The 70,924-nt window shown below is 51.6% G+C and overlaps 2 protein-coding genes across 3 annotated transcripts; one reads left to right on the top strand and one right to left on the bottom strand.

Moving 5' to 3' along the window:
- Window positions 1-11,201: 11,201 nt before the first annotated feature.
- Window positions 11,202-16,786, top strand: KCNK15 (potassium two pore domain channel subfamily K member 15). The gene is made up of 2 exons (XM_008158715.3): window positions 11,202-11,484; window positions 15,393-16,786. The coding sequence occupies exons 1-2, from the start codon at window positions 11,202-11,204 to the stop codon at window positions 16,100-16,102; spliced, it is 993 nt and encodes a 330-aa protein (XP_008156937.2). The 3' UTR covers window positions 16,103-16,786.
- Window positions 16,787-20,295: 3,509 nt separating this feature from the next.
- Window positions 20,296-70,184, bottom strand: RIMS4 (regulating synaptic membrane exocytosis 4). 2 transcript variants are annotated; one of them, XM_054724041.1, is made up of 7 exons: window positions 70,088-70,184; window positions 66,562-66,564; window positions 34,497-34,635; window positions 24,234-24,346; window positions 23,902-24,003; window positions 23,120-23,259; window positions 20,296-21,511 (listed from the first exon to the last, which is right to left on the bottom strand). In XM_054724041.1, exons 1-7 carry the CDS (start codon window positions 70,182-70,184, stop codon window positions 21,293-21,295), a joined length of 813 nt encoding a protein of 270 aa, XP_054580016.1. In that variant the 3' UTR covers window positions 20,296-21,292. The 2 variants fall into 2 exon arrangements, with proteins under 2 accessions (XP_054580016.1, XP_054580015.1); XM_054724040.1 differs by lacking the exon at window positions 66,562-66,564.
- Between the last annotated feature and the right edge of the window lie 740 nt (window positions 70,185-70,924).

The following is a 70,924-nucleotide window of genomic DNA, read 5'->3' as shown; positions in this document are numbered from 1 at the left end:
ATCATCAACGTTATAATGAACCGACATTGAACAAAACGATGTTATTCGAGGACTGCTGTATTGTTTTCTAGGAACATCCAGACTCTGGGGCCAGGCCTGACTTATTGTTCCAGGTGGGCGACCCTGAGTGGGTCCTCTAACCTCTCTAAACCTCAACATCCTCATAAAGAAAATGTAGACAATGATTCCGTCTCGCCGGGCAGCCCTGAGGGTTAAAGGGGATAACAGCTCTGAATGCTTGCAAACGCTGTGGTCATTTCCAGCTGTGCTCTTCAAACCCCAGCCAGGGAACCGGCGCTAAAAAATAAGGGCAACACGGTGAAACCTCATCACGGTAAATGGAGTCCATCTGCGGAACGGGCCTTCGCGGTGAACTTCTGACCTTCCCAATTTGAGGGGCGATGAAACGCATTCTTCTCTAAAACGGGGATGATGACAAATAGTGCTTGTGGGTTTCCCCCATTGTTCTTACTTTGCAAACATAATTAGCAATCTTATTTGAATTCACAAGTATTTTATGGGATGTGGTGGTTTTATGACGACCAACATGTATAAGAATCACTGTTTTATACCGCCACAAAAATAGTCGTTCTTATGATCACTCCAAACTAATAAAGCTTAGAGAGGATTTGATTCCTGACCTGGCAGGAGTTGGAAAAATAATAATAATAATACTTAACATGCATTGAGGGTTTCGCTGTGTCCCAAACGGATCTAAACACTTCATGTGTGTGTAACTGGTTTACTGAATAATCTGAATTTGGTGAAGGAGACTTCAAACATTTCCGTTGAGCCCAATCAAATCTCTCCTCTTGCCCCTTGCCTCTCAGCCCAGTTTGAGCATGCACTCATAATCTGTTGAACACTTCCTCTAAATCAAGCTCGACACTTCACCTCAAGAATGCATTATTTAATTTAACAAACTGTTAAATAGCCTAACTAGGTGAACCTTACACTACTATGCATCTTACAGTTACGAAGGCCCAGAGAGGTGAGGTAACCTGCCCAAGGTCACACAGCAGGTAAGGTTTCAAACCCAGGCTGTCTGGCTCCAGAAACTTGCCTGTAATCTCTGCATTGCAGTCTTCGGTAGGGCTGAGAGCAGTGTGAGGGTCCTTCTAAGTTCTAGTCTTTCCTGTTTACGAGGCCCAGAAGGAGCAGCAGGGGACAGGGGACAAAAATCTAGCCGGTGGTTTTTCAAGTCCTCTCAGGAAGACGGACTCCTTCTGTGTGGCCAGTGTCCAAAGGCTGGCACTGCCGGGCCACATGAGCGGCTTGTGCAGGGGTCCCTGTATTGGTCTCCTGGCTGTTGAGGGAGATTTGGGATCCCCTGACCGCTCTTGGACCCTGTCCCCAGAAGTAAGCTTCACGGCCTCTTTCTGCCAGGGTCCTCTTTCCTGGAAAGAAAAAGGATCATCCCTTTTGGGCAGGGGACTGGCCAGATGGCCTGGCACCCACTGGGCTCAGGGAAAGCTCACCCATTGTTATGCAGCCAAATGGGGGGGGGGGCGGTGCTGGTGGCCCTGCCTTGCCACGTCTCTCTAAGCATTTCTCTCCGCGCACACACACAGGCACTGAGGCGTCTGAGCTGAGAATCTGCTAGCACTCACCACTTGGGGGCAGGAACCCCAAGTCTCTACTAGTGGAACCTGTCAGAACAGGGGAGTTCCCTTTTCCTTCCCCCAAGAGAGCAGAAAAGGTATATCACTTCTCCCTGTTCTAGAAAATCATTCCAAATTCTAGTCTTCTGGTTGCGGAGGCTGAGGGGGTGGGGTAGGGTTCCCTAAGGAGGTGTGATGTCCCTAGGAAAGTCCTACAGGGGTGTCTGTGGCTTTCCTGACTATTGGGGTACTCAGCACCTTGTGTCCTTGCTTTGGGGCTTTAACTGAAAATATGAAACAAAGAATAAGTCCCATTTAAGAGTCTGCTAATGCATGCCATCTTAACTTAATCCTCACAACAGCCCTATTAGCTATGGTTATTAATTAGGACAATGGGAGCTGCTATAACAAGCCCCCAAATTCAGTGACTTGACACAGTAGAAATGTATTTCTTACTCACATACTATTCCAAGGCAGGTGTTGCTGGCTGGAGGGTGGCATTCCTTCATGCGGTGAGCCAAGTGACTGACGTGTTACAGCTCCACCATCCTCTGGGCCTCAGAGCAATTGTCTAGATTGCAGAGGGTAGAGAGAAACTCACCTGCTTCCTAAAGGCCCCACCTGGAAGAGACACTGACCACGCCCACTCACTTTTTATTGGTGGAGACCGTCCTACTAGGACGCAAAGGGGGCTGGGAAATGTAGTCTCTGACTGGACCGGTGTCTTCCAGAGACAACTCCACACTCCAGTCTTTGAGAGTGTGACAGAAAAGCTTTCTTTACCAATGAGCTTCGTTAATTCACCCGGGTAACCAGTGCTCCCCATTCTGTCTGAATTCACCACTTCTGCCCCAGCCATAAGGAATGCTCACCCCTAGTGCCACTCGGTTCCTGGCCTCCTTCGTCATCCTCCCACTGAACGGTGTTGTGGACTGAAAGCTGAAAGTCTGTACCCCTTCTATAGGTATATGTTAAAACCCGAACCCCAAGGTGATGGTATAGGAGGTGGGGCTTTGGGGAGGTGGTTCGGTCATGAGGGTGGAGCCCTTATGAGTGAGATTAGTGCCTTCATAGGATGAGATTTGAGAGAGCTTGCTTCCTCTTGTTCTCCACCATGTGAGGTGCAAATGAGAAGCCGGCTGTCTGTAACCCAGGACGAGGGCTCTCACCAAGAACCTGACCATGCTGGCACCTCGATCTCCGACGTCCAGCCTCCAGGACTGCGAGAAATGGACGTTGTCATTGAAGCCACCGTCTGTGGTGCTCTGTTACAGCCGCCCGAGCTAAGACAAACTTGCCAAGAATCTGTTGGGTTTCTTCTCCAACCAGATTGTACCAGCCACACTTGTTATTATACTGAGGTAATTTTATTAGATATCCTATAAGCTGATGGAATCTGAGTGCAAAAAGGAAAAGATTTGTTTTTGTGGAAACTCAATAAAGATGAACTGCTAAAAAAAAAAAAATACTGTCGAATTAGGCGTGGAAGAAACAACTCCAGAAGACCTGGAAAAAATTACCTTGAGAATCTAGGGGGACTCTGCCTTCAAGTTGCTACACAGTCCTTATTCCACTTAAAATAAACCCAAACTGGAAGTCAGGAGATGGATTCTGGGTGTAGTTTATGTTGGAAGGAAAAGCCAATCAACCCCACACTCAAAGAACGGAGGGCAAACGTTCGAGGTGTGTCATTCACAATGACCCCTGCTTCTTTCGTTAACTGACTAATCCCTGGTCCCGTTACAATGGACATGTGCACTTCTATGGGATTGTCACCTTATTTTATAGGTGAATTGTAGACAGCACCTGGGAAGGCACATGGGCATTTCTTTAATTATTGTCAGCTGAACCCAAGGCAACAGGCAAAGCCACACCCTGGGAACAAGCTTTGCCAAAAAGGCAAGGGTGTTATCAGCTTGACCTTCATTTCAGCCCAGGTGTCGGGTAGCGGGTTTTGATATGTAAATCCAGTCTAGCACCGGGAATGAGGGAATGAATAGGACCTGGGCCCACCCAAGCTCCTTTTATCTTAAGTTTTGGTGAAACCCCCTGGTATTTGGGATATAAATAAACATGCTGCTTGGGCTCTGGGTCACTGTCTCTCCAGCAGAAGAGGGCAGCGGTCCCACCCGGTTCCCAGCTTTTCCCTTCCATTTTGTGTCTTGTCTCTTTCTTTCTTTTATTTCTCAATCCCCAGCTCCTCTACTCAGGAACTGGAACCGCTCTCTAGCCGTGCTGGATGTGAAAAAGAGAGAAATATTTTTACATCAGTGAATAAACTGAGGTACTGGATAGCAGCAGGGAAGAGGTGGAACCACAATTCAAAACCAGCCAAAGTGCACTCTTTTTAAAATATATTATTTTTATTGATTTCAGGGAGGAAGGGAGAGGGAAAGAGAGAAACAACAATGATGAGAGAGAATCATCAATCGGCTGCCTCCAGCACGCCCCCTACACACTTCCTACTGGGGATAGAGCCCACAACCCTGGAATGTGCCCTGAATGGGAATCAAATCGTGACCTCCTTTTTCATAGATAGATGTTCAATGACTGAGCCACACTGGCCGGGCCACTTCTTTTTTTATTCCGTGTGTGTGTGTGTGTGTGTGTGTAATCATCACCCAAAGAAATGTTTGATTTTAAGAGAGAGAAAGAGAGAGAGAAAAAAACACATGGATGTGAGAAACATTGATCATTGCATCTTGTACACACCCTGACTGAGGATCAAAACCTAGGTATGCACCCTGACCGGGAATCGAACTCGCAACCTTTTTGGAGACGATGCTCCAACCAACTGAGCCATCTGACTGGGGTACAAAGTCTCCTCTTGATGCCAGAAATGTCCAGTCGAACTTTCCATGACGATGGAGCTGTCCTATAGCTGCCCCTAACACAGGAGCACTTGAAATGTGTCTCGTGTGACTGGATACCTGAATTTTAAAACTTAATTTAATTCAAATTAATTTAAATATAAATGGCCACATATGGCTAGCAGCTACCACATCAGCCAGCCCAGCTCTGTGCTACACTAACGTTAGCACAGACCTTTCTCAGGGTCCCAGGCGCTTTTTTTTTCTCTGTTTTGACCCTTTGCAGCCGTGACGTCTCCAGAAATGCAAACCCTACCCCCTGAATCAAGATATTCAGACTCCTCTGGAGTCCAATGCAGTATTTGCCTGGAGAACGGGATAGGCTCTGCCAGCAGTGGCTGAGCATGGATTGCCATGTGCCGGCCACCGCTGAGCTCCTCGGGCCAGGGAGTGTGGCTTTAGGAGCAAGAACTTGGCAGCAGGACAGGACAGCTCCCTCCCTCTGAGCGACTTCAAGCCAATCTCCACACCCCGCTGCGCCTTGGCTTCCTCCTCTGTGAAGTGGATTAAAAGTACCTGGTGCCGTGAGGGTTACATCAAGTGATGCCTGCTGAGCACCTAGCTCCCTGCCCGATCATAGGAGCTGCCCAGTAAATGTCCTTCAAATTCACTCCAACCCTCAGAGTCTCCCTCCCACTCAGACCAAAGGAGCAGCAGGAAAAAAAATGGGGGTGAAATGCTAAGTCATACATAAAAGTAAAGAGAATGGTTTACTAACCACCCCCATACTCGTATCTCTTAGGTTTTTAAATTATTAACCAGAGTAAAGGCTTCACTATTTCCATTAACCCAATGATACCCGTCCTTGGGAGGCAGAAGAACAAACCCCCAGGGTTCCAACTAAATGGCCACAAACACATGTCAGGAATTTTCTGAGCATCCCTGGCTCATCCCAACAGCCAGAGACAGGGTCATTCTCACACAGTTGTCATTTGTCCCCCAAATAATATCCTCATCATCCTGGAAACAATGGTGCCCCCTCATACTGAGCATGGCTATGGTGCTTCTCTGGAGATAATCAGGGTTCCATCTCTCTGGGTGCCCCAAACCATATGGTTTGCCTCCCAGTGCCTGGAAGATTCGGGGAGACCCCATATCCTACCAATAACATTATTTAAGCTAGCACAAGGTACCTTTTAATTTCTTGCAAGCCACAGCCCTAAATGATACTCAGGCTGCCGAAAGGCCACAGCTGCCATCTCGAAGGAGCTGGTACCTATTGTCCCCTGAGGTCAAAATAACCCATTCATGCCCGGCTGGCATGGTTCAATGGTTGAGCGTTGACCTATGAACCAGGCGGACACTGTTTGATTCCCAGTCAGGGCACATGCCTGGGCTGTGGGCTTGACCCCTAGTGTGGGGCATGCAGACGGCAGTTGATCAATGATTCTCTCTCATCATTGATGTTTCTATCTCTCCTTCTCCCTTCCTCTCTGAGATCAATAACAAAATTTGTTTAAAAAAACATTCTTTTAGGAGAGAGACAAGAGAGAGACCTTATCGGGGGAAGCTGTAATTTTCCCTCTGGCCTTTGGGAAAATGACTGAACTATATTCAAACTATAAAAATCAACGCCTTAAGATTCCATAAGCCCTGGCTGGTGTGGCTCAGTTGGTTGCAGCATCATCCTGTGCACCAAAAGGTGGCAGGTTCCATCCCCGGTCTGGGTGCATGTGGGAAGCAGCTGATGGATGTTTCTTTGTTCTCTCTCTCTCTCTTTCTCTCTCTCCTTCTCCTTCTTCTCCTCTTCCTCCTCCTCCTCCTTCTTCTTCCCTTGCTCCCTTCCTCTCTCTAAAATCAGTTTTAAAAAAGGAAAAGATTCCAGTAAGCCTGGGGAATTAGTGTGGAAAAGGAAAAGAAGGAATAAATTGGGCGGGGGTGGTGTACTAACATTTACTGACACCTACTCCGCGCTGAGCGCTCCTTCACGCATTCATTCAATCCCCGCAGGAACACGGCTGCGCAGGTATTTTCACCCCCGTGTCACAGATGAGGAACCCGAGACTCAGAAAGGTGAAGTCACTTCCCTGCGACAGAACTGGGGTCTGACTCACCGGACACTCCCGTCCTCTCCTCGCCACTGCCCTGCGGGTGCCGTCCTAGACGACAGTCCTCTCTCTGAGCCCACTTCCTCTCCCTGGCGTGGGGATGGCCACGCCTGCCTGGCTCACACAGCTCTCAGAAGGATCTAGACTCACAGGGGATGTAAGGGGCTTGCAGGTGCCCAGGGCCCCAATGGAGACTGGGGTCACCTGCCTCCTTGTCCTCCAAGCAGACAACCTTGAGCTGCGGAAGACGATCCCAGGCCTCGTGGAGAGGTGGCGGGGCTGCCTCCGGCATGAACAGCGGAGGAAAATCACTGGGCCTCTCAGGTTCCCAAAGGAGGGAGCGGGGAGGAGGCAGGGGAGGGGAGCTGCAGGGGCGCCTTCGGGTGTTGCTGTTTTTGGTGCCTGCGCAGCTGATGGTTTTCCAAGCTGAGTAACACACACACACACAAACTCCAGCCTCCTCTGGCTTAAAATAGAGCCGCCACGCGGAAAATGCCAAGCACAGGGCAGAGTCACCTGCCTGGCGGGCCCAGACAGCTCCCCCGTGGCCCCAATAACACCCATCCCCAGCGGCCCATCTGACAGAGCACCTCTCAGCTGCGTGTCACGAGGTCCTCACGCTCGTGGGGGACAACCGGCCAGCACTCCTCAGTCCCATCTCAGAGATGAGGAAAGTGAGGCCCGGACAGGCGGCGGGAAGGTGACAAAGCCAGCGGCATCTGGCCTGCTGGGGCCGGGTATTGGAAGGATCGTGACTGTGGTGGCCAGCCAGCCCTGAGTTCAAGTCCTGGCGCGGCCACCGCCTGGCTCTGAGGACTTGGCAGCAGGGCCTCTTCCCTGCGCCTCTGCTTCCTGCCCTGGGAAGTGAGGGCTCCATCATCCAGTCTGTGAGTGCGCCGTGCAAGGACAAGTGCTCACCAGTTTTAGCTAGGCCCCTGCTATGGAAATGAATTCTTTTTTTTTCTTTTCTTTTTTTTAAAGAGAGAGAGTGGAAGGGAGGGTGAGAGACACACGGAGAGAAACACTGACGTGAGAGAGACACATTGATCGGGTACCTCCTGCATGCAGCCCGGGCCAGGGATCATGCCTGCAACAGAGGTACATGCCCTTGACTGGAATCTAACCCGGGATCCTTCAGTCTACAGGCTGATGCTCTATCCACTGGGCCAAACCAGCCAGGGCTGGAAATGAATTCTTGACATCTGTAGTCAGACAGTCGTAAATGGGGGTGGGGTGGAAGGTGGGGAGAAATGGCTACTTGCTACCAGGCACATGGAATTTGTGCTATTTTATATTAGCTTCGACACGGTCCTATGAAGCAGGCATCATTATCACCCCATTTCTCAGATGGGGAAACCAAGGCACAGAAAATCAGAAGTGTTCTATCCACAGGCACCTACCTAGAAAGTGAAAGAGCTGGAATTCGAACCCAGGTCTCGTTGCCTCCAGCGGTGTTCAGGACCGGGACCTCAACAACTGTCCTCGGTGTAAGCCTGATCCTAAGAACAAGCCTTCCCCACCCCCACACTGTCCCAACAAGCTCTGCTCAGGCCCTTCTTGGGCTGTAGGTCCCTGGTGCCCCCCCCCCCCCCACCCCGGTCTGGGACTGTAGCCCGGGTTTCTGCTCCTCTGAAATCTGGAAGGGAATCAGGAAATCAAACTTGCTGATGCCATTGCTAAAAATAAGGCTGAGGTAGCAGTGCCAGCACCCCGCTTCTAGGCCACTGGGCTGCAGTCCCGCTTCCAGGGGGTAATGGGGTGCAAGGCTCCCCGCTGCAGGCACTGGGCCCTGATTCTGCTGGAGAACAGAGTAGGGCAGGCTCTGGGTGCCGTGTCCCTATGGGCCCAGGCCATCGCTCAGTTGTGATATCGGTAATCGTGGCTAACTCTTCTAGACAGGTCTTCAGGGCCGGACACAGCTCTCAGAGCATCTCATCTACTGGCTCATTTCATCCTCACAACCACTGTAGCTGTTCCCTGCTGCTGCCGTGACAAATTATCACAAACTTAGCAGCTTAAACAACACTAATGTATTATCTTCCAGTTCTGTGGGGTGGAGGTCTACACAGGTGGGATTGGGCTAAAATTGACTAGGACTGCAGTCCGTTCTGGAGGCTCTAGGGAGGGGTCCATTTTCTTGCCTTTTCCAGATTCTAGAAGTTGCCTATTCTCCTTGGCTTGTGGCCCCTCCCTCAATCTTCAAAGCCAGCATCGTCAGGCAGAGTCCTTCTCATCTTGCATCTCTCTGGTTCTCCCACTTCTGCTTCCATCTTCCAGTTATAAGGACCCTTGCAATTGATTACATTGGGTCCACACAGATAATCTACGGCAGTGGTCGGCAAACTGCGGCTCGAGAGCCACATGCGGCTCTTTGGCCCCTTGAGAGTGGCTCTTCCACAAAATACCACGTGTGGGCGCGCACGTACAGTGCGATTGAAACTTCGTGGCCCATGCGCAGAAGTCGGTTTTCAGCTCTCCAAAGAAATTTCAATCGTTGTACTGTTGATATTTGGCTCTGTTGACTAATGAGTTTGCCGACCACTGATCTAGGGTCATCTCCCAGCTCAAGATCAGCTGTTTAGCAACCTTAATTCCATCTGCAACCTTAATTCCCTTTGCGATGTAACCTAATATATTCACAGATACCAAGGGTAGGACATGAGCATCTCTGGGAGGCCAGTATTCTGTTGACTATAGCACCTAATGATATAGGAACTTTTTAAACCCCATTTTACTGGTGGGAAAACTGAGGCATTAATTTCAAACATCTGGTAAACGACAGAAGTGGGATATGAACCCAGGCCGTCGAGGTGTACATCCACGCTCTCAGCCTCTACGTGCTGTGACTGCTCCTTTCCCCACAGGTCACTGGTGTGTTTTCTGTGCCAGATCCGGGTGCAGGGGACACAGAGGTGACCGAGATACCTGTCTTCAGAGGGAACACAGTATGGGATGCAAGAATCACAATGCAGTGTGAGGGGTACAAGATGGCAGGAGGCAGAGGCTGCTGGGGAGGAGTTAGGAAGGGAGATGTTCAAGTAAACTGAGAGCAGGAGGATGAATAGGGCGTGAGCCGGCTGCACCTACAGCACAACCAGACTGCGATAATTAAGGGCATTAATCCTTGTAAAGTGCTTCCATCTGTGTCTGGCCCCTGGCAGGCATTCAATAAATGCTGGCTGTTGAGTGGATGGGGAGAGGACAATTCCAAAGAGCAAGACTGTGCCAGGAGCTGAAAATTTAGTGCAGAGGGGCTTCGGAGAGAGAGGCTGGAGCAGGGATGGGGAGCAGGTGACACGTGCCAAGGCTGCCACCGGGACCAGGGGATGCAGGAGCTCCGGACAGCTGCAGGAGAGACTGCCGGGTGCTCTGCCCAGAATCTCCACCCCTGCTCTGAAATGAGTGTCGTCTTGGTGCTGGGGGCCGGAGTGGATTTCTTGGAGAGTGAGTGAAGTCCATGAAAAGCTTCTCAAGCACCCAGCTGTTCAGGTCAAAGACCCAAGGGTCATCTTTGAGTCCCCCTTTGCCCTCCACACCCAAGCTATCAGCAGGTCCCGTTGCTCCGTGCATTAGGGTAACACTGGCTGCGGTAACAGACTGACCCCATAACACTGGACCTTAATACAACAGAAGTTCAAAATGGGTGTTCGCGATGGGAGATGGCTTTGCAATATGTCATTCAGGCACCCAGGCTCCTTCCACCCTGTGGCTCTGTCCTCCTCTGAAGACGGCATTCAGCCTGCGGGTGGGGAAAGAGAAGTGAAGCCTGGCATGGGAAAGGCTTTTAGGGGCCAGGCCTGCAAGTGGCCCAGGTCACTTGTGCCCACATTCCATTGGCCACAGCTTCGAAGTGCAAGTGAGGCTGGGAAATGTGGCTAGCTCTGTGTACCCACTCCACCTCCCTAACATAGCTCAGGCCCAGCAGCTTCTTTCTCTCCATCTCCAGTGCTGCACCCCTAGTCCCAGCCACCCTCAGCACACATTTGGACTACAGGCCCCCACTCTTAGCCATCTTCCCTTTTCCACATGGAGCCAGGAAGGCTCTTTCTAAAAATGTCAATCAGATCACTGGTGTATTTGTTTTCCTGTTTATAGCTTTTCCGATTATACTGAAGAATAAATCCATATAAGGGCCTGTGTGAAGTTGCCTTTCTGTTTTCCTTCGGCCTCCCCCCTCCTCCAACCCTTCCCTCTCTCCCCCCTCAGGCCCCCCCGCCCCCCCTCCCCGCCAGCGCCCTAATTATCCTGGCTCCAGCTTCACTTCCTAAAGGTCTTGCACTTACTGCCTGGATGCTCTCTCCCCAGTCACCCTCCAGGAAGGCCTCCCCCGACTCCGACTCCGTTCGCAGACCCAGGCTTTGGGCGCTTTGCTCCAGATGTCACTGTTTGCAGACACATTAGCCCCAGGGCGCCAGCGGGTAAATAAAGGCAGATGTGTGGCAGGGGCGGCCGCCCTCCCTGCCATCCCGCCCCTCCCGTCCCCCCCCGCCCCCGCCACACACGCCCCGAGGCCCCGCCTCTGGGTGCCCCATCCCAGCCACGCGCAGCCTGAGCTCCTGCCGCGCGGGTCCCAGGCGCTGGCTGGGGCGGAGCGGGCACGGGGCGGCCGTCGAGGCGCATGGCCCCGGCCCGGACAAGGCTGGCGCAGCGCGGAGCGGGACGGCGCGGTCCGGGGCGCTGCCATGAAGCAGCAGAGCGTGCGCACCGCCGCGCTGGTCCTGTGCATCCTGTCCTACCTGCTGGTGGGCGCCGCCGTCTTCGATGCGCTCGAGTCCGAGGCGGAGAGCGGCCGCCAGCGGCTGCTGGCCCAGAAGCGGAGCGAGCTCCGGAGGAAGTACGGCTTCTCGGCCGAGGACTACCGCGAGCTGGAGCGCCTGGCGCTGCAGGCCGAGCCGCACCGCGCCGGCCGCCAGTGGAAGTTCGCGGGCTCCTTCTACTTCGCCATCACGGTCATCACCACCATCGGTGAGCGCTCCGGAGCCCCCTGGGCGCTCGCTCCATCCCGAGCCGCCCGCGGTCCCCTGGGTTTGAATCCCGCCTCTGTCCCTGCCCAGCTGGGTGACTTTGGACGGGTCCTTTCGGAGGCTCACCGGAGCCGCACTTGCCTCCCTGTGCCGAGAGGGCTGTCATTCCACTCAGGCTGGGCTGGGAGGAGTCAGCAGGTCAAGTTTGCCAAGAGGCTGGCGCGCAGGAATGCCCAGAAAATGCTCCGGGGGCTGGGAGGCAGACCAAGTGGGACCTGGGAGCCCGAGTGGCTGAAGTGGCTGAAGTGGCTTCCTCGGCTGCACCGCACTAGCTGTGTGGCCTGAGACAAGTTGTGTGACCTCTCTGCGCCTCACTTTTCTCCTCTTTAAAGTAGGGGTGCTGATCAGCACTCTCGCAGGCTATGGTGAGATCGTTATCATCCAGGAAAGAATATGTGCAGAAAGTTTCAGCAGGGGGCCTGACACATAGAAAGCACTAAAAATAGAAGTGGATTTCTGTATTATAGCTGTTATTCTGTTACTTCAAAAGACCGGGGACCTAGTCTGTGTTAGTCACTGCAGCATGGCCAGTGTCTGGCACATAGTAGACACTCAATAAATACATGTTAAAGGAATGACTGATTAACACAGCTTTGGACCTCACCCTCGGGGATCCAGAGCACTTTCTCCGCAGCATCTGGACCGCCAGCCGTTGCCATGGCCACCGCCTGGCTGGTACCTGTGGAGCCTAAGCCCGGGGAAGCGGGAAAGGAGAGAAGCAGGCTCTGCAGGGCTCCCAGCGGGGTGCCAGCCGCTCCTGGGCCCCAGCTGTGGATGTGCAGGTGCCCCCCTGCAAGCCCAGGCCTCGGAGGCAATGTCTCTGCAACGTTCTTGCAAGTGAATGTGAGCTTGTGGGTTTAGCAGCGGCGTTAAAACCTGAGTTCTGCAATGACATGTTCTCATCTCTCTTGCCGTCCTGCTTCTCTCTGAGCCCTGGTTTCCTCAACTTCAAAATGCAATTGTTCCTACCTCACTGGGGGGTTGCCAGGTTTAAATGAGGTCAAGCATGTAAAATGCGTGGCACAGTGCCTGAGGCTAAATGGGCACTGTTAATTAGTAATAATGACAATTCATTATTTGCCAACTGTGGGCCCAGCTCCCATTCAGCCCTTATGACCCCTCCTGTCAACATGGGTACCCCTGCTTCTCTATCTTGGCTCAGCCTAAGGCCCTCCCGCTCCCCCCCCCCCCCGCCCCCCGCCGCTGTGCCCGGTGGTGTGGGACCCCATCCATCTCTTCTGCTTTCCCGCACATTCTTTGGGGGCCTCCCAGCTGTGTTTGGCCTCCTCTCCTGGTTGTTCTCCTCCCTACCTGCCCCTCTATCCCTCCTGCCCCCCATGCACCTGGGAGCCTGGGGAAGGAATTAGAAGAGGAAACTGGAGTTTTGCCCTTTTGGCCATTTGGGGGCGCTGTATGGTGCAGGCTGCGTAAGGCCGCCTTGCAGACAGCCCGGGACCCAGGAGCATGAGCACTGCAAGGACGGGAGAGAGGCACCGAGAAGCAGTGGAGGACGGAGGTTAAGTGCTCAGGCCTCGTGGCCTCTGGGCAGCTTCATCCCTCTAATCCTAATTTCCTTCTCTGTGAAATGGGGATAATGTCATCTCACACAGTCCCCGGAAGGGTTAAATAAGATAACCCATGTAAAGTACCCGCATGTTTAGTTATCTTTATTCATGTCCCTCTCTGCCAAAAACCTGACATAGCCCCAAACAGCTGGAAACAGCCTTCCTGGCCTCTAATTCCTAGAGAGGCTCCTCTGTCTCAGACCCCCTTCAGTTTGGTTTGATCGTTATTATTATTGATGATTAAATTTTCGTTGACCCCTTAGCCTGTGCCAGAATCTGTAAAAGGCACTGGTGACTAGGGACACAGAGAAGGGACTGGCACGGTTTCTGGCCTCAAGGAGCTCACAGTCTGGCGGTGGGCAGAGCCCTCGCTGCCCCAATAACAGGGCCATGTATTGGAAAAGTGGAAGTGGAGCTGTAGGCCTTTAAACCCATATATTGTGTTGATATTTTGAATAAATGATATATGCACACAGTACACACTTACATGGTCCAAAAAGGTACAGCATGAAAAGGAAGTCTCCCTCTTACCCTGTCCCTCAGCCCATCAATTCCTTTCCCTGGATTAAATAGTTACTGGTTTCTCGTGTGTCCTCCTAGATATAGTCTCCGCCTCTATATTCCTTTAAAACACACACACATTACATAGACATGACAACATACACACTGTTTTGTTTTTTGCTTTTTTAACTTATATACAGAGTGGGGCAAAAGAAAGTTTACAGTTGTTTGTATGGAAAATAATGCAATAATTAACGAATAGTAATACAAGAATAAACTGTGTTGAGTACTAACCACCATAAACCTACTTTCACCCCACCCTATAGTTTGGTGATATTTTTATATCAGTCCCTAACGCACTGTGTCATGTTTTTCATGGCCGCATAGGAGCTCTTCTCCGCCTTGGCACAACTGGCATTTTGGACTGAAGCTGTGACAACCAAAAGTGTCTCCAGATATTGCCAAAAGTCCCCTCAGGAGCAAAATCACCCCTGGTTGGAACCTGCTGTGTAATATTCCATCCTTTGGACGGCGCCGTGACTTATTTAACCAGGCCCCTGTCGATGGACACTTGGGTTGCCCAACATTTTCACTACGAGCAACAATGCTTCAATGATACCAATGTGCATCACTGGTATCACTATGTGTTTCGGAGCAGGGGTTGCCAACCGGTGGTCCGGGAGGTCCGAAAGGTTGGCGACCGCTGGTTTGGAGGACTAGCTTCCTCACCGTGGAATTGCACAAGTCAAAGGCCGGGGTGTTTTACATTCTGGCAGATGAGCCCAGTTTGCTAGAGGGGGCATATTCTGTTGGGAAAGGGCTCCCTGACTTTTCCTGGGTCCTGGGGCCCTCTGAGAATATAATGAAAGCGTTCACGCCTCTCTCCTGGAAAAGATAGATACCCGCTTATCTCCAGGTGCCCTACACCAGTTGAGGGGACCGAGTGGAGAATCACTCCACCAGACGAAGGAGGTGTTTAGTGAGAGGGGGCTTGGCGCAGATCTGGGAAGGAAGAGTGGACTGGGGCAGGGCAGGTAGGGTGTGGTGGTGGTGGGAGCGGGGACAGGAGAAAAGGCATGTGGTGGGACATGCTGGCTGGGGAAGCACCATGGGGGTCTAGATCACAAAGGAGCTCAGACACCATGTGAGAACTAGTTCTTTACCCTGTGAGTACTGGGAGCCACGGAAGATTTTGCCTTAGGAAAAAAAAAAATCAAAACACAATTTACATACAGTAAAACTCACCACTATTCAGTGCATACTTCTGTGGGTTTTGACAAATGAAGTCCGGCCGGCCGCGATCGAGACAGAACATTTCCATCCCCCTCCAAGGTCCTGTCACCCCCTCTGTGGTGAACCCCTCCTCCGTCTCAGTGACTGGCAACCACAGATCTGCTCTCTGTCTCCATCGTTTTCTGCCAGCGTAACATTTCACTGGAATCACACCGTTTGTACCTTTGGAGCTTGGCTTCCGCATAATACATGTGAGATTCGTCCTTTGTTGCTGCAGATAACCGCCGTCCGTTCCTTTCTATCGCTCCAAAGAATTCCATTGTATGGATGTACTTGGGGTTATTTATCCGTTTTCCAATCAAGGGACATTTGGGTTGTTTACAGTTTGGGGTGATAACGGATAACCAGGCAAGGTTTGGAAGCCAGAGAATGTCCTAGATAGGTAGCAGCCCGCTCTGGGGGAGGGGAGGCCGGCAGGCAGGCCGAGGGCTAGATACGGTGTTAGATGGCACTGGGTACTCACCGACCTCCCCCTCCACTCTCCCTCCAGGGTACGGCCACGCCGCACCAGGCACGGACTCGGGCAAGGTCTTCTGCATGTTCTACGCGCTCCTGGGCATCCCCCTGACGCTGGTCACCTTCCAGAGCCTGGGCGAGCGGCTGAACGCGCTGGTGCGGCGCCTCCTGCTGGCGGCCAAGCGCTGCCTGGGCCTGCGGCGGCCGCGCGTGTCCACGGAGAACATGGTAGTGGCCGGGCTGCTGGTGTGCGCGGCCACGCTGGCCCTCGGGGCCGCCGCTTTCGCGCACTTCGAGGGCTGGACCTTCTTCCATGCCTACTACTACTGCTTCATCACCCTCACCACCATCGGCTTCGGCGACTTCGTGGCGCTGCAGAGCGACGAGGCGCTGCAGAGGAAGCCGCCCTACGTGGCCTTCAGCTTTCTCTACATCCTTTTAGGGCTCACGGTCATCGGTGCCTTCCTCAACCTCGTGGTCCTGCGCTTCCTGGCGGCCAGCACCGACGCGCCCGAGCGCGCTGCTCGCCGCGCCAGCCCTCTCCGCCTGGGGGCGCCCGAGAGCCGCGGTGCCGCCCTGACCCGCAGCCCGGCGCGCCCCGGGGGTTCCTCCGTCTCCTACCACATCCACCAGCTGGAGATGTGGGCCCGCGACAATCTGGGCTTCTCGCCCCCCGTGAGCCCTGGGGCTATGGGTGGCCGCGGCGGGGCAGGCAAGCCCCCTGCCCGGCGGAAGTCCATCTGACAACCTTACCCCATGGGGTCGAGGGTTTGGGTCAACCTGTCAGTACCCCACTCCCCCCAGAGCTTGGAGAGGGGTGAGGGGCCTAGGCTGCAATGCCATCTTCTGCCACAAGCAGGTTCGCATTCCCTTCTGTGGCTAGCCCCTCTCTCATCTCCAAAAATATATTAAAGTCGTGTCATAAGCACAATTACGATTCTAAGGTCACCCAGGAGGTGCAAATCCCTACAGTCCAAATTGTTTTAGGAAGGCGTGGCCACACTATCTGGCCTCTGGAGTGGACACAGGTGGCTGTTCTGCTGCGGAAGAGGCAGGTTTTCGTGTTGCAGGGAAAACTCACAGCTTTGGAGACTGGAATCCCACCTGTGAGGCCAGCTGCTCACACCCTGAGAAGCCAGGAAGGATATGGACTGATAGGAACGGACCCGCCTGCCGCCCAGCGTGGACCCGCGGGCAAATCGCTGCCCTGTTTAAACGATCTTGCTCTCTTGCTCAGCATGTGGAGAGGAACTGGCCCAGGTGGGACTGAAGCACATTCTCCCCACCCAAGCGGACGCTCTTTGTCCTGGGCCAGTCCCACTTCGGGATAAGGGGCCTTGCTGATACCCACCATGTCACTGAGGCCACCTGGACGCGACTGACGGCTGTGAGACCGACTCTTGTCTGGGAGTTGTGAGATCTGGGTCCTGCTAGTCCCCTGCAATGTGACTTTGGTAAATCCCATCCCTTATCTGGTCCTCTGTTACATCTCATCTGTAAAATGACGGGGTTCACCTAGAATCTTGCTCCCTCCTATGCATCCCTGGAAGGGTCCCCGGTTCAGGACCAAGGGGGGGCATCGCAAAAGGCCACGGTGGGACATGCTGACACCCGCAGCACCCGGCCCCTTAAAACAGCTGCCCTTAGCTTCCCAGCCAGAACAGCCTCCACACAAAGCAGAGCAAGACCAGTTAGAAAAGCCAAAAACTTTAATCGTCAACATGAGCTACATGGTCATGAACACAATGCAACGTGACCCACTCCAACCCAGGGGCCGGAAACCCTCCCTCCCCAAAGGCCCGCGCGGCTCCCGCTCCTGGAGAGGGAATGAAGGGGAGGTTGGAGGATGGAGAGGCCTCAGCCTGAGGATCCCGGGTCCTGCCTTCCTGCCACCTCCTCAGGAGGCAGTTGAAGAGTGAAAGGGCTCCAGAGCTGCTGTCTGAGGCCCTGGGTTCAAGTCTCCACTTTGCTCTCACAGAAGCCATGAGTAAAATGGGCACGACCAGCCTCCCTACGGGGTTTGTGAGTCAGATGAGCTCATGGACATGAAAGCTTCTCATCACTGAGGCGCTGCCACACAGACACGGGGCCCTCCCTGAGGGCTGTGGGGGTCCTCACAGGGAGACGGGGGGTGGCCCGGTCCCCGGGGCCTGGCACAATGCTGCTGCTCAATAAATAAACACAGGTGGCCTTGCCTGACGCAACAGCTGTGCTCCAAGGGGAAGGGGGCTACGTGCTGTTCTGAACACGGCAGTGCGCCCGGGAGCTCCTGGTTTAAGGACCTGGATGGTGAATCAGCTTGTAAAGTGCATAGCCACCCCCGAAACGGCTGTACTTCCCGGTGCAGAAGAAAGCCCCGAGCGGCGGGGAGGACCGAGTTCTAGTCTGTGCTCAGCCACTAACTCACAGTGGGACCCTAGCAGGGACGTTCCCCTCCCAGGGCCTCAGCTTCCCCCTCTTTAAAATGGGGCTGACAAGGGACCCCCACCTTCTGCCCAGGGGATCCTGTAAGGGTAAAAGCACTTTGAAAACAAAAACAACAGGAAGATCAGCTATTACATCTGAAGGTTGTGTGAGGATCTCCTTGAGATGCAGCCTCACCCACGCAGCCCCCGCCAGGAAGTGAGCTTCTTACCTCCCTCGAGTTGGTCCTAGGGAGTTACGGCCCCTCGGCGGGAGCCCCCACCCAGTCACCAAGGCCTGGACCAAACCCTCAGTCAGCTGGGCCAGACCCCCAGGAGAGCTAGATCTCTAGGGCAAACCCTCTTCCCCAAACCCAGGCCCAGAAAGATTACTGGCACATAGGGATGGAACCAAGCAGGAGTGGATGACCCAGGGCTTAAAGGCCATGACTACTCACCTTAGCAGACATGCCCGGGAGCAATGGTCTCCTGTCCCGTGAAGGAAGGAAGCACAAGGGAACCCTGTTCTGATTTACTGAGGAGTCTTGGGCAAGTCACTTCCTGATTCTGGGCCGGTGTCCTCACCTCTCAGGTGCTACAATTGGCCCTTCACATCTTTTCAAGGCCACTGGGAGGCTCCACTGAGAGGGGGGAGGAAGGGTGGTGAGACATGGTGGCCCCCCTCACCCTGCCCTGGCTCCAGTGCAGCCTCAGGTAGGAGGCGGCCCACTGAACTTACAGGCGCAATTGCTGCACTGGCCTCTCTCTCCTAGTCTGTAAAATGGAAATGACTTGACTAATGGTCCCAAAGCCCCTTTCCCTTTAGAATAAAAAGCAGATTCTGGAGAAGACTAACTCCCATGCTACCGCTGCATGTGACCTTTGGACCAGAGATTGAAAAATAAACTCGGTTCCCCTAGAGACCCAGCTCCTCCCCACCCGACTCCCCCCAACTCCGCCCTCTCTGATCCTGTCCAAATGGGGGAGTTTGAGCTGCAAAGGCTCTGACAGCAGTGGGGACAGGATGCGCTTGAAGGTTCCCAAAGCTAATCATGAGCATAGTCACCCCCTCCCCAAACCCCTATCCCCGGGTGAGGACATGGTGGTTCCCACGCTAAATGGGGGGTCAGAGCCCCTTGGAAGGGGGAATGTGCTCACAACGATGATACAAAGAAAAAGGGCTCCAGCCCCCGCCCACCCCACCCCTCCAGGAGGTGAGCTGAGATTTCACAGAACAAACAAGAAAATCAGTGAGGGGGCCCTTGGGGGCACCCCCAGGATGTTGTTATTGCTTTGGAGCTCTCTCCCTCTTTACGAATGCTGCGCAGACACCAGAGGGTGAGCTCAGGCTGGGGAGCACCGAGCCTCCTCTCCCTCTGGCTGGGACAGCAGGCTCTGCCCCGTCTTTGAAAACTACCCCTGTACAACCAGAGCGGTGACAGCTGCAGAGAGAGAAGGTGCTCTCCTGGCTCAAAATATTCCAAATGGCGAGTAATAAACGAACACCAGAGAAATCACACTGGTTAAAACAAACAAACAGTGAGGGGCTGCTGCTGGGCCTCAGATGCCAGTCCATCCAGAGCCCAGCTGCCTCCTGACCAAGTCTTGGGGTTCCACCCCCACAAACCCCGGGAGCTCTGAAGGCCTCCTGGAAGAAGGGGCCTTTTCATCACCCCTTCCCAATGCAGTGTGAGGGCTCCATGGAGGCAACTGAACCCAACCAGACTTGAAAGGATGCCCAGGGCTCAAACAGGCCGGGGAGGAGAGGTGGGGGTGGAGGTGGGGGTAGAGGTGGGGCTAAGGAATTCCAGGTGAAAGAATCACCTGGTCAGTAGCCTATAGTGGAACCAGGGACAAGGTGGGACTGGACACAGCCGGGTGTCCTCAGAGGAAAACCACCCCTTCTAATAGCGTCCAGGCCCCCTCCACCAAGGCTCACATCCTCAGGAATGCTTCATAAATAAAATCAGTACCAAGGAGAATAGATCAGAACATCTGAGTATAGTGGGCAGCTCCAGCTACAATCCTACAGGGGGAGGGGAAGGCAGGGGGAGGAGGGCTGGCCTCCTGAGCCCAAGGCCCAGGCCAGCAAGGAGACCGTGGTCTCCTGGAATGTACTTGTGTCTCCTCTCCACCCCACTCTGGGACTCTGTGAGAACTACGTGCGAGCTAAGGACAGGCCCCAGGGCTTAGAACACTAACTACCCAGCTAACCTGGACTACGCCCTACACAGCAGGGACTGGGTAATGAGGGGTGGTGGACTGCTGGGTGCCTCCCAGGGGAGGTGGCAGAAATGTGCTTCTATAAAGAGGGGCCAGCCCGAGTCCTCCCCAGCATGCAAAAGGGCTTCCGTGGGCCCTGGGGAGGGCTGGGCCAGGAAGGCAGCTACCCAGGCCCTGCTTGAGAAGGAATCTCACGGTTCTTTGACTCATACCTCCTCTCTTTCTCTCCTTGAGCCAAGGAAACTGAGGCCAGGGCAGGGGGTTCTGCCCTTAGTACACATGGTTTATTTAAAAAGACTAAAATAGGGGAGATCTGTGGCCTCTCCAGGCCCCTAGCCTGGAGGCAAAGGGATAGGCAAGATGACTTTTGACCTCATCCAACAAGAAGGGATCCTCCTATTTGGGAGACCCCTCACCTTGGCACCACCAATCCCAAACCCAGCTTTCCCTAGATTCCCTCTCCAATCCAACACCCCAAAATGCAGAGACAGTGAGCCCTCTGGGCTTGGGGTTCTGAGAAATGAAGGTCCCACAGCTCCTCCACCAAAACCCAGATGACAAAGTTCCTTCCAGTCCCACAGTTTCCACAGCAACTTGTTTCCATCGCACAGAGCAAGGCACCCCGGGGGTCTGTGCCAGGCCCCGGGCACCTCCTCCTTTCCTTTGGTCCCTGCTGGACCCCAATTCCACTGGAAGAGAGGCAGGCAGGAGGGGACAGACAGATGGACTTGGACAGGCTGCGGCAAAGCTTCTCCCACGGGCAGGCGGAGGGAGGCCGGAGCTCCTCTTTAAGCGGGGGGCTCTGGGCCCCTCGGAGCTGGCTCCGGATCCTTGCAAAGCTGCCCCATCAGCTCTGGGGCAGGTGTAGCTGCCTGAACCCGGTGCCGCAGGAAAGACACTTGCTGGTAGTTGGCACCATGGAGATGGCTGCTGGGTTCTGGACTTGGCTCCGGGGAGCGAGCTTCCGAGGACGCAGAGAGGGGAGCAGTCAGATAGTGTCTGGGGCAGGAGAGTGGTTTGCTCTGCCGCCTCAGTCTTTCCCTTCTTCAGATTGCAGCCACATCCACCAGGTCAAGAACCGGCCAAGTCAAAAGTGCAGCCAATCCCACTGGGAAAGGAAAGGTCTCAGGGGATAGGAGGCAAAGAGGGGTGAGGAGGGTCCCAAGGGGGGTAGGTCTCCCTATTCTGCTTCCCCACCGTGGGGGAGAACCCCGTCCTCCTCTGTTCAAGATGCCCCTGGGCCTGGGGTCCCAGGTCGGGGCTGGGTGGTCTCCAGGCCATCTCAGGGAGCCCCTCCCCGTTCCTGGCACTAAGATTGCTCACTGCAGGGCCCCACGGTGCTCTCGAGGGACAACTGGGATGCCTGCCGGAGCAGGGGCCCCGTGGCTGGGTCCACCATGGAGGAGGTGGGGAAGAGCTTGTACCAGCCCACGGCCAGGGTGGTCAAGTCCAGCTCCTCCAGCAGCACGCGGGCCACACCCATGAACTGCTTCCGCTCCATCCGTCCATAGTTCCCCCACACGATCACCTGTGGGGCAAGAGACACAAGGGTTCCCATCATCCAGTCCACTCACAGGCCCATAAACAGACCCTGGGGTAACCCTTCTGCCCAGTTCACCTCCGAGTCCTGTGGATTCAACCACCTTACAATTGCTCAACCTTACAATCACTCGAGTTCGACCCTATTATCCTGACTCCAGCACTTCAATCACTGTTCGCCTAGATGGCTTTCTGCCTCCAGTCTTGCCCTCTCTGTTCCAGTCCATGCTCCACATGCCCCATCTTTGAGTCCAAGTTGAGGGCTGACCCTGCATCCTGAGTTCCCTCCCTGCTTCCCCCATGGGCCCTCTGCTTCCAAAGCCCCAGAACCCTCCTTGTGAAACCAAGTTTTAAAAAGTGGCAGGCACATGCACCGTATCTGGATGGTTTTCTGCTTGTTTTAAATTGTATTTGAAGGGTTTTTGCAGACTTTGTTGTTAATTCTCACCTAAGGGTATTTTTTCCATGGATTTTTTTTTTTTTTTTAGAAAGAGTCTAAGGGAGGGAGGAAGGGAGAGACAGCGAAACATCAATTGGTTGCCTCCTGCATGTGCCATGTGTCCCAACCCAGGCTGGGGATCAAACCTGCAACCTAGGTATGTGCCCTTGACCTGCCCTTGACCAGAAATCAAACCTGCGACCCTTCAGTGCTAGGGCTGATGCTCTAACACTGAGCTACACCAACCAAGGCTTGGCAAACATTTCTGACAGGGATCATCCTTAGCCATGCACACGTGGGCTTCACAGCTGAAGGGAGTGTCCCATGAAAGACTTACCTTACTATGAGTGAGAAATGTTTTCTCTCCTATCCATTCCATTGAAAAACAAAACACAAAACTGCTGAGACCAGCGAAATTGAGTTCACAATTCACGGATGGACCTCAACCCACAGGCTGAAAAACTCTGTCACAGACAGGACCTGGGCTTCTCGGTTTAGCAAAAGTCCCACTGTCTTGGCAATTGTAACACCTTGGCCCCATCCTCATTGGCTTTGCCTGCCCAGGTGAGGAGCAAGAAATGAGGTACAAGCCACACATGCCCAAAAGACAGCACCAAGAGGACAGGCACATGGCTCCTGCAGGCATCTCACCTGGGCCCTGCCAGTACCCACAATGGGCAGCTGTTTCTTGCTCCAGGTCTCAGTCACCACTAGGATTCTCCTTATGGCCAGAGGGCCAAACACATGTCGGGATACTCAAAAGGCTCCCGGTTTATTATCACTGTGCTTCAGGCCAAGCCCTGGCTTCCAGAGGCCGATGATGATGATGATGATGATGATGATGATGATGATGATGATATATAATGACGATTATGATGATGGGAGCCATTTGTAGAGCACTTATGATAGGCCAAACTTGCAAATACTTTTCTTACACAAAGCACACATCTTACTGTTACTGTCATATTATTAGTAGGTACTACTAATGTCCCCATTTTACAGATGAAGAACCTGAGGCTCAAAGAAACGTGTTCAAAGTTGCACAGCAAGTTGTGGAGCTTTGATCACAGCACTCTACCTCCTCCCCAGGGGCACCTTCCTCTCCCTCTAATACTGTGCATGCACGCACACACACACACACACACACACACCCCTCACCTGTAGGACTTTGCCCTGGGGACTCTCAGGAAACAGCAGCACCTGGTTATACAGTGGGTCCAATGACTTGCGAGCGACTTTGGTCTTCTTCTTGGCAATGCAGACGCCATTCTCCAGCAGGTAGGCCTTGATATAGGCCGCTGGGAACAGAGGCCAGCAGGGTGAGTTGTAGTGTGGGCTCCAATGGTGGGCACAAGGCACAGCAGGGGGAGGCTGCCTACCACCAACGGGGATCAGAGTGCCCCCTTGGGGCCGTGGGAGGAGACAATAGGACCAAGCCAGGTGGTAGGTGTGGGTGGTAGGGTGCAGCCAGGGCTGGTGGGGCCTATTCCACCTCCTTCCCTTGCTCACTCTGTACTCACCTGTTTCCTTTCTCTGTCACTGACTCACCCTCTCCTTCCCTGGCTTATACATTCATCGCTACCCATTCACTGAACAAATGTTTTCTGATCGCCCACTGTGTGCCAAGCACCCTACCAGGCACCGGGGTATAATCATAAGCAGGGGAGACCTGGCTCCAGAGGTTGGTGTGAGCTCATCTTGACCAATCCTTACCTTGGTCAGTAGGGGGTGCTGACAAGGTCAGCCGAGAAGGTCAGCTGACAATCTCAACTGAGTCCCCAGAACAAACCCTGAGTCACCAGTTCTTTGTGAGTCACGAGAGTTGAGACAAAGGAGTCCTCCACAGTGGGGCTCAATATTCTCTCTTCTAGACTCATATATCCCTCCAGACATGCTCCCCAACCTCCACCCCACCTTGCAGTGGGGAGGGCACACCACACCTGGCAGTGTCTTGGAGCCTGGCTTGGCCGTCAGTCCCCGCGCCTGGATGATGTCCACTTCGAGCTGACCATTCCGCTCCTGCAAGCCAATCTCCACGTCCCCTGCAAGAGGCCTCAACAGATGAGACTGGGAAGTGGCTTCAAAGTTCATTCCAGGACTCAGACCATCCTATCTGCTTAGGGTTAAATCCCCTTCCTCTGCTCCCACCCCCAAATAACTCCCACACCACATGCCCAGGCTCCAGCAAATGCAGCCAACACAGAGGGGAAGAAGGGGTGACGCAAGCCTTCCCATGGGAACCCCCCTCAGGAACAGATCTCGCGGCACTTACCCATCGGTGTGGTGGCCAGGGTCTGGCGGCCCACAAACTGCGCTGGCCCCATGCTGCCCAGGAAGTCACTGAACTGTGCATCCGATGCCAGGCAGACGCCCCCGTAGTTAAGGCTGTAAGAAGAAAGAAGGAGAAAAAAACAATTGTTCCCAGGGGCCAACCAAGGACTCAGATGACTCAGGTAGTCAACTCTAGAATGTCCCTCATGCCACGATGATTCTGTCCACATCCATCACCGGGCCTCAGGCAGACACATGCCCTGCCGCTCCCTCCCTTCTATCTCCGCGGCCCTAAACTCTCCGGTACCATCTCCCTGTCTCTCCTCGCCCAGCCTTAGGTTCCACCTCCATGAAATGGGTAAGGTGATACCTGCCTCTTGAGGTGGTTGTAGGCATGTCGGGAGATGATGCTTGTTGGTGCCTGGCTCCTATGGTTTAATGCCATGATACTCAGTGTGGTCCAGGGACCAGCATCACCTGAGAGCTCATTAGAAACGGAACTGGGCCCCTCTCCACCCCCAGCTGCTGAATCAGAACCTGCCTTTTAACATGATCCCAGAAGAGTCATTCGCACCTGACAGTTGGAGATCCATGGGGCCAGTGGCTGGACCTTGGAGGTCCTCATTCGTTGCTGCTGTAGGCTGCCCAATGTTTATCCTGTTCCTTTGGGGAGCCCCCTCCCCATGGTATTGATTCCCACGGAGTGGAGCAGACCTGGCTCCAGAGGCTGGTGTGAGCTCATCCTGACCGATCCTTCCCTTGGTCAGTGACTGGCTCAAAGGCAGGTGCGTGGCCAATTCGGCCACAGGAATCTGGTTGGGAAGCTTCTTTGAACTGTAGGGAGTGAGAAGCTCTTTTCCCACCAGACCTGACCTGAATGGGACTGGAGCCTCGGGAAGCTCTCTTGCTGCCACCTGGAGTCCATGAATGAAGCCATCAAACTGGCAGCACTGCGTGAGCTCCTGGATCAAGCTCTGCCTGAAGCAAAAACTACATCCTTTTTTTTTTTTCTTTTAGTTACACAAATCAATAGTAATAACAACAACAATTATAATAATGTCCTTTGCTTAAGCCTATTTTCGTTAATTTTCTCTGAAAGGGGAATAATAAAATTCCCATCTCCTAGGTCTGAGCCGTGTGAATGGCCTATCCTCGCAAAGGGCCTCAAACTACTAGCAACCTAGTCCTGGCTGCTCAGCTCTTCCTCAACCATGTGAGACACCCCAGCATCATTCTAATAAATCCGGTTTTTACTTAAGTTATCGGCAGAGTTGCTGTAGGATAATAATTTCACATTTTAGCCTGTGTGCTTCTCATTTTCATATATTTACATATGTATATATATTTTACTGATTTTTAGAGAGAGGAAGGGAAATGGATAGAGAGATAGAAACATTGATGAGAGAGAAACATCGATAGGCTGCCTCCTGCACGCCCCCTACTGTGGATCAAGCCCACAACCCGGGCATGTGCCCTGACTGGGAATTGAACCAGTGACCTCTTAGTTCCTAGGTCGATGCTTAACCACTGAGTCACAATGGCCGGGCATCATTTTCATGATTTCCTACCACTCCCTGACACCCTTTCCCCATCCAGGCTGGAGCCAGGAAACAAGACAGTCAGACTCCTGGCTTTTGAGCTTCAAATCTAAAAAGAAACAGACTTAGAAGGACAGGTGCAAAACTAGGCTGCCCTGCCTCCAAATAAATAAGCAAACAAAAACCCCAGCCTGGGAGAGCGCAGGAGGTCAGGGTGGGAGGGGGAGGGTCAGGGAAGAGGGAGAGTCCTTGAGGAAGGCCCGGGTCCCTGAGCTGGGCTGGCGGCGCTGAGGGAGGGCAGGAAGCCCCGGCCAGGTCTGCGAATCTGAAAGCAGAGAGGACAGTGGCCGTCCTTCTTACTGGGTGTGGCTGAGCAAAGGGCACGATGCTTTGCAGCAATGGCTGCCAGGTATCCTGTGAAGTGAAGCTGTGAGACCCTCCATGCCCCAGAACAGAGCACCTGTTCCCGATGCATCAAGAGAAGGCCAAACCGAGACAGAGGCAGAGTGGCATTTGAATCCAAGCCGTCGGACTCCTGAATCTCTTAGCTCAACAATTATGCAACAGCATCATAGAGAAAGTACAGGAAAAATAACGTAAATATCTGGGGACAGAAATGAGTACCTATTATTCTTGCAAACCCAAAGACCCTCCATTAACAGCACCACAGCTGAGACCCAGGCTCTCTCACTCCACACCTGTCTCTTTTCCACCCCAACCTCCTGGCCATCTGAGGAAGGGTCTGGGGGCTCCAAAAGCCTGAAAAAAAGTCAGTGCCGCTTAAATTCCAAGTCACCGAAGGGGCCCAGCCTCCCAAGCAGAGCCTGAAATTGAAAGTTTCCTCCAACATCGTCATTGTCGGCTCCTCGGTTCCTGGTGAGATTGTGAGCAGACAATGGGGAACTGGCAGGCCTGGTAATTAGCAGTAATTGTTTATAATATCTGGGCGGCTGCCTGATTTCCCATCCCAGGGTGCCTCGCCGGCTGCCAAGGAACCAAGCAGACGCCCCAGAAACCCTGAACGGGTTTGAACAGGTTATCACATGCTCCATGGGGCTGGAGGAAGGAAGAACACAGTGGTGGCAGGTCCCTGCCGGCCAGAGGGCCGGCTGCATTGGAGACCCCACTCCACCTCGGGGTCTTCCAGGAGTGGGACGGAAGGCAGTGGATGCAGTCAGACCTGCCCCTGCTTCTCCCAGCCAACTGCTGGCAAGCTGGTGGTGTGTCTGCACTTGAATCTCCTTATCTGCAAACAGGACCACACCTACCTCACGGACAGCGCGCAGCCGTTCCATGGGTGGGTGCCGAAAATCTCTGCTCATTGGACCCATTTGCAAAGAGCTTGTTGAATTATTGCCACATGCATGCTACTACATAGACTATGCCTGGTATGCAGTAGGAATTCAATAAATGTTCACTGCCACACCCTTTAGCTGGTCCCAAACTGGGAAAAATACAGTGGTTAAGACTGGACTTTGGCATAATATAGACCCTGAATTCCAGTGCTGTGCACCCTCTCTGAGCGATATAAAATGGGAATAAATTGCAATCGCCTTGCTGAGTTGTTGGGGAGAGGCAGTGAGATAGTGCAGGCAAGGTGCTTGGCCCAGGACCTGGCAAATGGAATAAAGGATTGAGATACTGAGCCTGCTACCCAGACTGGAAGAGCCTCATCTCCCTCTTTGGCATTTTCCTGGCATTTCTGATTCCAGACCTGTTAGGAAGTGCAACATCTGGATGCCTGAGCCCAAGCCCGGGCCTGGGGTGGGGGGCGTGGGGGCTGCAGCAGGTGGGTCCTCCCAGAGGAGCACGGCACACAGAGGCCTGAAACAGGATGGCAACCCGTTCTCTACTGGCGTTTTATCTTGTGTTCATGGTGAAATGAGATTATCTGCATTTCAGATCCTGTTAGTTTTGTTTGAGGAGCTGAAACCCATTTGTCTTTTATTATTAATCTTCGACCTCTGTTTGGCCCTGGATTTTCCATGCTCTCCATGGTTAGAGAGGTAATCAAGTTATTGGGGGTTTGACTCTTTTCCAGACAGATCACCTGTCCCAATTGCATCTGAAATTAAAAGGCTGTACAGCCTTCCTGGTTCGGAAAGGCTTGGGCGGTTTATGAGCTCTCTGTCCATCCATTCACCACCTGTCCCATATGTCCACCGTCCATCCACCTTCCCACAGGCTTGCTGAGCCTATCATGCAGTCAGTTCCTTCATCACATGAAATATATATTCCTAAAAATTACTGTGCATGCACAATCCTACAATAAAAATCACAGAGCTTATGGGGAAAATGGGGTTATGGCACAACACCCAAATACTATGTCAGTATCACAGCCAAAAAAAGGAAGACAGGAACATAGTAAAAATGGTAGCACGGTCTTGCACATGTTGAATGGTTAAGAAATGCAGAAATACTACAGTCGATATGGTGCTTTACCCTGAAGATGCCCTGAAGTTTGCTTGTGGAAATGAGTGTCAGAAGGATTGCAGCCTGGAAGTTAGTGTGAAGGGGAAGGAGGGCTGTTGAAATGGACAGAAACACCGGGTGTGGATGGGATAACACACGGGAACTGAAGGAGCAGGTTATGTTTGAGGGGTGTGTGTGTGTGTGTGTGTGTGTGTGTGTGTGTGTGTGTGTGTGTGTTTTCCTACATGGATGCAAATTTTCTGTGTTCACCTACTGTTTCTTGTGCATGAAGTCGTACCTGAGCAAAGGCAAAATGTATGCTATGCTAAATTATTCCCTAATATTTCCATCGTGTTGGAACAAATTCACATTCTCAAAACAAGCGTTGTAGCAGAGTTGATTACAGGCCAGGATACACAGCTTCACACAATCCTGACTGCGGCTTCTCCAGCATTCAAGACAATTCCAAACCTGCCTGTCCCCTCTTCTCCCCACACCCTGCCTGCTATGAGAGTATGGCTCATGGGCATAAAACCAGGGATTTATTTATTTTAATTTATTAAAACCTTGTCCTGAGCCAAGCACAGATAGTACTAGGTTAGCAACATTAACGTGTTTCATTCTCATTTAACAACTCAATGGAAGTTAAGTACACATTACCAACATCCCTTTTTTTAAAAAAATATATTTTATTGATTTTCCACAGAGAGGAAGGGAGAGGGATAGAGAGCTAGAAACATCGATGAGAGAGAAACATCGACCACTGCCTCCTGCACACCCCCCACCGGGGATGTGCCCGCAACCAATGTACATGCCCTTGACCTGAATCGAACCTGGGACCTTTCAGTCTGCAGACCGACGCTCTATCCACTGAGCCAAACCGGTTTGGGCCCAACATCCCTTTTACAGACAGGAAAAATCAAGTAACCCAACCAAGGGCTATGGCTAGTAAGTGGTAGACCTGGGGTTTGAATCCTGGGAGTCTGGTCTAGAGCTCACCCGAGGATATTTTTCTATTGATTTTTAGAGAGACTGGAAGGCATGGGGAGAGACATAGAGAAACATTGATGTGAAAGAGACACATCAATTGGTTGCCTCCTGCACATGCCCCACCAAGGTCGAGCCTGCATCTGAGGTATGTGCCCTTGACTGGAATTGAACCCAGGACCCTTCAGTCTGCAGGCTGATGCTCTACCCACTGAGCCAAACCGGCTAGGGCTAGAGTTCATCTTCTTAACCAGTTTGCTATACTGTCTCTATGTGCCCTGAGGGGACCAGAGCTTTGCCCAGAGCAGAGTACAGGGATTTGCAGTCCAAACTTTGGGGTCAGGCAGGCCTGGATTTGAATCTTGACTCCCCACACGCTAGTTGTTAAGACACACCTCTCGAGCCTGGATTTCCTTTTTGGTGAAGTAGGGACAAATACTATCTCTAGAGGTTCAGGGTAATGATAGGATGCCCCCTCAGTACTGTTGTAGATATTAATAAGAGAAACACCTCAGAAATAGTCAAAGGCTCCTCAAACACTAATGCTTATTACACCCTGTCTCCTAGCTCACAGCCACATCCAGACCTGGTTTGTCCTTCGGACACCATGACTGTGCTAACTGCAGGTGGGGAAGGGGGTTCTGACAACCCACCCAGCCTCCTGGGTCTTTGGTGATTAGCAAACAGCCTTGGTAGGAATGAGCCTCTGAGCCCGGGGCCCAGGTGGCCCTGCCATCAGCTCACACTCTGCTTTCTAGAGCTGTGGGCACCGTGACCCAGACACCCAGGGAGCTGGATGCTGATGACCCAGACACCGCAGGACAACCAGGAGCAGAGGGAAGGAGCGGGAGGGGCGCTGGCAGCCGGCTCGGAGAGATTGGGTTTACAGAGAGGACGCTGAGGCCCCGATTCTGTGTGACGAAGGAGACTGGGAAGGAGTGGGGAAAGGAAAATGTGTACATGCTTCGGCCCATGGTACCTACCCATCATTCAACACAATTTGCAGCGTATCATCTGTGGGCCAGGCCCCCTGGTGGGTAGGCACTGAACTCAGTGTCTAGTGGGACAGACAGACACACAGGTGACAATTACCACAGAGTGGTAGGTGCTGTGATGGAGGAAGAATGAACTGGAAGCTGCTGATACAGTCAGAGGAAGGGCAGACCATGCTGTTCCGTTTCCCCTGCCCACGCCCAGGGCAGACATTGCTAATCAACCTCAGCACACCTGCCAAGCCTGACTGGGCTCCAGAATCCTTCTCAACACAGCACTCCAGGGAGCCACTATCAATTAACTAGAGCTGGCACATGAGATGACGCTTATGTGCCAGTTCTTAGCTGAGGTCTGAAGGAGGGTGAGTCAGAGGATGCAGTGGGAATAGGGATAGGAAAGGGGGTGCGAGGAGGAGGGAGCAACGAATGAAAGACCTGGAGGTGAGAGAGGGAAGTGTAAGAGGCTCAGGGTGCTGGAGTGGCGGCACAAGGCTGGGGGCTGGCAGAGGCTGGCAGAGGCCGGAGGAAGTAAGTGTTGAGTGGCAGGCTGTGGAGTTCAAACCAAAGCAGGACGTGCAGGTGTCCAGGCAGGAGCGACAGGCTCCTTCACGGGGGAAGCGATGGGGAGAAATGGATGGAGTCGAGAGGTAATTAGGAGTGAAAGAAGAGAGCCCAAGTATGGGTTGGATCTGGAGTGTGAGAGAAGGGGAGCCGTCTAGGAGAACCCCAGGTTTCTGGCTTGGGCAGCAGGACATGGTGCTGTGCGCTCAGAGAGGGGAGCAGACTGCCAACCCCCCCGACCCCCAATGCCTCCTGGCCCTCACCATGTCACACTGACTTCTGACTGCAGCACATGCACTTGTCTGGCCCCCGAGGACTGTCTCTGGCCTCCAGAGCCCCCTGTGTGCAGGAAGGGCACGAGGGTGAACCCGAACAGTCGTCAACTAGTAACTGCTGAGTCCGAGTATCAATACTTCACTCCCTCAGCTCCTGGGGTGACTCTCAGGCACATGCTCCTCACTGGCTCCGAGTCCCCCGAGGACTGGACTCAGGCTGCCCACGGTGGCAGCTGGCTTCTCAAGGTGCAGTTATTCCCGACCCGTCTCTCTCACGTGATCCTCCGCCATGGTTATCTGGAATTTCCTCCGATGACCTACCGGCACTCGAATCCATGTCTCGGGTCACGAGGAACCCAGTCACCAGGGAGTATCTCAGGATTCAGGGGGGTCCAGGGAGATACTGTTCTCGTGGCCCTTTTTCAGGAGGCTTGAACCATGTCCTTTGGGGGAGATGGGCCTGGTGGTGGGGGGAGCTTGGCTGGTTGCTAAACCCACAGCTATTCCCTTCTACCTTGGACATTCACAACCTCATTTTTCAATGGGGAGAAAGAGGCTCAGAGAAAGAAAGCCCTTCCTAGCTTCAGGGATGAACCAGGATCAGTTCAACCTACTGAGGCCTACGGAGGGAATAGATGGAGGGACTCAGGGCCCTTGATGGCATAATTTAGCCATCAAACCACCCTGGAATCACCTATCTCCAGAAATAGATGCATCCATTACATAAGGGAAAGAGTCTACTGCAGTGGTCAGCAAACTGCGGCTCTCGAGCCATATGTGACTCTTTGGCCCCTTGAGTGTGGCTCTTCCACAAAATACCACGGCCTGGGCGAGTCTATTTTGAAGAAGTGGCGTTAGAAGAAGTTTAAGTTTAAAAAAATTTGGCTCTCAAAAGAAATTTCAATCGTTGTACTGTTGATATTTGGCTCTGTTGACTAATGAGTTTGCCGACCACTGGTCTAGTGTAATGGTTAAGGGCAGACTCCAAATGCCTAGATTTGAATCCCAGCATCTGAAGCCACTTACTGGCTGTGTGACCTTGGGCAAGTTAATTAACCTCTCTTGGCTTACATTTTCTTGTCTGTAAAATGGGGATAGTAACAGTTCCAGCGTCATCAGGTTGCTCTGAGAATTAGAGGAGTCATTTTGTGTAAAAGCTCTTAGCACAGTGTCTGCACACAGCCAGTGCTCAGTAAGTGTTAGCTCTAGAGCATCACTGTTGAGCCAGTGCTGCTCAACCTTAATGTGCACATGAGCCCCCTGGGGGCCGTGTTAAACGCAGACTGATTCAGAGGGTCTGGGATGGAGCCTGACAGGCTACAATTCCACCCAGCTCCCAGGGGATGCCAATGCTGTGGGGCCATATCCGGAACAGCGAGGGCCGAAGCCACTGTAACCTGGTACAGTATAATCTGGAGCCCATGGATCTTCACTAACCGGTGGCCCAACCCACATGCAGCCCCTTCCCCAGCCCCAAGGCCTGGGTAGGATGCAATTTCCCAAGTTCTCTGTGTCTGTCCTTTGCAAGGTCTCACCACTGCTAGTTGCTTCGTCAGAAGGAGGCAGGGTCCCCAAGGTGCACAGCCCAATTGTCTTGTACACTGTAAGTGCCCGATCCCATTTGCTGAAATGAACATCCACATGGGAGCACCCCTGTGCCCACCTGCAGGAATACACACGCCCGGTGACCCAGTGGCTGGGGCAGACAGACCCAGAAGCGCCCAGGGCCGCAGGCTGGCGGGGCTGCTCAAGCACGCTGGCTTCCTATAAGCCTCGGCTGGGTGGCAGGAGCTTAGGAGGAGGATGGTCACACCCCCTCCTGTTTCAGAGTCTGGAATCTGGGTCCTGCCAGTGCCCAAAATACCTCCCGAAAAAGGAGGAGGCCAACCACAGCTCAAGGTCCCTACCTGTCCCTTCACCTTCCTTTCCTCGCCCAGGTGTTGAGCAGGCTGGCAGCACCTGGCTGAGCTCAGCCCCTCTCAGGCGGGCAAGACTCTGCCCTCTGCTGGACCCCACATCCTCCAACCCACCCAATCCTCCCTCAACTGGGCTCAAGACATGCACCCCAAACCCCCTTTTAAAAAAATACATGCATTTTTATTGACTTCAGAGAGGAAGGGAGAGGAGAGAGAAATAGAAATATTAATGATGAGAATCATTGATTGGCTGCCTCCTGCACGCCCTACACTGGGGAATCAAGCCCACAACCCAGGCATGTGCCCTGACCGAGAATCTAAACGTGACCCCCTGGTTCATAGGTCGACGCTCAACTACTGAGCCATGCTGGCTAGGAATCTAAAATCTTTTAATAATTATAAAGCCAACGTGTATCCTGTGCTAAGCACTTTATAGACACAATTTTGTTTAGGGTGGCTCAATGTATCCATTAAGATGCATCTGACCTTGAGGAGCAAAATATCCAAATAACAGCAGCTAAGTCAGCAACAATCATGACAGCGAATAATAACCGCACTTGCTATGTGTCAGTCACTATTCTAAGTGCTTTCACATACATTAACTCACTTAGTCCTCACAACAACTTTATTACCCTCCTATGCTGCTCCCCTTGGAGAAGGTGTGTGGCACCTCCGAGCCTTCATCTCCTGTTCTATAAAATGGGAGTATGTGTTTGGCTTCCTGTCACTGCTCACGGCACCACACACTACCCTCCCGTGGCCTGCTCCTCCGACCTGCCTGGAAACCAACAGACGAGATGTTTGCTGGCCTCCTGATGTTTCGACAGGCCAGGGAACATGCCCACGGCCACTCGGGGTAAGTGGCAGAGCCAGGACTAGGACTCAAACCTCCTGACCCCCTGAAACTCAGCAGGGACCCACTACTACCCAGCTGCCCAGAATATCTTCCTCCAAGTTTTGCTGCCTTGCCAAGTTTCTCAGGTTAAAGAAAACACTTGTTCCCTTCTCCTCCTCCTCCTCTCCCTTCCGCCGGTCCTCCTCCTCTTCTCGCCCTCCGGAAAGTCTCTCTAGGGGGTGGGTGGAACGGCAGCATCTGCCAAGGCAAGGCCATTCACAGAGGCCAGAGATGCCCCGTTTAGGAGGGGCTGGAGGTGGGAAGGCTTTCAGCCAGCAGAAACCCCCAGCCGTAAGGCAGGGCCCGAAATTTCGGGGAGCCAAGGTGGAGGCTGAGCACTGTGGTATTCTCTTTATAAAAACGAACCCATTTAGTCTTCCTAACGTCCCTTTAATGTCAGTATTTATCCTCATTTTACAGATGAGGAAACTGAGGCACAGAGAGACGACCTGACCAAGGTCACACAGCCAGTGATGGTGGAGCCAGGATTCAAATCTAGGCAGTCAGGCACCAGAGTCTGGCTGTCCTCGGTCTTCCTCAGAGCTTCCTTGCTTCATTGCCTCCCTTCTGAAGACAGGACAGCGTGGGAATCCTCAGCCAATGCCCCTCAAAGTCTGAGACCCTCCCGCCCCACGCCAGGGAAGACCGAGAGCCAGGAGGCCTGGGGGCAAGCCGGGCGCACACTCACTTGCCCTCCGAGCCGTAGCTGTTCATGCTGTCCTCGATGGACTCATGGCTGGTCTGGCGCAGCGTCCGGCTGGGCATCTCCACCGCCAGGCCTGTCTCCGTGCTCCTCTGAATGGCCCCCTTCAGCCTCCGGCTGTCCCCTTGTTGGCAGAGAGGCAGAGGGAAATGAGGAGAGAGAGAGGGTGGGAGAGGACAGAGAGGCGAGACATCTGGTTAGCATTTCAGTGGCTGGTGGTGGCCAGCTTTGGTCCCACCCCCAACCCATCAACCTCCTCCTACCACTGGCCTCACCTGCACCCAGCCTCCAGGGGGCAGTCTCATTCATACCCACCCCATCATCAGTATCACATGTGTTCTCCTACCTAATGGATTCATTTACATGGACTGTCTCTCCCCTTTGAATTGGAAGTCATGTCTCCCCTGCAACCTTCTCCAAATCCTTTCTCCTCCTCTTCTTCAGCTACTATTTATTGAGCACCTACCATATGCCATACTCTTGTCAACCCCAGCACAACTGGCAGTTTGGATGGGATGTTGCTTTGTTGTCAGGGATGTCTTGTGAATTGTAAAGGTCTAATGGTAACCCTGGCCTCTACCCAGTAGATGCTAGCAGCACCCTGCAATCCAGTGGGACAATCAAAAACGTCTCCAGACATTGCAAAACATCCCCTAGGGCAGTGGTTCTCAACCTTTCTAATGCCGCGACCCTTTCATACAGTTCCTCATGTTGTGGTGACCCCCAACCATAAAATTATTTTCGTTGCTACTTCATAACTGTAATTTTGCTACTGTTAATGAATCGTAATGTAAATATCTGTGTTTTCCAATTGGACCCACAGGAACCGCTGCTGTAGAGCCTGAGACCATCGGAAAACACTGATGTTTACATTACGATTCATTAACAAAATTACAGTTATGAGGTAGCAAAATTACAGTTATGAGGTAGCAACGAAAATAATTTTATGGTTGGGGGTCACCACCACATGAGGAACTGTATTAAAGGGTCGCGGCATCAGAAAGGTTGAGAACCACTGCCCTAGGAGCAACAGTCACCCTTGATAGAGGACCGCTGATTTAGGCCACTGGCTCTGAAACCAGATTGCCCAGGTTCAAATCCTGGATCTTTTTCTCATCGGCTGTGAGGCTTTGGGCAAATTACTCAGCCTCTCTGTGCCTCCATTTCCCCACCTGTAAAATGGGAGAACAACAAGGTTTTAATGAAGACAAGCAGTCTTCTGCCCTTGCTATTCCCTCCCCTTGGGCAACCTCTGTCCCACAGCAGCTCAATCCATGGCCTCCGCTCTGTGGTGGCATATCACCCTCTCCGAGACCCTCCTTGACCCTCCCCGCCCTCCCCCCCCCCCCCCACAGCTTTCTCTGCCCTATGGCCGTGCTATGGCTTTCTTCCCGACTTTCTTCCAACACAAGGCGCATTCTTGATTTACTGGCCAGCTTTCTCCATAAAGAAGGTAATCTCCGTAAGGGCACGGAACTTTGTTTTGTCCACGGCTGAAGCCCCTGGGCCAAGACCAGGCCCAGCCACTGCAGGTGTACAATTAAAACCTGCTGGTGAAGGAGGGTCCGCCTGAGAGTGGTCTCAATCCCCCCAGCGCCCCTGCGGGGATGCCCCTGCTCTCCCTGCTTCAACACCGAGGACACGAGGCTCAGAGGTTAAGCGACATGCTCACTTCTGTACAGCCAGAAAGGGGGGGGAGCCAGGGTGTCCCCCGGGGAGGGTCTCTTCGCTCCGTGCTCCACAGCCTGGTGATGTCGGTGAGCTTTCCGTCGGCCACCACCCAGGGGGACTGTGGCTTTGCTAGAGGCGGGGTGGATCTTCCGCGGGACCCCCCCCCCCACAGTCTGGGGTGAGCTGGCATACCTCAGGGGCTTCCCCAGTGCTTGCTGACCCCCTGGGGAAAGCAGCACCACCCAAACCCCACCATCCTGCGTGGAGAGGACAGGAGCGCTGGATCTGTGTACCCAGAGACAGCGGGACCAGGATGCCTACCGCTGGCCTTCTCCCAGCCTCCCTCCTCCCAGCTCAACCATGGTGCCCCTTCCTCCTGACTCTAACACAGACACACAGATACAGGTGCTCTGTGCGTGTTCTCAGAGTGTGTGCCCACATGTCTGTCTCCCACATGTATCTGTGTTATTCAGATATAGTGCACACATACTCAGAAAAACACACAGTAACACACACACACACGCATACACAGGAATATACGTGCAAAGACACGGTGTGTCTGAGTGCCCATATTTGTGTTTCCGTGGGCTCCACAGACCTATCATGCTGTTTCTGAGGCCAGCACACACACAGGCGCAAACCCATACACGAGGTATAGGCCATCCCACTCAAGAAAGCAGGCAGGGAGACTGCCACTGCATTTCTGTGTGTCACCCTGAGTGTTTCTGAACATGTGGGGGAACATGTGTGTCCCTGTGTCCGTGTTCCCTTCATTCCTCCATTTGTTCTCTCACTAACTTGTTTCTGCGCCCCCCTCCCCCCAACATTTCTGTTTCTCTGTGTAGAGCGGTGCAGAGGCACAGAGAAAGATTCCGAAACACACACATGCTCCCTCAGAAACACTCACAGCACAGGGACGCCGCTCCTCCACTCACGCATTCACACAAGCACAGTCCTATGTCCGGACAAACTCCAGACCCCTGCCTGGGATTTTTACCCCCCGCTGAGCCCTGCTCTGGAACCCCACCCACCAGGGACTGACATATTTCTCCTGGGAAAGGGCAGGACCAAAAAATGACAACTCAGGCCCCACAGGGGCTGAGGAGGGGGTTTGGAGAGGTGGGCTTCACACCTGGATGGCATTCTACAGCCCCTAAGTATCCCACATCCAGTACCCTATTTGGGCCCCAGAATAGGTGTGAGTCACCACACAGGTGAGCCTGGCTTTGCAATCAACAGCCCAGGCAGAGTCACAGGCAAGCTGACCTTGGGCGAGTTGGGTAGCATCTACCTCACGGAGCTGCTGAGCAAGTTAATGATAGAACATTTACCACAGCGTCTGTTTGGCACATAGTAGGTGCCAAACAAAAGTAGCCTTCGCAGCTACAGAGAAAGATCTCCCAGAACTCCCCAAATCTGCCCAAGCCAACTGTCTTGCATGTCCCCCCTGACATGTCACCTTGTGAGTCCCCAGTCTGGGACCATAGCTGTACCAGCCACACCAACAAGATCCACCATCTAAGCCAGTGATGGCGAACCTATGACACGCGTGTCAGCACGGACACGCGTAGCCATTTCTGATGACACGCGGCCGCATGCCGAGGATGAAACATTTGCTGCTCCTGAGGATGAAACATTTGCGACTAGAGTCTTGGAGTTAGTTTTTTCCTCAAAGTGACACACTACCCGAGTTATGCTCAGTTTTTTTGGCGAAGTTTGACACACCAAGCTCAAAAGGTTGCCCATCACTGATAAGCTGTCCACTGGCCATCTCTTGCTCATGCAGTTACATTCCCCAAAGTGACTGGACCAATGTTTTCCCACTTCCAGCCCACAGCCCCATCCATCTCAACAGATGACCTGTCTCCCACTTGGCAGAAAAGATGTGTTTCTTTGACTTGCTCTTTCCACTTCCAAATTTCACCATCCTCAGACCTTCCAACCTGCCCCTCGACCCTCCCTCTTCTCTGACCTTCTCCTTGCCAAGGCTGATCTGCCATCTGTTCTCCCTATCCTTCCTCCTCCCATCCTCATCTCCCTATCCTTCCTCCTCCCATCCTCACCCGAAACTCCTCCAACCCCTTGTGCTCTCTGGACCTTGAGTCGGCCATCTCTCTGTCTTCTGGCTCTTTCCACTCCTCCTGCAAGTCTGCTCCAGGCTTCACTTCTTCCACCACCTGCTTCAACCAACACATTTCTCATAGAACAGCCTCTCCCGCCATGTTGCCAACCACGCACTCCTCTCTCTCACAGTGTGGCTTCCACTCCGTTCACAGGGCTTGCTGACCCAGTCCAATGACGGCTCCAACCATGCTCCAGGGCCTTATCTCAGCCCCCAATACCTGAACTCAAGAAACAACCACTGAGTGCCTTCCTGTTCATGGGATGCTAACCGCCCTTCTAAGTCTGGTCTCCACGGACAAGAGAGGCTTCATTATCCCAGGTTATCAGAACGCTCCACTGCCGAGGCCTGGAGTGGAGTTCTGTGGACTCTGGGTACCAACTGTGGCCGGCCACGGTGACATACAAATAAATGGAGTTCGAAGGACCCATTTTGGCCACCCACTAACACTGGCTACACCCAAAACTCAAACTGTGCAGCTTGAATTTTCTCCCGCAGGGTCCTACGTCCCTCATCTCCCAACTTGGGCAGAATATGGTGTGTGGGTTTAAGGGACAGGGAGGGTGTGTGGACGGCTGGACTCCTGCAGGAGGCAGCAAACACTTAGGGAACCAACTCCTCTGTGTGCCAAACACGGCGCCTGATGCTGGGGACAGAGAGCCAGAGTGGTGTGGTCCCTGCCTCCATGGAGCTCACAGTGCGGAGAGAGGCAGACATTAAACAGATGATCACATGGATTAATCACAAGTGTGTTAGTGCTCTGAAGACAAGTACAAGATGTAATGATAACACCCATTGGGGGGGGGGCCGAGAGAGGGGGGCTAACACTGATTACTTCATCCCTTGAGTAGTCACTTCAGATCCCTCCTTCTTTGGCCTCTGGGATCGTGAATTCTAGCAGGCTTCCTCCTGTCTCTGACCACTACTACCATCCTGTATTTAGGGCCTCACCATTCTGTCTTTGGATTCTTTCTCTCCTCTAGATCCTCCCCCGTGTTGATTTCATTCTCTTCCGGCAACACGAGGACCATCCTCGGTGAATCCTGTGCCTCAATCTGTAGCCCTCAACTCTGTCAAGAGCAGCACTTCCAACTGCCTTATGGACATCACCACCTGGATGGTGAGCAGGCTCCTTGGATGCAAGCTGGCCAAAGCCACACCCATCCCTGCTCCCACTTTCTCCATCAACTCCTTCCAATGTGTGCTCCCAACCTTCCCAGTCACCTGGACTCAGAACCCCCAGGACCTCTCTGACGTTTCCCCTCTCCCATCAATGCCAAGCCGTACAAAGTCTTTGCCCTTAATATCTCTTATATCTCTCCCGTCTCCTCCCTTTTCACAACCAACCAGCTTCAATACCTCAAGTCTAAACTATTTTAACAGCCTCCTAACTGGTCTCCCTGCTTCCACCCACCAAACAAGCCATTAACAGATTAACTAACTTAAGTTCCCACTTCAGACCAAGCTATTCCACCCCAACTCACTCACTCTACACAAGCAGTCACAAAAGTACACAAGGATGTGCACGAAGAGGTCCCCCACAGTACCATTTACACCAATGAAATGCTGGAATTAACTGCCCACCAACAGGGGACCAGTTTACAAAAGGAAACATCCCACAGGAGAATACTGTGCAACTGTTAAAAAACAAGCATGTAGATCTACGTTTACAGTAACAAAAAGATTGCCCCGACATACCAAGCTAAAAACAAAATACGATGTGGAATGGTATGTGAGACATAAGACTGCTTTTGTAAAGCTACAGATTACACACATCTCTGTGCATAGACACAGAAAAACCAAACTCCTGATGGGGAACAGCTATAGGGAGACAGGTTTTTAGAGGGAAGGTGTGGAAGGTCATTTTGAAACATTTTCATTTAAGTATAAGATGATTGAGAAAAGTGCAGAAACCTTCGGTGTGCAGTTTGATGGATTGTCACAAACTAAACGTCCTCATGTAACCGGCACCCCGGTGGAGACTCAGAGCTTTACTAGGATCCCCAAAGCCCACCTGTGTGTCTTCCAGCCTCTGTGTTGCTCCACAAGGGTAGCCACCATCCGGATCTCCAACACCAGATACTAGTTTTGCCTGGTTTTGATCTTTATATACAAAGCATGGCCTTTTTTGAGGGGGAGGGGAGCTTCTTCTGCTCAATCTTTGTGGATTATGAGATCCGTCCATATTGTTGGACGTAGTTGTAGATGGCTTATCACCGCTGCTATGTAGTATTCCATGGTATGAATATGCCACAATGTATTTATCTATTGTGCTGTTGATGGGCATTTGATTTCTTTTTTTCCAGTTTGGGTCTATTTGACATTGCCAAATCATTTTCCAAAGTAATTGTACTAATTTATACTCCAACCAGCACCCTGGGGGGATTTTCTCTTTTGTATGCTTCTATGTCTCTTGAAGTTTTAGAGATAATGGATTAATTCTATAATGAAAATGAAGGTAAAATACAAATCCTATATAATAAAAGCCCAGTAACCGAATAACGGAACGACCAGAATGATGGGTTGACCAGTCGCTATGATGTGCACTGACCACCAGGGGGCAGACACAGGAGCTGCCCCCTGGTGGTCAGTGTGCTACCACAGTGGGAGCACCACTAGGCTGACCGGGATGAGTGGCTGCTCCTGCTGAGAACCCTGGGCTGATGGGCAGGAACCCCAGGCTGCGATCGTCGCCTCCTTACCCCAGGCTCCTCCTCCTCCTCCTCTTCCTCGTCCTCCTCCTCCTCCTCCTCCTCCTCGCTTCCTGCTGCCTCCTCCGGACCACAGTGCCGCCGCAGGCTCACAGAGGCTGGGAGGCGGGTTCGTAGCCACCACGGGACTGAGTCCTACTCTGCCGCCTCTCAGTGCTATTGTCCCTGGGCCCGGCCCTGACCAGGTCCCCTGGAGAGGCAAGTACTCAGGCTCCATGGAAAATGCCGGACCAGGGAGCAGCCGATCAGAAGGCAAGTCCACAGCCACTCGGCTGACCAGGATGAGCTGTGCTCCCACAGCAGGCCAATCCCCACAGGCCACGCCCCCCACCAGTGCATGAATCCCGTGCACCGGGCCTCTAGTTTATAAATAAGTTTCACCTTCAATCAAGCTATAATCCCATTTAAAGCCTTGGAATGGCTTCCCACTGCCTGCCAAATTAGTTTCAACTTTTGCATCCAAGCATTCAAGACTCTCCGTTACCTGATTTCCTCCCCATTTGCTCCTGGTCTCCCTCAGCCTCCACACCCCAGCCCAGCTAGGCACCTCATCACTCACATACATCCTCAGTAACTGCCTCATCCTGGTTTTCTCTCCTTTGCTTTCCCAGGCCCTCATCTTCCCTATCAAAATTCTAACCATCCTCCAGAGCTAAGCTTTAAATAACACTTATAATTATCAGGCACTCACCAAACTCTTGGGGCTTTTGTAAGGATTAAGTATAACAATCAGACAATATAATAAGATAATACCATTTAATCCTCAGGACGTCCAAGGTGGGTGGTGGTACTCAGTAAGCACTCAACAAAGGTGGCTATTATGAAATTATTAGTATTTTGCCAGATGCTATGCCAAGTGTTTGACATAGGCATCATCTCATTTGGTATGTAAGACATATACTCACAATAAGTCATGAGATAACTATTGCCTGATTTTGCAGGGTAATAAAATGAGGATCAAGAAGGTTAAGTAACTTTCCCAAGGACACACACAGTTACAAATGGCAGAGGAATTCAAGCCCAGGTCTTTCTGGTTCCAATAACCATATTTTTCACTGAATCAATTCACTTGGTTCTACCACAGACTTCAGATTCCATCTCTTCTTCAAAGACTTCCATGACCAAACTCCTTGAGCCCTAGTGGCCCTTTATCTTCACCTCTACGGGGGTCTCTATTCCTCCTTCACTTTAATTCAGCATGTGTGTGTTTTGGTGACCATTTGTGCACATTTCTTCTGGGTACATACATAGGAGTGAACTGTTGGGTCATAGGCTATGCGTTTGAAATGCTTTTTAAATGGGTTAAGCATGATGTGGACTAAAGAGGTTAACACATTAGATTATCTTTCAGCAGGAAGCAATGTGCTGAAGAAATCAGGCCCAGGCCTGGAATATTTGGGGAAGGAGGATGGTGGAAGAACAGTTAACTGTCTATCTGATTCATATTTATCTTCTCCAAATGTAACATTTGTTAAATAATGTACAGAGGGCAGAGAGCACCCAGGACAGGAGAGAAAGGAGTGAAAAAGGCCTGGCTCTGGCTGGTGTGGTTTGGTTGGTTGGAGCATCATCCTGTACACCAAAAAGGTTGCGGGTTCAATCTCCAGTCAGGGCGCGTGCAGGAGGCAACTGATCGCTGTTTCTCTCTCACATCAATGTTTCTCTCCCTCTCTTTTCTTTCCTCTCTCTAAAATTAATTCTAAAAAGGGCCTGGAACACAGTGGCATTCAATAAATGCTGGCTGTTAAAATTAAACTGTTCAAAGATCAATGGTCAACTGCTCACTGGTATTATCTTTTGTAATTTGTCGTCATTTCATTGATTCTAAGACATACATTTTTCACTATCTCCAAAATTAAGATATGAATGACAGCCAATGGCAAGTCAGAGGTAAATTCTGACATGTTTTACTTCTCTTGGTGCTACATAGAATAAAGCTATCACTTGCAACTGAATGTGGGTTAGACACTATTGCGTGCAATAGCCACAGAGCCAGCCAGGCGCAAGGGGAACTGTCCGTGGTGCTGACCATGAGCAGGAGGCCAAGGCTTGCCTGGGGCAAAGATGGCAGCTTACAGGGAGGGGAGATCGCCCCCAAAAAACTAAGCAACCCCATCCTGTGCTTGTTAGTAACCCACAATTCCTTCCCACTGGCTTGCTGATGCCTCAAAGTTCACCATTCCATATGGCCAGGCACTTCCACTTACTAAGCTCAACCAGAGCCTATGATAGGTACTCAACTTACATTACTTCATTTAATCCTCACAACCACTACTGTCTCCATTTTCAGAAGAGAACGCTGACTCAGGGAGATCAATGAGCCTGCCCTGTAAGTAGGAGCACGATCTTGGTTCAGAGCAGATCAGAGTACAATTTGCCCTTTAGGCTGCTTTACACTGAGGAAGGGCGGGGTCAGTGAATTCTGCAGACCTTCTTCCAAGAGGATTTGAAGGGTAAAAAGGGAGAGATCATAAAGAGGCAAAAATTAAATGGGTGGCAGCAAGGGAGGCAAAGAGCTCATGATAAGGATTTAAGAACAGAAGATGGGGAGAATCTGAAGATTTTGAGAGGATCAACTGAGTAATGTATATGAATGTACTTTGTAACTCTGCCCCTGGAAAACAATGTACTCCTACATATCCAATAAAATAAACATCTACTGAGCTCATTCCTTATGCCATGCTTTTCTTGGCATTGGGGATTTTATTAAGACACAGTCGTTGTCTTTCAGGAGCTTATAGGTAGCGTGTAGTGGGGGAGGGGGAGGATGAAACAGATAAGTAATTACCATTCATTCAACAAACTCTAAGTGCCTATTCCAGGCCTGTGCTGGGGACTCATAACAGATGAATTAAATCCAGATCTTGCTGAAACCCCCGTCCCCCCTCCCCCCTGTCTGTCAGGAGACAGACAAGTAAAGGGACAATTATGACACAAGGTGTTATAATTACAACACAGGATGGTTCAACAGCGGAGATATACACAGTATTATAAGAGCAATAAGAAGAAATGAACAAAAAAGCACTGAAAGTAGAGGGAGGGTGTGGATTATAAGAATTATTTCAATAATGAATTGAAGTTTATTGCAAATATACTCATAATAAGATTTATTATAGATGCAGGTATTACCTTATGGAAATTTACAACCGAGAACTATAGTGATAAGTGCAAAACATGTAGAGAGAAGGCAAAAATGTGGAACCAAAATATAAGCTGAGCACAAAGAGTTCTGAATGCATAGTAAATGCATTTTGGGCAGCGGGAGGTCCTACACCTAGCAGCGATGGTCAGGGGAAAGTCGTTCACTCTATTCCATCTAGCATGGGAAGACTTCCTGAAGAAGGGGCAACTCAGCAATCATCGGAAGGAAGACAATTTACATCCCCACAATGGCAGCCTTCCAAAAGAAACCATTCCCACCTGCATTTGGGAAAAGCTGAGCAAGCTCCGGAAGAAGTTGAGCTGTGGGCCAAAACAGAGTCTGTAAGCACAGTACTAGTACTCAAGGCTTTCATGATCTGCCCCAAACCTATACTACAAGTCTGATGCCATGCACATACCAGGTGTTCCATCCACACTGTGTCACTCATCACTCACCAACCACAGCCTACATACTTCTGTCTTCTTTTTTTTTAAAGATATTTTTTATTGATATTTTAGAGAGAGAGGAAGGAGAGAGGGAGAGAGAGAGAAACATTAATGTGAGAACAAAACATCGATTGGTTGCCTCCTGCACAATCCCTACTAGGGATCGAGCCTACAATCTTTCAGTGCATGGGACGATGCCCAACCAACTGAGCCACACTGGCCAGGGCTACTTCCATCTTCTTACGAGCACAGTCTCTGGAGCCAGAATAACTGGGCTTGGGACTTGAGGCATCCCTCTGCTATTTTCTGAGTAAACTAAAGAAAGTTACTGAACTTCTTGAGCTTCAGTTCCCTCACAAAATAGAAATAATAATAGCATCCATCTCACTGTTATTGTAAGGTTTAAATGTATTGGTCAGGTCTCACTAGGTTAAACTACAGTGACCCCCAAGTTTCAGTGGCTAACAGAACAAAGATTTAGTTCTTGCTCATATTAAACAGTCTTTGTGAGTTAGCTGTGGCTCTATCTCATGAATTCTTTTGGGATTCAGGATGAAGGAGCCAGTTCTATTTGGGACATGCAGTTCTCATGGCAGAGGGAAGACAGGAATGATGGAATCAGAACTCTTCCAGCCACTGCACTTTTCTCCATGTATATATATATATTTTTTTAAATTTAAGTACAGAAAAGGAGAGGTAAGAAATATGCCCCCTAATAATGTGAAAAAGCCAAAAGCGTAGGTGAGCCTGGGGGAGCTCTCCCCTGAACACACAATGAAAAGAGAATTCATCAGACTACCGAGTGATTTGCAATAACAAGGCAATGTGTTAGCCCATTATAGCACTGGTCCACATTAATTATGAAAGAGATCCGCTTGTGCCCCCTTTGGGGCTAAACTCAATGACACAGCATATGTGCAGTGACTGTCATGATAAAGGCATTCAGTAGATTATAACTGCTTTATCAACAAGTAGTGTTATCTACCTACTCTGAGGTAGACAGCAGTGCCCCCAATTCCCAGGAACTCTCCGAACACTGAAGCTCTGGGAACTGAAGCGATTTGCTCGCAGTCCCACAGCCGGCAAGTGGTGGCGAGGCAGAATGTAAGACAAATCCATCCCCTCCACACACACAGCTGAACACAGTGTTCACAGCAGCATTCTTCCTAATAGCCAAAAGGTGCACACAATCCAAATGCTCATCAGCTGACGAACAAACAAAAAGTAGACTATGGCCCTAACTGGCTTGGCTCAGTGGATAGAGTGTCGGCCTGTGGACTCAAGGGTCCCAGGTTCGATTCCGGTCAAGGGCATGTACCTTGGTTGCGGGCACATCCCCAGTAGAGGGTATGCAGGAGGCAGCTGATTGATGTTTCTCTCTCATTGATGTTTCTAAACTCTCTATACCTCTCCCCTCCTCTCTGTAAAAAATCAATAAAATATATTTTTTTAAAAAGTAGACTATGGAGCTACTGGAGTATTACTCAGCCATAAAGGGAATGAAGCACTGAGAAATGCTACAGCATAGATACACCTTGAAAATAGGCAATATGCGGGTGAGGCCACGCGCCCCTGGGTCTGGGAGAGGCCACGCGCCCCTGGGACAGGGTGAGGCCACACGCCCCTGGGTCCGGGTGAAGCTGGATCCCGGGTCCGGGTGAGGCCGTGTGCCCCTGGATCCGGGAGAGGCTGGGTCCCGGGTCCAGGTGAGGCCGTGTGCCCCTGGATCCGGGAGAGGCCGGGTCCCGGGCCCGGGTGAGGCCACGCGCCCCTGGGTCTGGGAGAGGCCACGCGCTCTGGGTCCGGGTGAAGCTGAATCCCGAGTCCGGGTGAGTCCGTGTGTCCCTGGGTCCGGGTGAGGACACGCGCCCGAGTCCGGGTGAAGCCATGCCTCTGGGTCCGGCCGAGACCAAACCAGAGAGAGTAGGACCTGCATTACCACCATTTGTCCACCATCCAGAGCTGAAAAGTCAGTGCCGACATGTACACATAAGGAACTGGTGGACATTGAAATTGGGTCTCAAAAGAACTGTTGGTCCAGAAAGAAACTCACTACAGACTGATTCATTTGCCTGTCAGCATAACTATTATTGCTCATCTCACATTCAGTTCTTATAAGTATATTTCTAGTGACACATGATCTCGCTCATCTAGGGGAAATGATGAACAACATAGACTGATGAACAAGAACAGAACCAGAAACAAGGAGGCATCGATCGGACTATCGGACCTCAGAGGGAGGGTAGGGGAGGGTGGGGAGAGAAGGGAGAGATCAACCAAAGGACTTGTGTGCATGCATACGAGCCTAACCAATGGTTAAGATCAACAGGGGGTTGGGGCATCCGTGGGGAGGGGTGTGGGATGGGAATGGGGGGATGAGGACAAATATGTGACACCTTAATCAATAAAGAAATTTAAAAAATAAAATAAAAACATAAAAAAATAAAAATTAAAAAATAAGATTTTTAAAAAAAGAAAATAGGCAATATGAAAGAAGCCAGTCACGAAACACCACATAGTCTATGACTATTCATATAAAATATCCAGAATAGGCAAACCATAGAGATAGAAGGCAAACTAGTGGTTGCAGGGGCTAGGGTGAGGGAGGACTTAAAAGTGACTACTAATGAGTATAAGGGTTTCTTTTTGGGGTGATAAAAATGTCCTACAATTGATTGTGGTGATGACTATATAACTGAATATACTAAAACCTGCTGAGTTGAACACTTTAAACAGATGAAATTGTATGTTATGTAATTATATCTCAATAAAGCACATATGTATATGTATATGTATATGTATATGTATATGTATATGTATATGTATATGTATATGTATATGTAAATGTATACGTATATGTATATATCCATCTCATCTCCCAGGCCCTGCTCTTGACCCTTATTCAAGGAGCCAGTGTTATGAGGGTGGACAAGGCTTCTTCAGGTCAGCACTGGCCTCTGCCAGCATGTGAAGCCTGTTGCAAAAGCCAGACGAGGTCTGGGCTGTGCAGTTTGGACCCTGGGCATGCCATCCTCCAAGCACACATGTAACCCCACAAAGGCACACAGATGAAAACATGCAGTGGGCACATGGGGGAGAAAGGGAGAATTCCTTACTCCCAGCTCCACAGGCCTTCTCTCTGTGCCCCAGGCTCCCCACTGCCACCTTCTTCAGTCCACACATAGTCATCTTCCTTCAGAGCCTACCAGACCCAGGATCAGTTGAGACCAGATGGAACCAGCTAGAACCACCTGGCACTAGCACTCACCAGAGGAAATGCACCTAGAACGAGCTGTTCTCAGCACCGAGGCTGCTGGTAAAGCTGGCCTCAAGCAGTACACACCCTTTCTGCTCCCACTCAGCTCATCCCAATCCCATGACTCCTTAAAACCCACAGTCCCTTTCTGCACTGCTCTGCAGGAGGGCAGCTAAGGGTGCCCACTAAGGCTTTCCAGGCAGAACCTCCCTGCACAACTGCCTCATACTCCTAGGACAGAAGTTCAACCTTTATTGGCAAACAATTGAAACAAAGACCTCCCTTGAGTTGGCCTTGGCAGAGCTGCAGAGCAGCTGGGCCGCCTTGGCTAAGGATGCTTACTTTCCACTCCCTCAGATGCAGGCAGGGAAGGAACTTGCAAAGGTGCCTGGCACTCAGCAGGTACTCCATACCCGTCCAGGAAACCAAAGCCTGCTATGCTTCCAAATCCCAGCTCTGTGCTTCTCAACCTTTAACGTGCAAATGAAGCACCCAGGGGGCTTGTTCACATACAGATTCAGTGTCAGTAGGTGCAGGTGGGCTTGAGATTCTGCATTTCTAACAACTCCTAGGACCTAGATGAAGCCCATGCTGCCGGTCTGGGGCCCACTTTGAGTGGCAAGACTTCGGCCCATTTCACTCACTCTCTTTTTTTCCTGATTTCTTCACCTTTCTTGGTTATGCAATGAACCTCTTGAGACGCTGATGAAAGCTATTTTCTCTTTCCTTAGAAAACTACCTGTCAGCACATACACACAATATGTTGCATAAAATTTTGAGGCTTGCAGTCCATGAGTCAAAAGCCTTTCTTCTGGACAGTCTTCCTGAAAAAGAGCATGCAGTAGAGAATGGGGGTGGGGGAGCCTCATCAGAGAGTTAGGGCTCCTGCGTATGGTCCCAGCTTCACTATGGACTTCCTGTGTGACATCAGACAAATTCCTGCCCCTCTCTGAGCTTTCATTTCCCCACCGTGAGGGGACAGGATGAGATTATGATGACAAATACGTTTCCTTATTCTTGCCAACTCTGGTAGCTGTTACCTAAAATACCCCATGTTAAGAATTCTTAGACTGTCTAGACTTGGCAGAAAAGGGTGCCATGATTGATTGGTGATTCTTGTGATGGTCCCGGGAAAGGGGGGCGGGGCTTAATTAATTGGTGATGTCTGCCAAGGTCCCAGGCCTGGAGGGCCCTTCGAGCAGTGACATTCCACAGCTCATTTAGAGCCATCTCCGACTGGGGAAAGAGGGCAGGAAGGGATAATTCTTTAAGCTGCTGGCTTCTCAAACCTGCCACCCTGCAGCCCCCTTCGAGACCAGGTAGCAGAATCCCTGCTTCATGGCAGAGAAGGACAGCATGTCCTTGTGCTCCCATCCTTGGCTATTTTTAGCTCCAAGGACAGAGGCTCAGACAGAAGCTGCAATACAAGAGGGCTGCCGCAGGCCCCCAGCCTCCTGAGGAAGGAGAGCCACCACCGCCCCTTGGTTCACAAGTTGCTCCATTGTTGGCCAAGTGAGAGTCAAGGCAAGCTACCAAGGGACAGGAGAAGGGAAGTGAGAATTCACCTCACTTCCCATGTGAATTCTTCCAGGGGTCTGCCCCCAATTTCCCCAGGCTGGCCAGTGCCCCTCCTTGGTACAGCCACAGACCCTCTGCCAGCCCCTACCTCCTCTCTATCCCTGTACCTGTTCATTCGTGCATCCAGCCCACATATACGTGCTGGACTTCGTACTAGTGCTGAGGACACAGCATCGAGCAAGACCGATGAGGGTCTTTGTCCACTGAGCCCTTCTAGGCTGGGATGGAGGAAAGACTGCACAATTCTGCAGTAATGACTGTGAGTTCCTCACCTTCCCATCTCCAACACTGAAGACCTGACCTGGCACAGAGGAGGGTTCCGGCGTATATTTGTTGATTAAAAATCACATAAGACAAATTCTGGAGTTTCAGGGTCCTACAGGAACCTATCTCAGACTAAATGAGATTCATTCATTCATTCCCTCTCTCCCTCACCACGTCTTTTCTTGAGCACTTCTATCGGTTAAGTACTCTGCTGGGCACTGGAGCTAGAGCAGAAAACAAACTAAGGGAAACAAAGTGCCCTCCTGCAGTTCCAATCTAGAAGACATCCAAACCTTACACCACACAAATAGAGGAATACAGAAGGTGCTGGAAGGTGAGTGGAAGGATGGGTGTTTCATTTTTAAACAGAGGTGAGGTAGGCCTCACTGTGATATGTGAGTAAAGACCTGAAGGAGGTAAAGGAACGAGCCAGGTAGACATCTGGAGGGGAAAGTGCTCCCAACATGGAGACTGCACACTGACAGAGCCTGAGACGGCTTTTCGTCTGTATGTTTGACAAACAACAAGGAAGCCAGGGTGGCTGGAGCAGAAGGAGCAAGGGGAATGGTCTGAGAGGAACTGTGAGATGGTGTGGCAGGCAAGGAAGTACAGACTTTGGAAGGCAGACACACCTTGCATCAAGCCGGGCATACAGCGGATGGAAACAAAGGTGATGAGGAGGAAGATGGTGATGCAAGCAGCTAGCATTCCCTGGGTACTGACCACATGCCAGGTGCTATGCTACACAAGGATCGTGGATTCATTCGTGTATTCCTCACAACAACCCATGAAACAAGTCCTATATAATTCCCCCTTTACAGATAAGGAGGTGGCAGGGCTGGGACAGGAATGCTAGCAGTCTGGACCAGTCCACTGTCTTCCTGATCAGACCAGCCCTATTGCACATACACGTGGGTACCAGTTTCTTTCCCTCCCAGAGTTGTTAAACCGTTTGGATTCCTTTGAAAAAATTTTTAAAAGCTGTTGTTCTCCATTTAAAAAAATTCTGGTTTTCTCCAGAATAAAAAATTGGTGCACAATGATACAACTTGTACATAATTTCCAGAGTTTCAAGGTTATGAACTCAGGCCCTGAAAGTAATTGCTTTGTAAAGATTTGTAGCAAAAGCAAGAATTGTCACAATTGTCTAAATTGGCAGAAGGGGAACACGGGCTCCCATAACACCAACTAAAACTACTTCTACAATTTGTCGAGAGCCTCCAGAGCAGTGGTTGCCAACCTTTCGGACCTCGCGGACCACCAGCGGTCCGCAGACCACCGGTTGGTGACTGCTGCGAGAGTGAGGCATCTGTAGATTCGTTGTATCTCACTTAAACCCCACTTTAACCCAGCGAGGTGATTATTATTATGCCCCTTTACAAATGAGGAAACTGAAGCACAGAGAGGTTATGCGATTTGCCCATGATCACACAGCTGGTATTTGGCAGAGCTGGACTCTACCTCAGATTTATCTGACCTCAGACAGCAGTCTCTATTCCAGACACTTCCTCTGGATTCTCTAATGGTACCCTTTTACTTCCCCAGGGAGGGTCAGAAACTTACTCAAGATCTCATAGCTCTCAGCACATACAGAGATGGGTTCAGGACTGTGTCGCCCAATATATTGGCCACTAGCCACATGTGACCACTGAAATGAATATTTTTAAAAATAAAGAATTTGGTTCCTCAGTTGCACGAACCACATTTCAAGTGCTGAATAACCCCCTATGGCCATCATCACAGCAGTTTCTATGGAACGGCCCTGATCTAGAACTTGTCTCGACTCTGAACTCAGGGTTCTTCCAATGTCAGAGACTCCTAGAAATCAGATTTACATGATTAATGAGGTGGGTGGAAGGGGAGACCGGAACAGGGCAGCTGAGGGGGCACAAGAGAGCAAGCAAACTCAGAGAAAGGCTCATAGGAGGAAAGCCTAAGTCAAAATCTTGTACAGGATAAAAGGCATGAGAGCCACTGGCTTGGGGCCTACCTCGCCAGCAACGAACAGGCCTGTCCGTCTGATCACAGGGACCCTCTTCTAAGACAGTTCTCGTTCTTCGTGGATGTGTGCGGTTTCTTTACTTGGGGACAGGACCTTTCAACCAGGAGAGGGAGATCAAGTGAAATGGCAGTCCCCTGGAAGAGAGAACTCCATGGCCAAAACTCCTGCTCTCATCTCTGGAACAGCGAGGAGACCAAGAGCAGGGGGCATTCTATAGCCAGCATTCTATAGCCAACAAATCGGTGGGGCCTGGACTCCAGGAAGCCACACCGTGGGCACTGGGCAGTGACTCAGGGTGGAATGGGCTGCAGACAGGACAAGGTGGCGGCTGCACCTGCAGCCGCTGGAGCAGAGCTGCAGACCCAGACCATTCAGGCTGCAAACCCAACCAGAGAGAGCCGGCTGAGCAGCCGGCCACATGGTGCTCCCTGGGAACTCCTAAATGCCTGCAAGATGTTCAAAGACATCAGCACTGGATCTCTGCTGGAATAGTGTGGAGGGAGAGAAGAAAGGACCACAGAGCTGCCCCAAAACTGCCAGGCACAGAAGAAACGGCTGGGGGAGACCCTTAACCCTGTGCGTAATGGTCCCTCCCTCCCTCCCTTCCTGCCTTTCTTCCTTTACATCTGAACGATTGCAAAAGGCTGTCAGAAAATGGGAGAAAAGAAGAGTGTTAGATGAAGACAGATGAAATTCCTTCCCATCTCTTATCAGCTGAGTGGGCTTTAGAAAGCCCCTAACCCTCTGAGCTTCATCTTCCCAGCAGTAAAAGGTGCGTGGTTTTACTACCTACTCCAGCAGTTCTGTATGGCTCCAATAATACTAATACTACTGATAATGACAACAGCCATTTAGTAAGAACTTTTTCACGATGTGCCTCATCGCCTACAGTAGGGCTGGGCATTCATTCAACACTCAATAAAAACCTCTCGAATGTTGAATTTACCGTGTAAATGTTTTATGTAATAGTAGCAATAATAATCATAAATTACTATGAAGTGAGTGCCATACTACTGTACTGAGCCCATATCATACACGTTACTCAGTCCACCCAGTGACCTGAGAGGTAGGTATTATTATAATCCCCATTCAGGAGAGGAGGACTGAGACACAGGTAGGCTGTCCTTGGTTTCAGGTCATAGCTAATAGGGTAGGGCAAGAAAGGAGACGTGGTTTAGATGCCGGTCTGTCTGATTTTAACCTATGTAGTGTCTGCCTTCAAATTAAATAAGCATTTGGTAGTTAACAAAGGGCTGTACAGTATCATTTGATTTGCAGTATCATCGCTGTGTTAGGATTAATGGTGAAGGTGACTTTGGGCATAAGGGGGGAAGGACTTTCTGCAGTCAAGCCGTCTGTCAATGGAAGGAACCGCCCTTCACTGTCATTCAAGAGAGACTGGGCTGGGGGTGAAGACACAGTCTCCAGATGGGAGACTGGATGGGCTCCGTGAATCCCCATTGTGTGCGAGCATCCGAATCACCTGGGGAACTTGTGAAGCAACAATGTCCAGGTCCATCTGAGATGTTTGATTGAGTTTCTAGGTTGGAGCTCAGGATTCTGGTTCCGGATGAGAAGGCATGTGCAGGGCAGGTTGAGACTCACTGGATAAGTGAAATGCGGAGCACCCTCCTTACCAATATCGTTGGATTCTAGACGCCACGGGAGCCACCAAAGAACCCAGGACATGCCCACAAAAAAGCATGTGATCACTTAGTAACTACGAAACCATGCTCCGTGCCAAGCATTACACGCCTGTCTCCACAGACTTCTTCCGCCACGCCCCTTCCTCCCCGGGTTCCCTGTCCCCTTCCTCCCTGTTTCAGCTCCAGCACCCCCTCCCCCAGGAAGCCTTTCCTGACTCCCCAGACCCCTCTCTGGGCTTTGCAATGACAAGCTTTTCATTTCCGGACGTCTTTGTCTACGCCTACCCCCACCACCCCAGGCTGTGATGGAGCTGGCGGCTCACTCAGGCCCAGTGTAGGTGCTCACCAAACAGTTAGAGGGATCTGCTCTGCTCCATGAAGGATGGGCAGAGCAGGCAGCGAGGAAAGCAGCCGCTGCAGAAAGGAAGTAATCCAGGTCACCAGGTTGGGAGGAAACAGAACCTACAAATTCGCCCTGCCACCGTTCAGTAGCAGCCTGGGCTATTTATAGCGCACAAGCCTTCTGCTTCTTGCATTTAAATGCAGGGCCAGGCATGGAATAAAATCCTGGGTAAGTCTGTCAGTTTAAAAATTTTTTTTTTTACAAGAACAGGAGCAGAAAGCAGGGAGGAAAATGAAGTGTGGCTGTCAGGATGAGCTGCCTTGTGCCGTCCCCGGCCTGCCTTGGCACGTCTGTGGCCTACAGACGCATCATAGGCAACTCCAGACCTGATCCTAGAAATCTGTGTCCCTGTGGAGACCAGCCTGTGAAGGTCCTTCTAAGGTGATTTTTAAATAGTGGCTTCAGTTTACAAAGCAGTATCACAGCATGACCCTGCCTTGGTTTAAACGTGCATTCCTGCACACACGCACAGGCACACACACAACTGAAAGAAAATGGCCCCAATGGTTAAATATTCTGCTTTGGGATTACAGAACTGGAGTCACTTTTATTTTCTTTTTGAGTGTTTTACCTGCATTTCCCCCAAAATTTCCACCTTGGATACACACAGCATAGACTGAGCACCTTAGACGCAAGGACACTGGTCCTGCCAGCTGCTGGTGTTTGACCTTGGCGGATTTCCTTAACTTCCTCGTCTATAAAACGGGAACAGCAAGAGGACCTTCCTCAGAGGTTTGCTCTGAGGACCAACCATACAAGGTCACGTGCATGAAATCAGCACAGCATCTAGAACATGGATATGCACAGGAAATGCCCGCTAGTACAACCCTACACGTGTTTGCAACTTGTGAAAGCACAATATTGTTCTAAAAAATTAAAACGATAGTGACTCTCCCACTCCTGATATAGACCGCGGCCTGGGAGGGCTCAGAGCCCTGAGTTCCATATCCGACCTGGCTGAAAATGTACCCAATGACCCTTCCTTCTCCTCTCCATCTCGCTTTTCTGACTTTGAAAAAAATGGTGCTGGATGGTAACACAGCTCTGGTCTTCAAGAAGGGCTGAGTCCTGGGCATGGCACAAGGGCCTTTCCTAACCCACCCACACCTCCTGCCTGGCCCCACGTCCTCCCCGTGCCCATTTGCTAATGCACCTACCTTGCCCCCATGAGGCATAAATAAACCACAGGAAGCTCCTTCCTTGACCACACATTTCGCCCAGAAGACTAGAGCACCTTCCCCGGGTCCAGCCTGATAAACAGCTTTTCCTCTTCAAGGCTGTACTCAGCACCCCCTGCTCAATGGGGTCACCTAGTTATCTGCTCTGCTTGTCTTTCCTCCCCGCCATGCTCTCCCACACCGTACCTTCAGGACCCAGCACATCAGAACAGGGGTCAATAAATATGTTTACTGCATAAAGAATACTTTTAAAAATTATAAAGGGCAATGGCCAGGGTAATAGACTCAAAACCAGCAGGCCTCTGTTTGACCTTACTATGGAATGGCCTTGAGCCAAAGATGAGCCTATCCTCTCTGCGCCTCAGTTTCCTTGTCTGTACAATGGGTATGACAATTGTACTCCCCTCATTTTCTGATGTTTCAATAGGATAATCCAGGTAAGTGCACATAGTACTTAGCATGCATAAAACCCAAAATAAACATTAGCTATCATGATGAAGATGATTATTAAAAGTGCGGGATGTGATAGACAAATGGATAAAGAAGGCGTGATGCATATATATATAATGGAATATTAGCCATAAAAAAGAATGAAATCTTGCCTTTTGCAACAACATGGATGGACAAAGAGGGCATTATGCCGAGTAAAATGAGTCAGACAGAGAAAGACAAATACCATACGATTTCACTTACATGTAAAATCTAAAAAACAAAACAAAAGAAACAAGACAATTATGTTGAGATCCCAGAGTGCCAGCGCTTTCCCGCCTGGTCTTGCCTGTGGCTTCTCTCTGGTTCAGGTCGATGGGGCCTGTGAACTATTGAACAGGCTGCTTGCTACCTGCACCAAGGTGCCCAACTGATGGTGGTCACAGGGCTGAAAGCCAGCCTGTTGTCACTTGCCAAGCCATGCATACCCCCACTGGTACTAGAGAAGAGGAGCCTTTTTCTAATTCATCCTTCTACCATTTTTAATGTAATCACCTGGGATGGAGGCAGTGTCTTCCTCTAATTTGCACAAAGGTGCCATACAAACCATGTGTCTGCACAGGGCCCAGGATGTGGGACCAGGAGGGGAAGGGACTTCCCTGGCTTGTTCTCACACTCAGTTCAAAGGACGATGTGGGGCCCAAGGCAACTGAGGCCCTCATACTTACTCTAAATATTTAAAATAAGTTCTAAATCAGGCTATTAAATAAAATATGCCCTACCCTTCCACTTTGACAAATATGCCTTCATTATGACCTTGAAGGCCAGGACAGGTTCAAATTTAGAATCCTCAGAGTTCCACGGCTGAATAAGAAGTGAGGAGGGAGCTGGCCCCCAGCTGCAGCCTGCCCCTTCCCTCCATCCTCCTCTCCCCATCCCTACACCCTTACACCCCCTGCATATCAAAGGGCCCACTCTATACATCTATGTTCTATTCTCACTTCCACAAACTGCCACTTCAGGACCACCTACCAGGACATCAGCCATGGACACAGTCCATCCTGGATGGACCTAGGGAAGTGGTCCATGAAACAGCCCATGGAAGCTGACTCTAAGCCCTTTGGACAGGGAATTCTGGGGTCCCACGTACCCAGAACACAGCCTGGAAAGAGGGTACAGGGTAGGCATAACCCCATTTGCCCCAGCGAGGAAGGCTGGACAGCAACCCCACAGTGACCCCAAATCAGGGCCTTTCTTCGCAGTCTAAAGGCAGCAATGACACACGCAGCCCACGGTTCTACCAGCAGCCGGGCCTACCACTCCCCACACAGGCTGTGAGAAAACTCACAAGAGACTGGCATGAGTCAATTCTTTTAGGGATTTGTGGCCCGATTTTTACCAAACCCTTTCACCAATCAACAGATTTGCCAACCACTTGGGGGTGAGGTGGGCACGAGGCCTCTCTCACCTTTCTTCCCTAGCAAGGCCCAGATTTAGGAGTTTAAATTTCCTGGGCAGCACCAAACACCTGGAGTCCAGACCCACTCTGAGCCCCTTCTGGGGCTGGAGACATAGACCCTACTCCCAATTCCTGGCCAGGATTAGGGTCACAGACAGCCTTGTAAACCCAACCTTTAACTAAAGAGTGGTTTTCCTTGATTTTTTTTAATTTAATTTTTTAAGACGTAGATGTTCACCTCTGGAGAGAAATTACGGGTTTCAAGAGTTCTTGAAAGAGAGCTTCATTCCAGAAATGTAAAGCCGGCATTTTAAATTTGGTTCTTATTCACTGCTGGAAAGTATTAGAATGAAGATTACAAATTTAATAATGTATCGCGGCAGGAATTGGCCCGGCCTCGTCTCCAGGAGAGTAATTTGTTCCTGCCTTCAAACCGGCACTTCCCAGCCTCCCGGCATCACCAGACCAGCCTGGTGACACACTCCTGACTTTTCCGTGTCTTGTGCTCTGGCCCACGCAGCCAGCCCGGACCCCAGACCACATCATCACCGCTGTGTGCGGGTTCCGTGCTGCAAGCGTCAGTCCTTTGGGAACAGTCACTCTCACCAAAGGGAGCCGTCCTGGGGCCTCTGGGCTCCATGCGTCCTGCCTGCAGCCAAGGAGGTCCTGGCAAACCTCAAATCTGCATCTGTCACTTCGCTGCTGAAAACCCAACAGGGGCTCCACCGTCCTCAAGCTCAAGTCAAAGAACCTAGACTTGAAAGACCTAGTAGGATCCAGTCCTGTCATTTCCCCAACCACATACCCTTCTCTTTGCTTGGGCTTTCAAAACTCTGTGTGCCCACTGCAGGCTGGCCTCTGCACCGCTGCTCATTAGAACGAAATTAACAGAGCACTACCTATGTGCCCGGCACTGTTCTCACCCCTACCCTGGGAGGTAGGCAGGTTAGCCCAGGGGTCAAGCTCAGACTCCGTAGTCAGAGACAAGGGTAGGAGTCCTGCCTCTGACCCATACTGGCTGTGTAATCTTGGGCACCAGACATAACCTCTCTGTGCCTGTTTCCTCACCTACAAACAGGGAGGGTGAGAGTACCTACCTCACGGAGTAGTTGTGAGGCTTGAACGAGTTAATGGAGGTGAAGTGTCAGACCGTGATGGGTGCCATATGTTAATCATCATTATCCCCATTTTATAGCGAGAGAAGCAGAATCACCGAGTGATTCAACAACGTGGTTAAGGTCACACAACTATCAGTGACAGTGTGGTCTCTAGAATCGGAAGCCCTCAATTTTAACCATAACACATCCATTATAAAAATTTTTGAAAAATATTTTAAAAAGCACAAACCAGAAAGCAAAAACTACCCATAATTCTTCCATGCAGAAGCAATTATGGTTAATATTTCCATCGTGTGCATACGAGAGGGGAAGGGAAGGGAAGGGAAGGGGAGGGGAGGGGAGGGGAGGAGAGGGAAGGGAAGGGAGGGGAGCGGGTGGAGAGGGAAGGGAAGGGAAGGGGAGGGGAGGGGAGGGGAGGGGAGGGAAGGGGAGGGGAGGGGAGGGGAGGGAAGGGAAGGGAAGGGAAGGGGGAAACAGCCACACAGACTAAGAGAATCTGGGATTCAAACCCCACCACTCATAATTGACTCCCAAATCCATGCTCTCAGCATTATGACATCTGGTCCCACTCCCCTGCCTTCACTTGGCCAACTCCACTCATCCCTTAGCTTAGCTGTCCCTTCCCATGCTCATTCCCCCATCCCAGACAGGTCAGTTCTCCCAGCTCCGCCCCCTCCCCTGCAAATGGCCAGACTGCGGGCAAAGACTGGGCTCACCTTCGGTCACCAGCACCTAGAATAGGGCCAGGCCATCGGCAACTACTGGAGGATGAAAGGGGGAAATGGAGGTGGAGGAGAGTGGGAAGGAGAGAGATTTGGGATTCAGCTCTACCTTTTAGCTCCAAACTGTTCCCGGTGTGAAATGCGGACAAGCATCACACAGTCCCTGACCTGGAGTGGCTTACAGTGTGGCAGTGGAAAAGTGACAGGGGCCAGACTGTGCAAGCGCTGGAGAGAAAGCAGCACAAAGAGCATGTGGGTGCCCAGGAGAAATGATCACCTCCACCTGAGAGAAGGGAGGTGTACTTCCTGGAGGAGGTGGCATTGGAGCCCTGAAGGGGTGGGGGGGGGGAGGTAATCACAGAAGAGAGAATCGCCCAAGCAAAGGCATGGAGGTAGAAAATGCAAGAATGGAGGAGTCAGTTTTGCCTGGAAATAACAAACAGCTGGAAAGGCTGGAAATATGAAGTTCAATAGTCTGGCCCTACCCAAAATTTGTTTTCCTGTTCATCCTGCCACCTTCTCTCCAGTACACTCTCCAGCCTATGACAAGTTGGAAATGGTGGCATCAAATAACTCTCCAGCCCAGCCCAAGGCACCTGGTCCATTCTCGGTGTGGGGCCCAGGCAGATGAAAGATGTTTCTCAGGACATTTGCTGAGGAACTAATTAATTTCCGTTACAGGCCCCAATTAGTGACACATCCTCCCACCCACTCCCAGAGTGACTCCAGGTGGCATTTCCCAGGGACACCAAGTGCTGGAAACGCAGGGTGTGGACTTGAAACCTCAGGTGCTGTTAGGGTCCAGGGAGAGAAAAAGGCCCAGCAGGCAGTCTAGAAACGTGGATTCTATTCCAGGCTTGGCCAGAGACCTGCTGTGAGGTTTTGGACAAACCGTGCAATCCTTCTTTGGGCTTTGAGTGAAGAGGAGTAGATGACCTCAGAGAGACTTTGCCGTGAAGGCACTAAGATAGTAATAGCTAACACTTCTGATACACTTTTACTGCGTGTGGGCTGTCTACAAAGCACTTCACAAATATTTACTCACTAGAGGCCTGGTGCATGAAATTTGTGCACGGGGGGGGGGGGGGGGGGTGGGGGGAGACCCTCAGCCCAGCCTGCACCCTCTCACAGTCCAGGAGCCCTCGGGGGATGTCCGACTGTCAGACATCCTTAGTGCTGCCACGGAGGCAGGAGAGGCTCCAGCTACCACCGCGGGGCAGCTCCTGCATTGAGCGTCTTCCCCCTGGTGGTCAGTGCACATCATAGCGACCGGTCGTTTCGCTGTTTGGTCGATTTGCATATTAGCCTTTTATTATATAGGATGTAATCCTCATGACACCCTCAAACAGGGAGGGGCTATTATTAGCTCATTTTACAACTGAGGAAACTGAGGCTCAGAGAGGTTAAGTTACTTATTCAAGATCACACAGCCAACAAGTGGCAAAGCCAGGATTCAAACACAGGCCACCTTGCTGTGGAGTTCATAATGTAACCACCACCAGACCAAACTGCCTAATATAACCTGACTACTCTCAAATCCTCAGTGCCTGGCACAGGGCTGGGCACCACCACAAGTGCTTAATGAGAATCTGGTAACTGGAATCTAAAGGAAAAACTTGGAGCATAAAAGACCAGTGACGGTTTGTGGGAGCGGGACTGGTAACAGGTGGGAGGGAGGCTGATGTTTTCTTGGATGTCCTTTGGCACTCTTTGGCTTTTTAACCAGGTAACATGTTACTGTCAGTAGCAGCCGCAGAGGGTTGTGAGAGCAGTGTCTGTCCCAAGGAGGGGACAGGAGTGTCAGAGGATGGAGGTGTCTGGGACACTTTTTCCTGGGTATCTTTCATGCTTTTAAAATGTTTTACCATCTGCATATACCACCTAATCCAAATCGTACTTATTCTTTTAAAAACTATTCAATGCCCAATCAGCCAAGGATCAGCTAGAGAGAAACTGTGGCCGTAGGGGATGCTCTGGGGATGAAAGTGACTGTGGAGGGGTTCTAGCAGAGTGGGGGAGGGCTCCAAAGGAGGAGCCAGGGGGCCTGGACAAGTGTCCTCTGATTTCTGAACCCCCGGGTTGTATCTAAACCAAGCCCACAGACCCTAGTTCTGCAGATAGAGATTCTGAGGCCTAAAAGACAAAGGGAAGCGGCCGGAGGAGACGCTGAGGTTCAGCAGTTGTGCAGAGACCTCTTCTCCTGGCTCCTGATGCAGCCAGGCACACAGTAAACGCCGAGGAGCCAGCCCAGAGCCAGGCGTCCAACCCCAGGCAGTGCACTCCCGTTATCCACCCTCCCTGCACCCGGAAGTCCACAAGAGCAGGCAAGGCAGCAGCTTCCACTCCCGGACGCCTATCCATTCTCACAAGGTAGGAGTTATTCACTCCATTTTGTGAAGGACAAGGCCGAGGCCCAGAACAGTTACCTTCCACAGGCAAGAGACACAGCCAGTACTGGGCAGAGACTCAGGCCCAAGTCCGTGCTCTTTTGCTACCCGAGTCACCCCTCTCAGAGAGTTATTTCCCATTAGTTCAGGAAAAGTCTCACCTGGAAACTACTTGCCAATGTCTTTGTCTTCACACTCTTGAGTTTTATGGGACTGGATAGGAATCTTATCACATCATAAGGTTTGTCCCCGCTGCCTCCAATCCGAGCCAAATCTCAACCTTCCCTAGAAAATTATCAGCGACCCCTTTCTGAGAAACATCTACATTACTGACTCAGGAAACTTCCTGGTAGCATTTCCCAGCATTTTGCCCCTTTACATGGATAATTCCTTGATTCCTCTGATTTACTTCTTCCCAGCAGAGGCTTGTCCTCAAATGAACCTCGTGGTTTTCACATGTGGCCCTGCCTTCCCCCAACGCAGGACAGGGGCCGTGTCCTATTCCCCCTGGTAAAAGGTGCCAGATCTGAACCCTTCCGAATCCCCAGAGCTGTCTGAGTCCTCTGTCCTGCAAAAGGATATTATGGCCTGATGTGTAATTCATGTCTACCAATTTATCATTCCTACAGACGAAGCCTTCCAAAAGGATTTATGAGGTCCTACACATTCAACTCGATGCGAAGTAGGGCAGCAGTTGAGGCTTATCTGAACTGAGACCATGTAATAAAAACAGGACATAAAAACAATGTCCTGGCATCTAAGACACAGGTAGCCAGGAGACATGCATCGAAACTTGAGAAAAACCCTTCATTTCTCTCCAGCTCTTTTCTCTAACCCAGTGGTTCTCAATACAAGGTCCCTGGACCAGCAGCATCAGTATCAGAATCACCGAGGAACTTGTTAGAAATGAGATTTGCAGGTCCCACTCCAAACTGATGAGACACTCTGGGGTGGGGCCAAGCAATCTGTGTTTTAATGAGCCCCCTAAATTATTCTGTCCCATGAAAACTGACAGTAATAACTACAATAACTGCAGCAGCTACCAGTAACTGAGCATCGACTATGTGCCCAGCATCTACTATTACCCCAATCTCATTAGTCCTCATAATTGAGAAAACCTTTATTTCACATGCCAGGCTCTGGGCTAGGTACATTTTGTGTACTGTGTCATTTATTCCTCACAATAATCCTTTGAAGAACTTAGTATTATCATGCTTCCATTTTACAGATGAGAAAATTGAGTCCGAGAGAGGTGAAGCCATTTGCTCAAGGTCACACGACTTAGAAGTGGCGGAGGCAAGAAGAAAATTCAGATCTGTTGGGTTCCAAAGCCATGTTCTTTCTGTCCCATCACGGAAGCTCCCCAGGGTCTTTCACAGCTACATCAGCCTTGGAAGCTATAAAGCTGGGTCATGTAAGATTCGAGGAGGGGATCAGGGTAGGCAGGATGGGCCCTGCCCAGACTTCCACAGTACCATTTCAGCTATGATGTGAAAGGAAGCCACGTGGTGCATTTAAAGGAACAGCCACCTCTGTCTAAGAAACAAAAAAGACAGGGCTCAGGAAGCTGTCTGATTTTACCCAGCTTTGGGCGGAGGAGGGCTTTTCTCTTCCCACTCTGGACCTCAGTTTCCCCACCTGATGTCATTATCATTGTCCACAAGGCCAAATGGTCTGCCCACAGTTTACTTCTTTGACCTTGTCTCCCCTCACCTACTGTGTCGAACCATGCTGGTCTGCTTTCCGTTCCCTAAACACCCCAAATCACACTGACCTCAGGGCCTTTGCATCAGCTGGTTCCCTCTGCCTGGATCACTCTATCCCCTCATATTTCCATTGCTGTCTTTCTGTCATGTAGACCTCAACTCAAATGTCACCTCCTCAGTGAGCCTTCCCCAACTACTTTACTTAACGTTACCTCCTATCCCATTAACCTGTTTTATTTTCATTCCACTTAACACAATCTAAAATTATTTACTTTTTAATTGCTTAACTGAGTATTGTCTGTCTCCCCCACCCCAGAACATAACTCTGTGAGAGCAGAAACTGTGCCTGCCTTGTTCCCCGATATATTCCCAGAAACTGTTTGGCGCTGAGCAGCTAATTAAATACTAGTTGAATGAGTAAATACCAAAAGAGAAAACCCAGACTCAAAGGCCAGAGTCCTGGCTCTTTAACATGTGACCCTGGCAAGCCAGTTTGCCTCTCTGAGCCTCAGTTTCCCTCCTTGCCTAACAAGGGGAATGAACTAGATGCTCTCTAAGCATCTTCCAAGACTGCCAGTCTTAGAAAGCCAGGCCTGGAACCTGCCCAGTTGGTCCGGCCAGAAAAGGCAGCTGGCCAGGGTCCCTGCAGCAGCTGCCCCTCCCTATCCGACCCTGTCCCTGCCCAGCCACACAGTCCTCTCAACCCTCCTTCACAGAAACTGTTAATGAAGGGCGCACTGCTAAATGCAGTTACAATTACGGGGGCTAAGAATAAGAATAAGGCGCTGACATCAGCCTCTCAGTTTCCGAGTGAATCAGAAGGGGAGGGGGAAGGAAGAGGGGGGGAGGAAGAAGAGGAGAGGGGGCATGGCGCTCGGGAGCCGTCAAGTGGAAATAGCACAGCGTTAAATATAATCCAGCAATGGCCTACATCCGTCTGCAGAGGCAGGTGATGGCGGCCCCCAGGGCCAGGGCAGACAACTGGATTCTTCAAGAAGGCCAGGCAGCCCCGTGATGGGGATCATCCAGGAAGGCACTCCAGCGGGCTGAGGCACATTGTAGCGGGATGGCGGACCCTAAAGGGGTGCATCTGAATGTGAACAGGCCCCCATATCACAGCCTTTGTCACTTGCTGTTTTGATAGCACAAGCACAATCCCAGGGCTTACACAGCCCTTTCCCCACCTGGAATCTCATTTCAGGTCAAGAGGTAGAGGGTGGCCTATCGAGTCAAACACTCTGGGTTTGAATCACCACCATGCAACCCCAGAGAGTCATCAAACTACTCCAAGCTGCCCGGCTTTTCCTCATCTGCCAAATGGGTACATCTGCAGCAATAACTGCCTTCTGGTTGCTATATGATTCAGTGAGATCTTGGACAGCACCGAGCACAGCCAAGCAGCCTTCCAATTATTTTATTTTTACAACCCTGAGAGATGCTCAAAGAGAATTAACCTTTTTTTTTTTTTTCTTCCTTTTTCTTTTTTGGAATAGGGAACGGAGGCCCAGAGCCAAAGAGAAGTCAAATTCAAACCCCAGGGATTAAACTGGGCTGGGGAGAAAGAGAACTCCAGTGCGGTTGGTTGGTCACTCCAGGAGACTAGAGGGTGGCAACTAGAGCTCTGACAGACAGCGGGACTGACTGTAGCTCTGAAAGCGGGGGAGGGCAGAGAATAGATTACAGTGGGGGAGATGTTTGCGCCCCCCCTTGAGCACATTCTCCAAAACTGGCACCTTTCTAACAATTCTTAAAAGACATGCTGAAGCGATGGTTGTTAAGGCCATAATGAAAAGAGGAGGCAAACTAAAAGAAAGGCCCTGGGACAGGAGAGAAGGCCGGCTGACACAGAAGCTCTCTTATACCCTCGCTCAGCCTTCAGCTAGAGCTGGCTCTGCCTCTGGGTGAGCAGCATGCTCAAAGGAAGACACGGTGGATGGCTCCCTCCTTCCCCCTTCCCACCAAACAGGACCAGGTGGGCTTCTGGCAGCAGCAAAGGCATGGAGGCTGGAGTCAGGAGTCTGGCAGCTTGGGGACAGGGAAGAGGAGATTCATGAGGGAGAGAGAATTTAAGAACAGAGCTCTGCCCTGGCCGGGTGGCTCAGGTGGTTGGAGCATCTTCCCACACAGCAAAAGGTTGCAGGTTCGATACCTGGTCAGGGCACCTACCTAGGTTGTGAGTTCCTTCCCTGTTTGGGCGTGTACAGGAGGCAACTGATCGATGTTTCTCTCTCTGTGTCTCCCTTCCTCGCTCTCCAAAAGTCAATAAAAATCAAAGAGCTCTAACAGCATCAGAGCAGATGCTTATGCCAGTGATCCATGGAATGGGGCAAGGGATGAATCCCAGGCACCTGATGTTTCTGAGAGACTTCTTTCAGGGTAATTGGAGTAAGATAAAGTACTTTGGGTCCATATTCTCACAACTTGAACCATGGGAATAATTGGCCCAATTCTTTACCGTGCCTCAGTTAATCCAAATCTAGAAGAGTTCTGCCCAACGCCCAACACATAGAGGAGACTCCTGCACTGGGTGGTAAACTGGGGAAGGGGACGGGGGGCAGGAAGTGGCCCACCCTAGGGATGAGGGTGGGAATGGAGGCTTCACAACTTCCACTTCATGCCCTCAAGTGGCCTTGACCCCGAAGGATATTTTAAGGCCTCCTCCTCACCCGTCCAGCCCCCCTCTAGGGCTGAAGCACTCTGTCCCCATCATCTCAGGGGGAAGGGGTGGAACAGCAGGACATTTTGTTTCCCAGAAAAAGCTCAGGTCAAATTTCAAGGACAAAAGTTAGCACTTGGTCTGGGAAAGAGAACTCTTGCCAAGTGGAGTAAATGGGGGAGGGGGGGTTGGAGCTCTGAGTCCCCCTGCCAGGATCTGTCTGGCACGATATGGGTATCTCCGCCCCACAACCCAGGAGAAGTAACTCAGACAACCTCCTTCCGTTTCAGGCCTGTCCAAAGAGAAGGGGAGTGGGCTTTGGTATTTGTTTGTGGGACCCACCCACCATGCCACCTCGCCCACCAGATTTGGCGCGAGTAGAAGAGCGAGGTGCCATAAAGGGCTTTCCAGCCCAGAGATGCTGCCCGAATGGCTAGGAGAGGGACCGGTAGCCAGCCGGTGTTGCCATGGCAACTTCCTCCCTGCGCTGGATCCTTTGGGCAAATCAGAGCTGGCTGCTCTAGCTTCTCCGCCCTTCTCCCGGGCGGGGGAGAACTGGACACCAAAACCACTTGGTCAGACTCAGGGACATCACCCTCAAGTCCAGACCCTGATGTCACAACCCCCTTTGGTATTTGCTGAAAACTGGAGACACCCCTGCTCCCCAGCTGGGCTCCGAGGCAGAGTGGCAGGGCTAGGACTAAACATGTGATGAAGATTAACGGCTCAGGAAGAACAGGGACACGGGGAGCTGCACTGCTCCCCACCCTCTTGTTCCACATGCAAGTCCCCCAAATTCCCGTCTTTAAACCAGTTCCAAGAAGGAAGGCCCAACTCTGCCTTAATTGCTGTAACAATGCAATAAAATTAGCTTATTAAAAATTACAAAAGCTAACATTTTTGAGAATCAGGTTTTCCCCTTCCCCAAGCCCACAGATTCTTTTTCACTATAATGCTCAGAAACAAGTCTTGGTAATAAGACAGATAATAGCTAACAGGTATTGCGAGCCTACCTGGAGCCAGGTACTGACTGTATTAAACCCTTTGCCTAGCACAAACAGCATAATAATTAGAAGCACAGATGCTTGAGTCAGATCGTTCAAGTTCAAATCCTAACTCCCTCACTTCCTGCTTGAGTGACCTTGAACGAATACCCTCTCTGTGCCTTGATTTTCTCATCTAAAAATGAGGATGTTGAATGTTCATTTTATAAGGTTGCTATGAGGAAAGAATTAAAATCATACATTTAAAGTGCCTAGGAGGATGCCTAATCCAAGGCAATCATTTTTTAAATGTTGACCTTATGTGGTCCACGCTACTATTTTCTTTCTCATACAGATGAGAAAGCCAAGGTCCCGTGTCTAACTCCTCCCCAATTACAAACCCAGAGCCAGCAAGGCTGAGCAATGGAGACACAGACACAAAAATGCCCCCAAGTATACGCCTCCCTAAAATCCAGCCTCTTTGTGAAAAGGGCCAAAAGCAGCGTAAGAAAGGAGTCCTAAGCGTGCAAGGGAAGATGCTTCTTGAGAGGAATTCTAGGAATCTGCAAGGACCAGCATCCCAAGCCCCAGGGTGGCTAGAAAGGGGAGGGAGGAAGGGGCAGCTTCCTTTGCCCACAAAATGTCCAAATCTCCCAAGCCCAAGACAGGAAAGTGCTCTGGCCCAGTTAAGGCTAATGAAATAGTCTCCTCCTCACACGGTTTCTCAGGAAACCAGCTAAGGGTAGCATGTAAGCCCTGAGGATGGCTGTGGCTCGATCTGGTTGATGGAAAAGATGCCTTCGACAGGCGTCAGAAGCAGCAAAAAGGGGAGGCACCTAGATGGGCCAGAGGCTTCAGGAACATACTTCTGAGCCCTTACGGGGACCTGGGAGGGGATGGAGAAGAGGACCATGGAGTGGACCGGGTTCAGACAGTCCTCCTGAAGCAATCTCTGTCCGGTATCGGAGAGATTATTCAAGCTGCTTTTAGAAATCAGTTCAGCGCGATGCTGTTCTAAAAGAATAAATCCAAAAGGCTTTTTTTAGGAAAAAAATTAATGACTTTGAGGAGAACAAGAGAAATTAAGCACCAAGACAACGGTCCCTACTTCCGATGTTCACCAGATGCTCATGAGTCTTCCGGAAATGAAACTTGACTTTCTCTCTTCCCCTCCCAAACCCGAAGCATCCCTTAAGATGAACAGACAGCGAGCACGAGATGCCCAAACCGAACTCTTGGCTGTCAGCCGCTCCCTGGGGCCTCCTCACCTGGGAACCATTTTCTACACAGTGAGATCTGGCTTTTTAAAAAATCTTCTTTCAGAGACAGGGCTAGTGGTTTACTGGAAAGAGAATCTGATTTTACTCTCAGCTTTTTGTGCCTGCCTCACTGGGTGACCTTGGGTTACACACACACACACACACACACACACACACACACACCGGGGCTTCAGTCTCTCACACACATACATATATACATATATATCTCTCTCTCTCTCTCTCTCTCTCTCTCTCTCTCTGTCTCTCTCTCTCTCTCTCTCTCTCTCATGCATTTGGGGGGAGGGGGGAGGTTGAACAAGATGATTTCTAGGTCTTTTCCAAGTGAAAACCTTAAGAAATCCACTTGAAAAAACATCAGGTGGACCTTTAAAAAAACCGCTAACATTACACAAAGTTACCTATTCGGACTTAAGTGAAACCAGAGCAGGTCACCTGCAACCAACATCAACCACCAAGTCATCTGACCCATGACATGGAGCATGACTTTGGAGAAAACCCTAACTGCCCCTGCCATGGATGCTCCTACAAACCCATGCTGTTGCCCAGCCTGGCTCCTGAGACCATCAAGTCGGGGGGTGGGGGGGGGGGAGCCTAGGTTGGTGGGGCTCCCTCCCCCAGCCCCCATACTCACCTGATTTCTTCTCTCTGATTTTGTTGCAATGGAGGCCACTGTGTTAGCCCCTCAATTCCTCCTCACCTTGCCTTGTCCTCATCTTCCCTCAGCTACCTGAAGGGGGAAGTTAAGCCCCTGAGCCTCAGTTATTTTTTCTGTAAAATGGTGATTCTGTAAAACGGCTCTGCGTTAACCATGTTTACCCCACCCCCATCTCTAGGTCAACAGCAAGACAGATCTGCCAAGAGTCTGCCTCACTGCTCCCCCCCCCCATTCATTCATTCATTCATTCACTTAGCCAACAAAGTCTTCTCCCTTTTCCCCACCTGCCTCCTACTCCAAAAACAAGCTGTGACCCACATCACCCACAGCTCCATTCCATGGTTATCAGGTAACAGGCTGACCAGACAAGGACCCCTGCAGGCAGGGAGTCTTCAGCAGGGCCCATGGACTTCCTAAAACTATGGACAAAATTCTGTGGGTGTGCACATGTGTATCAGAGACAGTCCATTGTTTTCACCAGGTTCTCAAGAGTGTCCATGAAGCCACGTTGCTCCTCTCCACCACATACACCCCTCTTCCCTTCGGACCCCTGATTGAATATAAAGGCTCTCAGATTTTCCGCTTACAAAACGCTTTTAACTTCACCCTTGTGTCTGAGGCACTGCCATCCCATTCTTCAGATGAGGACATTGAGGCTAGGGGTGGCATGACTTGCCCAAGGTCACAGGTAATAGTAGAGAAGCAAGGCTGGAACCGGACTCTTACTCCCAATGTGGCACTCTTTGGGGAACTCTCACCCAAGCCCTCCGGCTCCCCCACCTGTTGGTGAACTCGCTTCCACAGGGCAGAACCTGATCCAGAGCCCTCATGTTCCCTCTGCCTGGTCCCAGAGCCCCAGAGAGCAGGTTTCCCCACATTCCCCCGCCCCTCGGGCTCTGGCTAAGGTTGCGCACAGGCCAGGGTGTCAGAGGTTCGGCGCTGGATGGTGCCCAGGTTCAGCCCATCTGAAAAGGCTACTCCAGGGACAAGAGCACCCGGGGTCAGGGGCACACTCAGAGGGCGCGCAGGTGTAGGGTTGGCGCCCCCCTACCTCCCCCCGCCCCTCGCACCGGAACCAGCGGGCTGGAAAGGAAAGGATAGGCCGTCATCCGGCCAGTTCCCCCCACTCCACCCTGGGGATCCGCTCCAGTCTGATGAAACCAGGAGTCCTGAGACCCCGCCTCTAGGAGAAGTGGAGGGGAGACAAATGGGGCGCTACAGGCCTGGGCCGCAGGGCAGGGGGTCTGGGGCAGGGAGCCTTTGGAGGCAGCCAGGAAAAAGATGGAGAGTTGAGGTCTGTGCGCCACCTCCAATGGCGGGGGGGTTGGGGGGCGCACTGGAGCCCCAGGGGTGAGGCAGCCAAAGCCCCTGGGTTTAAGGAGTGGGTGCACACAGAGGTTCAGCGAGGGTGGCAGGTCCGATCCAGGGACAAGCCAGGGGGCACCCAGTAGGCGCAGGTGAGTGAGGAGAGCTGGTGCGGGCGACCTAAAGGGCCCACCTGCGGGAAAGGGGAGAACGCAGAGGATCTACGGGTCCCCGGGGGGTGGCGGAGGCTGCAAGACACCGCCTTCTAGAGACCCCGGGGTCCCGTGGGTGAGGAAGGAGACCGCGGGGCGCATCCCCGAGCGGGGCCGGGGGTGGGGAGAAGAGAGAAGCCGCCTCTAAAGACGCACCGGGTCCGGGAGGGGGCCTCCGGCTTCGGCTCCCGAGACAGCCCCCGGGGTCGGGGGGGGGGGGGGGGGAGGGGGGACGGCGCGCTTACCCGCGTCCTCATCGTCGAAGGAGTTCATACACGGGAAGTAGATGGCGAGCGCCTCGAAGGAGGCGGACAGGCTGAGGCGGCTCTGCGAGCGCTCCATGCCGGCCCCGGCGCCGGGCGCCTCGGCCGCGGCGGCGGCGGGCGGCTTGGGCAGCTTGGCCGCCCCATTCTTGACGCGGAGTACGGCGCGCGGCGTGGTGGCGGCGGCCCGGGGCCAGCGGGACTCCGCGGCGGGGCTGGCGGGGGGCCGGGAGCCGGCGGTGTGCGGAGCCCGCGGCGCGCGGTGCTCCCGGCGGCGGCGGCGGAGGTGCTGGCGGCGGCGGCAGCAGCGGCGGCGGCAGCAGCAGCAGCGGCGCTGCGCTCTCTGGCCCGCGGCGCCCCCCGCCGGCTGTGGGGGGCGGGCTCGGAGCCGCGCCGCAGCCAATGGGCGCCGCCCGCGAGAGGGGGCGCCACGCGCCGGGGCGTGGGAGCCCGGAGGGCGCGGGAGGGGCCTTCTCGCCCGCCGCCCCCAGCCCGGCAGGTGTGTGCCAAGGGAGAAGTGTGCCGGGCTATTTGTGACCCGGTCCCGTGGCCGTGCCCAAGCCCACACGCTGCCCTCAGACTGGCCCGATGCAGGCGTCCCGTCACCCACCGAGACAGGCCTCACCCAGGGACACAGACCCGCTCAGAAGGGACACACTAGGAGGGACCGGCACGCGTGACCCTCAGGTTCACGCGTGAACCCACGGAGGAGCTCAAACAGGCACCTGCTCTATTGCATTCACTTGGCAAAATCCATCCCAGCCACCATCAGACTCAGACGCACACCTGAGAGATTCACCCAGATGTCCTCACTCAGAG

The sequence above is a fragment of the Eptesicus fuscus genome, chromosome 12 (genome assembly GCF_027574615.1).
Source record: "Eptesicus fuscus isolate TK198812 chromosome 12, DD_ASM_mEF_20220401, whole genome shotgun sequence".
NCBI classification, from domain to species: Eukaryota; Metazoa; Chordata; class Mammalia; order Chiroptera; family Vespertilionidae; genus Eptesicus; species Eptesicus fuscus.
Note: the sequence above shows the minus strand (reverse complement) of the source record. Positions and strands in the feature narration are given on the sequence as shown.

Coding starts and splice junctions, on each gene's coding strand:
- KCNK15 (XM_008158715.3), top strand. CDS start 11,202: ATGAAGCAGCAGAGCGTGCGCACCGCCGCGCTGGTCCTGTGCATCCTG. Junction 11,485..15,392: donor CACGGTCATCACCACCATCG/GTGAGCGCTCCG, acceptor CTCTCCCTCCAG/GGTACGGCCACGCCGCACCA.
- RIMS4 (XM_054724041.1), bottom strand. CDS start 70,184: ATGGAGCGCTCGCAGAGCCGCCTCAGCCTGTCCGCCTCCTTCGAGGCG. Junction 24,004..24,233: donor CCTGGCCACCACACCGATGG/GTAAGTGCCGCG, acceptor GGCCTCTTGCAG/GGGACGTGGAGATTGGCTTG. Junction 23,260..23,901: donor AGGCTCCAAGACACTGCCAG/GTGTGGTGTGCC, acceptor CTCTGTTCCCAG/CGGCCTATATCAAGGCCTAC.